General features: G+C 39.9%; 1 long non-coding RNA gene across 1 annotated transcript; it reads left to right on the forward strand.

Annotated features, from left to right (window-relative positions):
- The first annotated feature begins 28451 nt into the window (after positions 1-28451).
- LOC132539297 (uncharacterized) lies at positions 28452-58560 on the forward strand. Its single transcript, XR_009550554.1, has 3 exons — positions 28452-28534; positions 54369-54431; positions 58468-58560. It is a non-coding gene; the product is annotated as an uncharacterized LOC132539297 (long non-coding RNA).
- Positions 58561-72089: the final 13529 nt, after the last annotated feature.

Genomic DNA, 72089 nt, shown 5'->3' on the forward strand with positions numbered 1-72089 from the left:
AAACCAGTCTTTCTTTTTATGATGCCAAGAACACTAACTCTATCTTGCTCACATTCTATTCTTAGTGCTTAGCATGCTTCTGACCTACATACAATTCTTAGTGATTTGATGTGCGTGTGTATATATATGTGTGTGTGTGTGTGTGTGTGTGTGTGAGAGAGAGAGATAGAGAGAGAGAGACAGAGAGAGACAGAGAGAGAGAGATGAAAAATGGGATTTTTGTGACTGTTGATACTTTTATAAGTTGTGAGAAATTTTCATGGCTTGGGAAGTGGTTCATGGCTAGAGCACAGAAGTTGCACGTGAGAGATCCAAAGTTTCCTTCTGAGTACTGCATATGTCAGAGCCATGGTCTAGCCTCTCTCTCTGTCTCTCTCTCTCTCTCTCTCTGTCTCTCTCTCTCTGTCTCTCTCTTCTCCTCTTTCTCAGAAATTGGTAATTTTTAAAGAAAGAATTTACACACAATGCAATTTATACTTTGAAGAGTAAACTTCTGTGTGTCTTAAGAAATGTGTAGAGTCATTTTGATCAAGGTTAGATCACTCCCCAAAGTTCCCTCAGGCCCCTATGTAATCAATTCCTTACTTTACTTTCACCCTCAGTCCTTTGCTACCACAGATTTGTGCTGCTTTTTCTAGAAAATCATGTGACTATGGCCTCAGGCTGAGTAATCTCCTGTGACTGGCATCTTTCACATTTCCTAATAATTTTGAAACCCATTCATGTTGCTTTGTGTGTTAGTAATTTTCTCTTTTTTATTCCTGAGAAAAAATATAGAATACTTTTCATAATTGTTTACTATACAAAAGGAGGGTATCTAGATCTAAGTAGAAACTATTTTATTAAATACTTCATGGTATCTTTTGCTTGTTGTTCTTTTTTATTGTCGTAGTTATTACTGTTGTTGTTGTCGTTGTTGGATAGAACAGAGAGAAATGGAGAGAGGAGGGGAAGACAGGGAGGGTGAGAGAAAGATAGACACCTGCAGACCTGCTTCACCACCTGTGAAGTGACTTCCCTGCAGGTGGGGAGCCAGGGGCTCAAACCAGGATCCTTACACCGGTCTTTGTGCTTTGTGCCACATGCACTTAACCTGCTGCGCTACTGCCTGACTCCCCCATGGTATCTTTTTAAGGATTTTTTTACTTGCTTGTTGCACCTATTGAGTCACTGTATACTAGAGCACACTTTAACTTTAAGGTATATATTTCCCTCCAGCTTATGGATACATGTGCACATATGCCCTATCTAATGGGCCCTGGTCTTTATGTAGGTTTTGTAACTGTGTGCCACCTGAAATGGGACTAAGGATTCCTATGATCTAGGAAAGATCTCACCAGAGTATTGAAGCTAGAGGGTTGACATCAAAAACCCGGCATCTCTGGACACAGTCTAAAGTGAACACGTCAAGGTGGCACTGGTTGCATTGATTTGGTTGAGATCAGTAGATGCAGTATCAAATGGGATGGATCAAGAGAAGCATGAAGGAAAAGGATTAAAACCCCAGAAGTTCCAGGACCGTTGGAACCTTTCTGCTTAACTCTGGTTTTATGATAATGCCAGAGACTGAATCTGGCTTTTGGAGTTTGACTTTTTAAATTTCTTGATATCCTCAAAAACAATTATTATTGTCTGGCATTTTGATTATAATTGTTCTAGTGTGTATGAAGTGGTATCCTTTAGTTTTGATTTACTTTCCCTAATGCTTGAAGTTGATTATCTTTTTTTACGTTTTTTTAATTTGCCTTCCCTCCCCCCTTTTGTTGCCCTTGTTGTTGTAGTTATTATTACTGTTGTTGTTATTGGTGTTGTCATTGTTGGATAGGAAAGAGAGAAATGGAGAGAAGAGGGGAAAACAGAGAGGGGGAGAGAATGATAGACACCTTCAGGTAAGTCACTACGTGCGCTAAGTGCACTTACTCCACTGCACTACCGTCTGACTCCCAAAGTTGATTATCTTTTTATGTACATACTAGATGTTTTTATGTCTCCTTTGGAGAAATATCTATATCCTTTGCCTATTAAAAATTATATTATCTAATTTAGGAATTCAAATCAGTACTACTAACTGATAGGTTTACAGCTGGTCTAGAAGTTCAATGAAATAAATTAGAATAGAAAGTCACTAAAATATAAGGGAAAAAAACTGGGGGGCTGGGTGGTGTTGCACCTGGTTGAACATACATGTTACAGTGTACAAGGAGCTGGGTTCGAGCTCCTGGTCCCCACCTGCAGGGGGAAAGCTTCACAAGTGGTGAAGCAGTGCTGTAGGTGTCTTTTTTTCACTCTCCCTCTCTAGCTTCTCCTTCCTCTTAATTTCTGACTGTCTATATAATTAATAAATAAAGATAATAAAAAGTTAAAAATAAATTTAAAAAAGAAAAATCTGAAATGAGTCTGGAATCATTACACATATGTGTTAAAAAGCAATTCACTACCCTCTCTAGAAGTTGTTAGTATACAAATTCCAACACACAAGCTTAGAATATCATGAGTCTGATTGTATCTACCCGTAGCTTTCAAGTTCTGCCTGGCTGTATTGTTAGGAGCTTGTGCTCACTATCAACTGTGTATTTGCTTATTATCTTTACTTGTCATGCCTTTTGTCATTGTTAAGAAATAAGGGTTAGGCTTTCAGAGAAATATATCAGCTTCTATAGCACAAGATGACTGAGGTTCCTCTTTCCATCACCAACACCACATGCACTAATGCAATACCCTGAATTCTCTCTTTCCCTTTCCTTCTCTCTCTCTCTCTCTCTTTCCATTTCCTTTCCTTTCCTTCTTTCTGTACACACACACACACACACACACACACACACACTCACAAATAGCTGCTACCTAACAGTTGACACAATTTTTAAAGATAGAAACAGAGAGAGTGAAAGAGTCCACAGCACTGAAACTTATTCATTCAGTGCAGTGGGGGCCAGACTCAAACCTGGGTGGTGTACGTGACAAAGCAGCACACTATCCAAGAGAGCTATTTTACTGGCCCTGCTTGTAAGATTAATTTTGAGTATCAGGGTTGAACAACAGGTATTTTGACAAATAATAATCACTTTCCTTCAGATTTGCATTTCTTAATAATATTTCTACATCATCTCTACATGAATATCACATTATGGTAATATCTAAAGGTTGTGTTACTAAGAACCTACCATTTGCTAGGGATTCATGGTATCATTTATCTCTCAAAGTTTTGAGTTTTATGTAGTAAATCTATTTATTTATTTGGGACAGTGAGAAATTGAGAGGGGAAGGGAAGATAGAGAGAGACATTGGTAGTGTTTCATCAGTCTTGAAGCTTCTCCTTTGCAGGTAGATACGGGGACTTGAACCTGGGCACATGGTAACATGTGTGCTCAACTGAGTGGGCCACAGCTTGGATCTTGGAGTTTGACTTTTGATTCCTCTTTTCTTTTTCTTTTTTATTGCCCTTGTTATTTTTGTTATTGTAGTTATTGTTGTTGCTATTGATGTCATCCTTGTTGGATAGGACAGAGAGAAATGGAGAGAGGAGGGGAAGGCAGAGAGGGGGGAGAGAAAGATAGACACCTGCACACCTGCTTCAACGTCTGTGAAGTGACTCCCCTGTAGGTGGGGAGCCGGGGGTTCAAACCAGGATTCTTATGCTGACCCTTGTGCTTTGCGCCAGGTGCGCTAACCACTGCGCGACCACCCAACTCCCTTGCTTCCTCTTTTCAAGGGTAAAGAATCAGCCCTGAGTCAGATTCTAACAATGAAAATATTGTAATTTAAAAGAAGTGCCCTGACCCTAAATCTCTTGCTTTTTCAACTTTGCTCTCCTAGTTCTTTTAACCCAGATCTTTATTAGACAGACATTATGATCATTTTTCCAATATACTCATAAACCCTCATTTCAGTTTCTTTAAAACTATCAGGAGACATCAAGATTCAGAAAGAAAGAGATGAAGAAAAAAAAAAGACAAGACGGGGTTGGGCGGTGGCGCAGTGGGTTAAGCTCATGTGGCACAAAGCTCAAGGACCGACGTAAGGATCCCGGTTTGAGCCCCCGGCTCCCCACCTGCAGGGGAGTCGCTTCACAGGCGGTGAAGCCAGTCTACAGGTGTCTTATCTTTCTCTCCCCCTCTCTGTCTTCCCCTCCTCTCTCCATTTCTCTCTGTCCTATCCAACAACTAACAATATCAACAATGGCAATAATAATAACCACAAGGAGGCTACAACAACAAAGGGGAAAAAAATGGCCTCCAGGAGCGGTAGATTCATGGTGCAGGCACCGAGCCCAGCAACAACCCTGGAGGAAAAAGAAAAGAAAAGAAAAGAAAAGAAAAGAAAAGAAAAGAAAAGAAAAGAAAAGAAAAGGCATTCAGAAGCAGTACTAGGTGTAGGTATGACTTACAAAGAGAAGGTAAGGTGGCTGGGCGGTAGCGCAGTGGGTTAAGTGCACATGGTGCCAAGCGCAAGGACAGACTCAAGGACCCTGTTTCGAGCCCCCAGCTCCCCACCTGCAGGGGGGTCGCTTCACAAGTGGTGAAGCAGGTCTGTAGGTGTCTTTCTCTCTCCTTCTTGTCTTCCCTTCCTCTCTCGATTTCTCTCTGTCCTACCAAACAACAATAGACAACAAAGGCAACAAAAGGGAAAAAATAGCCTCCCAGAGCAGTGAATTCATAGTGCAGGCACCGAGCCCCAGCGATAACCCTGGAGGCAAAAAAAAAAAAAAAAAATTAAGTGGTTCAGGAGGTGCCGCAGTAGCTGGGGCACTGGACTCTCAAGCGTGAGGTCCTGAGTTCAATCCCTGGCAGCACATGTACCAGAATGATGTCTGATTCTTTCTCTCTCTCTCCCCTATCTTTCTCATTAATAAATAAATAAAATCTTTAAAAAAATTAAAATAAAAAAGGGTAAGCCTGCAGAAATAATTGGCAAAAAGATATATATATGGAGAAAGAGTGACAAATAATTATAGAAATAATAGTCAACTCATATCTGTGACCTTGAGAGAACTACTGCAGTGTCCGATGGAGGGAATGGGGACACAGGACTCTGGTGGTGGGAGTGGTGGGGAAACTGTACCCCTGTTGTCTTGTAATTTTGTAAATCAGTATTAAATCAATAATATACATTTATATCCTATCAGGACACTATTTCTTGGAATGGAACCCAGCACCTCTTTGTCTGAAAGTTACAGAATAATAGGGAAATAAAGTGATTCATGGCACTGGCATGAAATGTGGTTTGCATGAGTAAGAAAGTAAAATGATTTGGGACCCTTGAGTGGGCTAAGGGCTAAATTTCATAGCAGTTCTAAAATGAAGCAAAAGAAAGAAATTGAGGCCCTTAAGCAAACCAAATCAAATTAGTTCAAAGAAAAGGAAATTACTTTCCAGATTAATAGAAAATGAGCCAGCATATACATGCCAACCACCCTCATATTTTTAAATGACTGTATGTCATTTTCTCAAGGCTGTGGGCAGTGGGTGTACATTTCAAAAGATGGTTTCAAAAGAGCAAGATTTCTCAATGAACTGGCCAGCAATTCTTGATGGTGTCATTTCTTAGAATTCTGGACTTGGTTCACCAGTTGTCAAAATGAGAGAACATGATACAGAAGGGTTCTCTGTCGCCTTAGAAATGACCTAGAAAATTAGCTGACCTGACTCTTAGTGCTGTTAGCTCAGAATTTTGTTTCTACTCTGTGTCAGGAGAATTCTGACTGTGCTGACTTAGATTTGCATTTTGATTAATGTCAGAGGAATTCATGTAAAGGAATACATTTTTTCAGTAGATATTCTTTTGTTTCATATAGTTAGAGTGAGACTTCTTTTGGAAACAGGTCCTGTTTCTCATTCAACCTTGTGTTATCAAATTCTCACATAGGGTCTTATACATAGTGGGCACTTCAGCTGTTCGAACGAACAGCTATAATCTATGAACTAAATACAGATTAAAAGATTGTATTTAGCCTGGGGAGGAAGCATAATGGTTATGCAAGCACACTTTCATGCCTGAGACACCAGGGGTCCCAGGTTCAGTCCTCAGAACCATCATACCCCAGAGCTGAGCAGTGTTCTGGTAAAAAGTAAAAAAAGACAATTGATAGTTAATGTTATCATCACATTATTTGGTAATTGGGTTAACTTTGAAAAGTCCTTTTGTTAGGGTTTGCTGTACAGTACCCAGTATCTTGTATATAGCTGTGCTATTGGATGCTTCTAATCTACTTGGTCTAGGCTTTTGAGAGAGTCCGCATATCAAATACACAGCCTATATATTAAAGAGATTCAGTTTGTGTTTTGAGAAACTTTGAGACATACAATTCATTTTCCCCCTCTCATATTAATTAACTACTGATTTATATGTCTACATTTTGCTAGGAGTGTACATAAACACCATTCCCACCACCAAAAGACTGTGACCCATCCCTCCCACCCACTCCCACCCCCCACTGGCCCAGGAAGCTGCATGTCTACCCCTCACCACAGGGCTTTTACTTTGATGCCCTACTTACAATTTGGTCAGGTCCTGCTTTTAGTTTCCCTTTCAGATCTTCTTAGTCAACTTCTGTTGATGAGTGGGATCATCCCATACTCATCTTTATCTTTCTGACTTAGCTCACTTAACATAATTCCTTCTAGCTCTGTCCAAGATGGGCCAGAGAAGGTGGGTTCATTGCTCTTGATAGCTGCATAGTATTCCATTGTGTATATATACCCTAAGACAGCAGGAACCTCACATCTCCACTATAGAGCCTCTACTTCCCCCAGTCCTGGAACCCTTGGATAGGGCCCACTTTCTCGTATGCCTCTCCCAATCCATATCAAATAATATTGCATCCGCCGATCACAACCTAACCAACGCAACGATTGCCACGTCAACATGCTTCACCTCAGACTGTGTCCAGAGACTTCATGTGTGGAATGACAACCCTTCAGCTTCATTACTCGGGTGAGACCTTTCCTTTAATAGTACACTCTAATTTCATCTCAGGTGGTTCACTTTCTAACAAAGTCCCAAAACCTAGATATACACCAGTTTCTGTGAGAGAGAGCTTATGTTCACACATATCCATAAACTACTGCAAAATATATATTGAAAGCAGAAGTACACTAGAGTTTGCAGTGAGTACCTCCCTAACACTTCCTCTCCACTATTCCAAGCTTTGGGTCCATGATTGCTCAACAATTTGTTTGGCTTTGTATGTTAACTCTCTTTTCAATCACCAGGTTCCAGATGCCATCAGGATGCTAGCCAGGCTTCCCTGGATTGAAGACCCCACCAATGTGTCCTGGAGCTCAGCTTCCGCAGAGACACACCCTACTAGGGAAAGAGAGAGGCAGACTGGGAGTATGGACCAACCAGTCAAAGCCCATGTTCAGCGGGGAAGCAATTACAGAAGCCAGACCTTCTACCTTCTGCAACCCTCAATGACCCTGGGTCCATGCTCCCAGAGGGATAGAGAATGGGAAAGCTATCAGGGGAGGGGGTGGGATATGGAGATTGGGTGGTGGGAATTGTGTGGAGTTGTACCCCTCCTGCCCTATGGTTTTGTTAATTAATCCTTTCTTAAATAAAAAAAATTTTAAGAAAAGTAAAAAAAGAAAGAGATCATTCATTCACTAACAGGCTGCACTTGTCACATCTATTCTCAACTGAATCTTTATTTGAAAACAGATGTTTAAATTTTTTAATTCAGTCACCATGAGGGTAAAAATAACAAGAGTATAAAAATCGGAGTACCCAGGAGTCGGGCGGGTAGATCAGTGGGTTAAGTGCATGCGGCGCAAAGTGCAAAGACACGAGTAAGGAGTCCAGTTTGAGTCCTGGGCTCCCCACCTTCAGGGGAGTTGCTTCACAGGCAGCGAAGCAGGTCTGCAGGTGTCTTTCTCTCTCCCTCTCTGTCTTCCCCTCCTCTCTCCATTTCTCTCTGTCCTATCTAACAATGACGACGTCAATGACAACAACAAATAATTACAACAACAATAAAAAAGGGGGGCAACAAAAGGGAAAATAAATAAATAAAAAATAAGAGTACCCTACTTACTTAAGCAAAAATAATGTCATTAATTTGGAAGTCTTCTGATTATCCATTATTTCATTGTTGTTTTACTTCTAGATGTGCTGTTGTTCTAAACTTTTATTTTATCAGTCTGTTGCTTTTATATTAGCAATGTCCATTGTCATTGTTGAAACATTGCCCTTTTGAGTAGAGAAAATTAATTACTATTTAAAGCAACAATAATTAATCCCTATTCATGGAGTTTCAACTCCATAAGGGGTGTGTTATAAAGGTCAAACAGTCTCATTCCCTCTAATATATTCAAATCTTAGCAGGAGTTTTTATAGCCTCCCCTCAGAGGAGTAAATAATACAGGGATTTGAGGACCCTGAGCAGGATGGGTAAAAGAGATATTTGGGGTGGGAATTGTTCCTTTATATTAGTTATATATTCCCACTAGGCCTCATAGGCTGCTGCTGCTAGTGGCTGGAGGTGTGTTGCCTCTTGAAGCTTGGACTGATGGTATGGTCACAATTTCTGAATATTTTCTCCTGATGGATTATGACAACAGCTCCACCACCCTGTAGTTTTGGAAGGCCTGAACCTTGCTTAAAGTCAGGCTTGATAAATCAAAGCTGCTCCCTACAGAAGAGGATGAAAGGAGTGATTTACAGTTTACCTGCAGAAATAATTTACAGTTTATTTGAGGCAATAAATGAGAATGGCATCACTCCTAAAAGCCTGGTTGACTTACTTGTGTACCTCATGGGAAGAAGGTTTGTTCTCCTTTTGACTGCATATGACAGTGGACTTCCTACTTTTCTCTTTTTCTTCTCTTTTTTCCTTAGTAGGCCAAGTTTGTTCTTCCCCCTCTTATTTCCTTTTCTTTCTTCTCTCTTCTTTCTTTCTCTCTCTTTGTCTTTCTCTCTCTCTCTCTCTCTCTCTTTCTCTCTCCTTACAAATCCTCTGAATACCTTGAAAGGCAGCCCTGGTGAATTGTGCTTGTCAAGTGGATACAATTTAGTTTGCATATTGATATTGAAAATTGGTATAGATATTCTATGTTGACAACATTTATGCATTGATTTTATTCATGCTGTTCATGTGTAATGAGACTCTACTTGCTGAAACACAGCAGTGCATAGAACAGATATAGTCTCTGTCATTAAGAAATTTTATACTCTATCAAAGTAAGCCAATTTGTAATTAGTGCCATGGAAGAAAAGTATACTTTATTTTCCTAAATGTCATAGAGGATACTACCTTTGCACCAAGGTCATGTTTCTTTGTTGAACATCAATTAACTTAATAGAATGGAGAGATCATAAAGTCTGTATACATGAAATCAAATACATCTGAGAGTCTATAATATAAAATTTAAGTATAGTAATAGCCAAAACCTGGGAGCAACCCAGGTGTCCAAAAACAGATGGCTGAGTAAGTTGTGGTCTGTATACACAATGGAATACTACTCAGCTATTAAAAATGGTGAGTTTACCTTCTTCAACACATCTTGAATGGAACTTGAAGAAATCATGGTAAGTGAGATAAGTCAGAAACAAAAGGATGAATATGTGATTATCCCACTCACAGAGAGAAGTTGAAAAGTAAGAACAGAAGGGAAAACACAAAGCAGAACTTGGACTGGTTTATTGAACCAAAGTAAAGAACTCTGGGCTGAGGAGGGAGTGTTTATGTCCTGGAACATGATGGCATAGAATGGCCTAGGTGGGAGGTTAGAGTGTTATTTGGAAAACTGAGAAATGTTACACATGTACCGACTGTGTTTTACTAATAACTTAAAATCATTAACTCCCTCAATAAAGAAAAAAAGAAATCAGGTCCTAGTGCATGATGGTGGAGGGGGAGCTAAGCAGAGGATAAGAGTGTTTTGCAGAAAACTGAGAAATTTTACACATGTACCAACAACTCTACTTACTGTTGACATTAATTTTTTCATTGCCGTTAATGTGGAGATATTCAACTATCAAACTAGTATATTACACTCCAAATGTGATGCACATTACAAAGTATTTCTCTCAAGCCTTTTAAATATTTATTTATTTTGTGCTGGTGAGGCCTTAGATATGTGTGAATCTACTACTTCTGGTCTGATTTTTCTTTCTTTTCATTATTCCAAAGTAGAGAGGAAGGGAGAGAGGGAGAGAGAAAAAGAGAAAGAGGTGAGGCTACCGCACTACTCTATCTGTGGAGCTTTTCCTGGGTTCTTTTGTGTTCCCATGTGGTGCTAGGACTTGAACCCGGGCTTCACATACCATAAGGCCCTATTTAGTGAGCAATCTCCTGGTTTCTGCTTGAGGCTCATTTTAAACCACACAATTACTGGCTTGCTTTGTTTTGTTTTATGCGTTATTTTCTATCAAGTGAACAAAAGTGCCGCAAATTCTCAAGTGCCTAGAATTGGTATGCTTCTCTTACATGAGTATATTCACAGTGCTTCTCATTTAAGATAAATCATGTGAGCTTAATCACCACCACCATCCCATTTTTGCCAGTATGCAATCTAGAGAAAGACGACTGACAAAGATGGCAATGGAAGTATAATTTTTGCTCTGGAGTTAGTGTCAGGACCACTCAGGTATGGGTGGCATGTTGGGGAGGGGTGTCAGACAACACTAGGACAACAGGCACAGGAAGGTCAAGGTGTCCCGAGGGATGGGGAGTGGGAGCAAGGAAAGGGAAGCCAGAGAACATCAGAGCAGGCAGGGCCTTCCTCCTGCTGTAGCTTCACACCAGCCCTATCTCCTTTTCTGTGAAGTCAACACAACATTTAACTGTTGCCTCCAGTGTTGAGCAGTTAGTTAAGAGAATTCCCCACAAAGGGTAAGTGGAGGGAGAGATGCCCCCCCCCCCAAAACCTGGCCTCCCTAGATGCCTGATGAGGGTCCTCTTGCATGTTTGCAGTGGATAACAGAACTAACTAAGCAAATGCAGGTGGTTTCTGCAGGGGCAGCGGGGCCTCCTCCACATTCTAACTCTGCCTGGATGGCACTGGCTGCTAACCACAAGAATGAAGATCTAATCGAGTGAGCGCTGGCTCCCGGCCCGCTTCTAACTGGTTTTATTCAGTTTCCCCATTGTTGATCATAAAACACAAGAGAGCCTTTAGTCTCTTGCCTGCTGGTTCCAAAACTAGCCTTGGCTGCAGGTGCTCTCATTTTGCCGTTCTGTGGTGTCATGGAAAGCACACTGGCTGTAATCAGAGGATTGGCTTCCTCGTTCAGCTCTTACTTTTAGCACACTGAATGGGAGTCAACCTCCCTATGTCTGTTTCAAGTGGAGATCCTAATCCCTAGAGCTAACCCACCTTTGTGATTCTTTATCTCAGGGATTTATCAGGCTTGAGATCAGAAAACACTTAAATGAAATTCAAGACTCTGCCTTAAAATCCCAAGTGGCTGAAGGTTGTGTTGGCATGGGTAAGGGGCGGGAGAGAGGCAGTTAAGCTGAGAGGAGAAATTTATTTTTAAATAAAAATTTTATTAGTGATTTAATATTGATTTAAAAATTATAAGAAACAAAGGTATAATTTTTTAGTAATTTAATATTGTTTTACAAAATTACATGTCAACAGGAGTATAACTCCACACGGTTCCCACCACCAGAGTTCTGAATCCCCTATCCCTCCATTGCAAATCACCACAGTTCTCCTAAGGTTGCAGACGTGAGTTAACTGTCGTCTCTACAACTATCTGTCTACATTTGTGCATAATTACCCTTCTTTTCTTTCAAGTCCAGTCCTCTCTTCCCCTGTAAACCACTCATGACCCTATTACTACATCCAAATTTTCCTCCCTTTTTCCTCCTCTCTCAGGGTCCTGATGGAGCTGGAGTTCAGAGCCTCTTCCTCTTATCACTTTTCCCTCACTGGGAGTATGGATTAAAACTGTTTTTGGGGTGTAGAAGATAGGAGTTCTGGCGGGCTTCTATAATTGCTTCTCTGCTGGACATGAGTGTTGGCGGGTCAGTCCATATTCCCAGCCTGTTTCTTTCTTTTTTAATGTCTTTATTGAGGGAGGGTGTTAATGTTTTACAATTAACAGTAGATACAATACTTTGTACAATCATACACAATACTTTGTACAATCATTCCCAGCTTCCACATAACAATACAACCCCAAGTAGGTCCTCTGCCATCATGTTCCAGGACCTGAACACTCCCCCCACATACACCTGCCCCAGAGCCTTTTACTTTGGTGCAATACACGAACTCCAGCCCAAGTTCTGCTTAGTGTTTTTTTTTTTTTCTGATCTTGTTTTTCAATTTCTTTCTATGAGTGAGATCATCCCATATTCATCCTTCTGTTTCTGACTTTTCTCACTTAACATGACTCCTTCAAGTTTCATCCAAGATGGGGTGAAGAAGGTGAAATCACCATTTTTAATAGCTGAGTAGTATTCCACTGTGTATATATACCACAACTCACTCAACCATTCTTCTGTCATTGGACACATAGGTTGCTTCCATTTTTCCCAGCCTATTTCTATCTTTCCCTAGTGGGGTAGAGCTCTGGAAAGGTAAGATTCCAGGACACATTGGTGAAGTCGTCTGTCTAGAGAAGTCAGGATGGAATCATGACAGCATCTGCAACTTCGTGGCTGAAAGGAGGCAGGACATAACACAAGACAAAATGGTTAATGAATAGGAACCAAAAAGTAGGAACAGAGCAGATGAGATTAGGGATCTTAGGGTGGAAGAAAGCTAGGATATCCATTTTAGGCATGTTTAGGGGCCCACAACTATGGTAGTTTTTCTCGAGTCTGATAGGTAGGATGAAGTTGGATAAAAATATTGTCTGAGGAAATGGTGTCAAGAGTAGAGAAAAGGGCTAGGAAGTTGGATTAGGGCAGTGAGTAGCTCCCATTCTTGAAAAAAAAATTCTGTGTATACAGTTAACTATTTACCTCCATCCACCTGACTCAGGGCATGTATATGTATATGTATGTGTATGTGTATGTGTATGTGTATGTGTATGTGTATATGTGTGTATAAGTGTGTATATATGTATATATTTAGCACCAGAGCCTGTGTCTCTATTGGTCTGAGCTCACAGCTCATGGTTACAGCTGGGAACAGTGTCGGCTGCACTCATTTCAGGACCAATGTTCCTTGAGAGGCAGGGTAGGATATCCCAACCTCCCTTCAGAGATTGGAGCAGTCCCTACTATAGCTGCTTTATGGTGAGGGTAAAGTCCTGGGAAGGCCCACAAAAGGGCTTATGATGATGATGATGTTCCTGATGGAAACGACCAGTAGTAGTGCAGAGAGGGGCCCATTCGAGTTCTAGGCCCATCATATTTGTGTAGGAATCCAAGGATTCCTTGACTAGGTCCCCAGATGATGAGGTGGTATGATACTGACCAATTTTTTTGTTAAGTGAGTCAGTCTGTTGCCCTTATCCAATTTTTATAGTTCTCTCTTTATCTGATGACCTTAGACTTTCTCCCAGTTGTTTAAGCTTTGATCATTGTTGGACCCAACCAGAATTAGTTTTTTGGGATCTGTGTTCTTTGGACTTCTCTGCCAGATTGCCAAGCTAATTTCATCTAAGTCTAATTGATAAGAGAATTTATCATGCCTTCTTTAGGCACTTCAGCTAGGATTCCAGGTTTATTAGGTATAAGTCTAATCACCAAGGGCTATTTAGTACTATTACTTTGAATTACATAATTGTCCTTTGCTTATGGATATATGCACACCTATATCCAGTAAGGGATATAATTCTATACCTTTCCCACAACCAGAGTTCTGTGTCCCCATTCCCTCCATTGGAAACTACAGTAGTTCTCCCAAGATCACAGATATGAATTGACTATTACTTCCATGACTATCTATCTATATTTACATTTTTATTTATTTGCCCAATTTTATATGGTCCTGCTTTCTCACACCTACTACATCTGAGTGTCCTTCCTTTTTTTTTTTTTTTTTACTTTTCTGCCTGAGAGGAGAGAAAGGTCTATCCCTCAAATTTTTTTTTTTACCCTTTTTTTCTTTCATCGCCTGTGAAGTGATTCCCTTGCAGGTGGGGAGCTGGGGGCTTGAACTGGGATCCTTACACCAGTCCTTGTGCTTCATGCCACCTGCGCTTAACCCTACGTGCTACCGCCTGACTCCCCTAGTATTAATTTTTTTTTTCCCTCCAGGGTTATTGCTGGGCTCAGTGTCTGCACCATGAATCCACCGCTCCTGGAGGCCATTTTTCCCCCTTTTTGTTGCCCTTGTTGTTGTAGCCTTGTTGTGGTTATTATTGTTATTACCATTGTTGATGTTGTTCGTTGTTGGATAGGACAGAAAGAAATGGAGAGAGGAGGGGTAGACAGAGAGGGGGAGAGAAAGATAGACACCTGCAGACCTGCTTCACCACCTGTGAAGCGACTTCCCTGCAGGTGGGGAGCCGGGGGCTTGAACCGGGATCCTTACATCAGTCCTTGCTCATTGCGCCACCGCCCGACCCACCACCCCTCAAAATTTTAAAACTTTTTCATCAGTGACTTAATAATTATCAACAAGATTGTGGAACAAGAGGGGTGCAATTCCATATAGTTCCCACCACCAGAATTTCGTATACCCTCGGTCTCTAGTGAGTGTACGGACCAGAGATCATTATGGGGTGTAGAAGGTGGGAGGTCTGTCTTCTGTGTCCACTAGACACAGGCATTGACAGGCCAGTTCATTCTCCCAGCCTGTTTCTATCTTTCCCAACTGGGTAGGGCTGTGATGAGGGGGGATTCTGGACACATTGGTGAGGTTGTCTGTTCAGGGAAGTCAGGTTGGCATCATGATAGCATTTGCAACTTGGTGGCTAGAGAGCATTAAGATACAAAGCAGAACAAATAGTTTAATAATCAGGAACTTAAAGGTGAAAATATAGCAGATGAGATTTGGGATCTTTATGTTAGAAGAAGCTAGGAAGTCTATTTTAGGTATATTCTAAGGGGCCCAAGACCTTATTAATTTTTGCCTGAGCCCCCAGATAACATGCAGGTGGGCTAAAAGTGTTGTCTGGGAAGATAGTGTCAGAGTTGGGAACAGGACTATAAAGCTGGATCAAAGCAGAAAGTAGCTCCCAAATATGGGATAAGTATATAAATATCATTAATTGTAAATCCCATCGATCTGACCTAGGGTCCATGTCTGTTCATATTTAGCACAGGAGCCTGTGTGACCTCTGCATTCCTGTCACTATGATGTCACCTTTTTATTTATTTATTTTCCCTTTATTGGGGAATTAATGGTTTACAGTTGACAGTAAATATAATAGTTTGTACATGCATAACATTTTTCAGTTTTCCATATAACAATACAACTCCCACTATGTCCTCTGTCATCTTTTCCCAGTATTCTATATTGTATACCTGTATTCCCCCCCCCCCCCCCGAGTCTTTTACTTTGGTGCAATAAACCGGCTCCAGTCCAAATACTGCTTAGAGTTTTCCCTTCTGATCTTGTTTTTCAACTTCTGCCTGTGAGTGAGATCATCCCATATTCATCCTTCTGTTTCTGACTTATCTCACTTAACATGATTTCTTCAAGCTCCATCCAAGATAGGCTGAAAATGGTGAAATCACCATTTTTAATAGCTGAGTAGTATATATATATCTCACAACTAGCTCAGCCACTCATTTGTTGTTGGATACCTGGGTTGCCTCCAGGTTTTGGTTATTACAAATTGTACTGCTATGAGCATAAGTATACACAAATCTTTTTGGATGGGTGTGATGGATTCCTTAGGATATATCCCCAGGAGATTAATTGCAGAGTCATAGGGTAGGTCCATTTCTAGCCTTCTGAGAGTTCTCCAGACTGCTCTCCACGGGGGTTGGACCAATTGACATTCCTACCAGCCATGCAGGAGGGTTCCTCTGAGGTCACTTTCTATGGTTGTAGCTAGGAACATTCTAGGTTGTACTCATTTCAGGACCAGTCTTCTTCAAGTGGCAGAATATGTTCACCCAGCCTTCCTTTGGAGACCTCAATTTGACTCACAAGGTGAAAAGGCCTCTGGAGGGAAGTGTTGAAAAATACCGAGGACACCTTTAGGAAGCCTGGATTCTATCACTCAAGCCCTAGCTTAGCTGCAATTTCTGCAGAGTGTAGGACCACAAGTTTCTCAGCCCTAGCCAGTGTGGACTCAGTTGTGATGGTCAGAAGCAATGTCCCTCTGGGATTAAGGAAGACCAATATACCTTTGTAGGAAAACGCAAGAAGGCCCAAGGTTTGACTTCTTCACAGTCCAGTAGGAATGGGATTATGAGTCAGAATTACATTGATGTAAACAGAAACCATGAATGCATAATTGATTCTATACCTGCGTGCATCTTGTGGGGTTCATGCTCACACAGGTGTTACTGTATTGCGTGAAATCTCTCAGCAAAGCCCTTTCTATACACACTAAACTGCTCTGGTAGGCATTTTCTGAGGACATAAAAGCTCCATGCTAGGCAAGGCTGGCCTTAGCGTAGTGTGAGCAAGGCCTGGAACAAAAGGAAAGGTGAACAGTTCGAGGCTTGGAGTCCTGCCCACAGGTGGGTGAGTGGCCTAGGCAGGCACAGGCAAGACTTCAAAAGCCCAGTACTGAGAAATAACCTCAGTAGACACAGCCTTGAATTAATAGTCAACACTTTATTAATCAGGGATTCTGGTATAGCTAGGGAAGCCATTTGGGATTGATAGATACTCAAGGTTTCCTTAGTGCCAACTTTGTGACTGCTTTCCTATAAGCTAAAGAACTGCCACCTTGGGACTGAGTGACATGCAACCCTAAAGATTTCTGGGCCAATTTTTTTTTTATGTTGTTGTTGTTTTTTTAACTGTAATTGTTTCCTGGAAATGGAGACTTTGCCTTGCCTCCAAGAGTCAGTATTCCTTTCATACTTCAGTTCCAGTCAGCTGTGGACAGAAGGATGTGCCTTAAAATAACCACCAGCTGGGCCCACAGAGTTCAGTGGGGTATATCCATGGCCGGTGGAGAAAGATTGAAGTCTGCCTTTGTGGTTCTAGAAATTCAGCTGTGGTTCATTTGCCAAAAGGGCCCTTCAAGTTGTGTTATTCTTAGTGTCTCTGAGGGCAGCCTTTGCAAAGGCAAGTTCTTCCAGCCTGCAAATTATTGAGGTCACCCAGAGATTGCAGCTTTAGGGACAATAGGAAGAAGGGAGAATTCATTTGCAGTGCCTTTTTACTGTGGCTTTTTTTTTTTTTCCCCTTTTCTTTGCCCTTGTTGTTTAACATTGTTGTGGTAATTGTCGTTGGATAGGACAGAGAAAAATGTCGTTGGATAGGACAGAGAAAAATGGAGGGAGGAGAGGAAGACAAAGAAGGGGAGAGAAAGACACCTGCAGACCTGTTTCACCACCTGTGAAGTGACTCCCTTGCAGGTGGGGAGCTGGGGGCTCGAACCGGGATCCTTCCACTGGTCCTTGTGCTTTGCGCCACATGTGCTTAACCCGCTGCACCACCGCCTGACTCCCTCCTATGGTTTTTTTTATTGCTTCTGTACACTCCTTAGTGATTTCATCATTCAAAGCCATATTTTCATTTACATGGAGACAGAAGGGAGGTACCTTTGGTGCCATAGTGCCTCTCATGTGGTAGCAGGGTTCAAACCTGGGTGGCATGTGTGACAGTACACTCACCTTACCCAGGGGGCTATCTATCTGGGTTGCTGTTTCCTCTTTCTTAGATTGTCCAGAAGTCTTTTGAGTGCCCACATCTGTCAGGTAGCTTCTGTACCCATACTTTCTCCAGACACCCAGGGACTTTGAGGTCTCCTATGCCTGTCTTTTCCTAAAATCTCCTTGCTCTGGACTTCATTGTCCTTTCTTTATCACAGCTGACATGCCTGCCAGAGAATGATATGAGTGTGATAAATGATTTCATTTTAAAACACAAAGGAGGGTGGTTTTGAGTGGTTTGTTATACAGAGTGTGGTCACATTTTTTTAAATTTGTGCTTTAAAAACTTATTATTTCAGCCAGGGAGGTGACTCAACAAGAGAGCATAGGACTTGCCTGCTTGAGGTTCGTGGCTCGATCCTGGAACCCTATATGCTGAGTGTTGTCTCAGTTATTTGTTCTCTGGAGCTCTCTTACAACCTAAACAGAGAACTATTTTTTAAAAAATGTTTTATTTATTTACTGGATTGAGAAAAAGAAAAATCAGGAAAGTAGGGGAAGATAGAGAAGGAGAGAGAGATACCTGCAGCATTGTGAGGACTGGGGGCTTCAACCTGGGTCCTTGTACATGGTAGTGTGTGTGCTCAACTGGGTACTCTGCTGCCTGGCACCAACACATAACTTTATGAAAAATTGCATGTGTACAATTAACCTCCCTAGCTATTTTAAGTACATAATTCAGCATTACTCAGTGTATTAACATTGTTGTGAAACAGATTTTCAGCAATTTTCCACCACAGATAACTGAAACTTTACCCATGCCAATGCCCCTCTTCCCAACTGTGCTTCGACTTTAAAAATCTATGTATATTTTATTTATTTTATTTTAATGAAAGAGAAAGATGAGTGCACTCTTCAGCTCTGGCTTATGATGGTGCTGGGGATTGAATTTGGGACCAGAGACTGGCCTCAGGCATGAAAGGTTTTTCCATAACCTTTATGCTATCTTCCAACCCCATTAAAATCTTTGAATTCAACTATTATATGGCTTCTAGAGGAATCATGTTATTCTCAGTTTTGAGAATGATGTAGTTGGAACTTCTCTTTCTATGGCTGGCTCAGGGATAATAGGTAGATTGCAAATTACTTCCTCTTCATTTCTTTATTGTATTCCATTGTATTTATATTGTATTGATTTTGGGGGGGGATTGTGAATAGTTATGTTATAAAGACTGATATGTGACCATCTATCTTTTTTGAGAACTTGCTTTCAAAGTATTTAGAACACATATCCAGAAGAGAGATTACTGGGTTACTGGGAATTCTATTTTCAGTTATTTGAGGAAGCTCCATAGTTTTCCAGCGTGGTTGTCCCATTTTATAATCCTACCAACATTTGTTACTTATTTTTTAAATTAATTAATTAATTAATTAATTAATTCTGTACCAGAGTACTGCTCAGCTCTGGCTTATGGTGGTATAGGGACTGAATCTGAGACTTTGGAGCCTCAGGCTTGAGAATCTGTTTTGCATGACCACTAGGCTATCTACCCCTATCCCAGTTTATGTTAGTAATCTCAACCCAGTAGATGAGTGGCTGCATTTGAACAGAAGACTTTAATGTTTAGTTTAAATAAATAAGTGTGGTATTAATTTCAGGCTTTGGTTCAGGCTATAGGGGCATTCATACTGTATCCTTAAGTCATGTAACATAGAGCTCGACAGTCATTATACTGTGAAGTGACAACTCAACTGTCCTCGAGAGAGTTATAGAAGGTGAAGTTTATACTCTTGAACTCAGAAATTTTCATGATGTTCACCACACCAAGGTATGCATGTCTCTAGAAAACTTAGGGCTCAAGACCTCACCTCTGGCTTCAAGCTGCTGCTCATGTTTTATGTACCTTACCTTTCCCTCCCTTCTTCCCTTCCTCCCTCTTTCCCTCTCTCCCTCCCTCCCTTCCTTCCTTCCTTCCTTCCTTCCTTCCTCCCTTCCCCTTTCTCTCTCTTTCTCTCTGATACATTTTTTCTGTTTTTACTTTCTTTATGGGGGGGGCATTAATGGTTTACAGTCAAGAGTAAAATACGGTAGTTTGTACATGTATAACATTTCTCAGTCTCCCATACAACTCCTCTCTTTTAATCAGATTAATTTTATTTTTATGGTAGAAATTCATACAGTTAAGACAGTTATTGGAACATGTGTAAAATTTCTCAGATTTTTTTCAAAACACTCCCACCTCCAGGTATTTGTTTGTTTGTTTTCTTTTAACTTCCATTTATTCTATTCTTGTTTTGTGCCACATGAACATAGACCTGGAACTCATTCTTTTTCCCTTGGGTTCATAGCCATTCTATTCAAAATTTTCTGTATCCATCCATTTTCACTAGAGTTTCAAGAAGGAATTTAACAGTATAGAAGCAAGCCATTTTATTTTATTTTATTATTTTTTTTTAGGGTCGGAAAAGATAATTTCTCTATTTGGGGAGATTAATGTTTTATAGTCAACAGTAAATACAGTAGTTTGTACATGCATAACATTTCCCAGTTTTCCACATAACAATACAACCCCTTCTAGGTCCTCTGCCATCATGTTCCAGGACCTGGAACAAGAAACAAGCTATTTTAAATGGCACATTCGTACTTCCACTTCCAAGAGTTCTTGGGAATATCCTGCCTCAGTGCACCCTTTTCTCTGCTGTCTTTCCACCCTGTAATGCACTACTCCCTATTGTGCCTGCTTCTTCCCCCTGCCACCAAATTTCCATTTCAGCCTTTTCTAACTCTTAGTAAGTAGGAGGTCTGTGCTATACCAATGATAACATTGTGGGATTAGGGCTGAGCGGGTGGGTGGGGTTCTCAGTCTGAGTTTCATGACTGGTCTTTCTGCCCTGAAGTTCACAGTTTCTCTCCATAGACTCCCAACAACCTGGGACAACAGTTTCTTGAAATTGGAGGCTTTGTCTTGACCTCTCGATCCAGTCCTCTTCCCACACTTCACAGTCCTCCAGGATGCCAAATTCTCTTACGTGTACACTAGATCAGTCTCTTCTGGACTCTACTTTAAGACTTTATTTGCAAACCCCAAACCCTAAAATGTTTTCCTAAATGAAATAATTATTACTTATTTACGAGCTAAAAGAACAAGAGGAGAGCTTGAGTTTTCCTCTGGCATGTTTGCTCACCTTCCTTTAGAAAGAATTGTTTGAAATCACATTTCTTTTCTTCGGTGCTCACAAATCTAGGTAATAACAATCTGACTGCATGTAAGATGTTGGGCTTTAAAATACAGTTGTGATTATGACAAATGTGACTCCATTTAACTTTCCCTCCAACTAAAATCAAGGTTAGATATGGGCATGGTTAGGAGTCAGTCTATCTTTTCTTTTTTTGCCTTTAGGGTTATCGCTGAGCTTGGTGAGAGAGAGAGCAGAGAGACAGAGAGAAGGAGAGACATAGTCCCCACTCAGTGTGGAGACCAGGGGCTTGAAAGTATGATGTGTGTGCTCATCCAGATGAACCACTACTTAGCCCCTGACTTGCTGTATTACTTTTGGGTTTAGATTTCCAGAGTCCCCATGATGTTGACTTTCTCACTTGAGTGACCATTTTGTGTCCTATTCCCACATTGTGTTTGTTTTTCTATGGCAGAATATTAGCCTTTGCAGCTTTCAGCTGTAATAATATACTCTAATTTTTTTTTTTTTATTGCTTCCAGTGTTATTGCTGGGGCTCAGTGTCTGCATGATGAATCCATCTCTCTCAGAAGCCATTTGTTCCTTTTTTTTTTTTTCTTTGACAGGACAGAGAGAAATTGAGTGAGGTGGGAAGATAGAGAGCGAGAAGAGAAAGACACCTAAAGACCTGCTTCACTGCTTCTGAACTATACCCCCCGTGGGTGAGGAGTGCGAGTATGAACCCAGGTCCTTGCAAATATGTGTTCCTTGATCTCACTCACATTTGAGACCCCTGAAACCTCCCTCTACACAGATATCCTGGTGGGGAGTCTGGCCTGAAAGGTGGTCAGAGACAACACATTTAGTGGCTTCCTATTACTATATAAGGTAGGCCGGAAATGGTATCAAGAAACTAATCTCATAATCCTTTTCTTCCTACTAGGAGAACAGTGGAATTCTGTGTGCCAGCTGGGATCTGAACTTTAGGCCCCAGTGTGGTCGGCACCGGCTGTCCTATCCAGTCTCACTGGCCCTTCAGTGTTGAGAATGATGTGGTCACAAGGTGACTGAAGATTGCAAAGGAGCCAGACTACAGCAGAGGGGAGGGGCAGGAAGAAGATGACATGAGGTACAAAAAAATTAAGAGGAAATAGCAGTCACCAAGTCTAAGAGTGAGGAAAATAGTTCTGTCTAAATATAGCATATGTTCATAGAAGGTATTTTAATAATTCTGTCTCCGTGAAAAGAGGCTATCAGTATGAGGACACAGTAATGGGAACACCCTTTTGTCTGTTAGTAACAAATGGCTTGTAGTTTCTGGAATGCACCGTGCTCTATGTGAGAATTCCTCTATCTGAGACTATCTCTCTTCCTGTACTACTCCATTCTCCCCACTCACCTGGCTTACTTCTGTTCATTCTTCTTATTTTAGCATAGGTGTCATTTCCTCTGGGAGATTTTCTCAAACCCCAGGAGAAGTGCTCAGTATATGTCATAGAACTTATCACTGAGGATAGTTACTGACTCTCCTTTTCTTTTGTGTTTCAGGCATGAAACTCTTTTTGCATAACTTTTATGCTATCTCCCTACTCAGGAAGTTTTTTAAATATATTTTTTTGTGTTTTTGGAAAATGAGCCCAGCAGTTTTGCACATGTGTGATATTGCTGAACTGACAGCACACTTTTTATTCTAAGTTTTCGGAGATAAAGAGAAAGGGAGAAACATTAAAGCAACATTCAGCCTCCATGTTGTTCTTTTGATGCTGTCTACATGTTCTCATATGATCCTGGGGATTGAACCAGACTTTCACACATGGTAAATCCTGTACTCTATGGCCAATAGTCAACTTATCTGGGAGGTTCCTGCTCTGTCCTTCATGACCCAGATTTAAGCCTAGCCCTCACCACATTGGGGGGGAGGGTAGCTTTGATGCTTTGGTGTCTTCTCTCCATCTCTTCATTTCTTTCTTCCTTCCTTTCTTCCTTTCCTTCTTTCTTTCCTTCCTCTTCCCCTCCCTCCCTCCTTCCTTCCTTCCTACCTTTCTTTCTTTCTTCCTTTCTTCTTTTCTTTCCTTTTATTGTTATTAGTTATTGAATGGAAACAGCCAGAAATTGAAAGGGAAAGAAGTGATAGAGAAGGAGAGAGACAGAGAGACACCTGCAATATTGCTTCACCACTCATGAAGTTTTTCCCCTGCAGGTAGGAACTGGGGGCTTGAACCTGGGTCCTTGCACATTGTAACATGTACGCTCAACCAAGTGCGCCAACACCTAGCCCCTCATTTTAAATTATTGTTGTTGTTATACATATTATCTGTATTTATTGGTTAGAGACAGCCAGAAATTGAAAGGAAAGAAAGTAATAGATAAAGAGGTCCACCTCTTTCTTTCTATCTGAAAAAGTCAACCTGCAACAGTGAAACCCTGGTAATGGCGATAAATAAGTAAATAACCTGCCTTCTACCCATAGAACCACTTTCCAGACCCCACAAATTTTAGTTTTCACTTTTAGGAAATTTATTAGATATATCAAAAGAGGAAAGTAACATTTGATTTGAACTGATATTTTTGTATTTTCCTTTGTCATTCTTTCCACTTTTGATGTTCACCAAAATTATTGGGAAATATTATTTCATCTGTAAAACACATGATTTCTAAAGTAGACTACTATATATATATATATATATATATATATATATGTTTTTTCTATGAAGAGCTTAAAAATATGATTACAGTTAAATATAGCTGTTCAAATATATTTTCCTTGATTATGTGAACCAGGGTTAGAAAACGAGACCTCCCATACATTCTAGAATAATCTGTGAGAAGCATCATCTTTTAATTTTGAAATTCTTCTACATTTATCTTTAAATAGCAGGTAAAGAATAATTTTGACATATCAAAAATTTGACAGAATCCAGAAAGTAATCTTCTTAGGGAGTTAAAGGCATGCAAACCAGGAGAAGTAACAGCACACTGACTGAAAAAAAATTTATGGGACAGATTTTCATTCCTGTTTAGAAGCTCTGAAAATGAACCTTTGGATGGGTTCTAAGTTTGCAAACTGTAGTCTTTCACCCTTAGTGTTATATTTGGTAAAAGTATACTAAAAACTGGTCTTCCATTTACATGTTCATGTGCATGTTCAATCAGTAAACACCAGTTGTGCCAAGATCTGTGTTAGGTGGTGAGAGGTCGACAAGTTAGCCATGGCATCTGACCTTGTCCAGTGTTATTCCATAGCAGCCAGGTTTGAAGACTTCCTCTTGGTGAAGCAGTGCACTGAGTTCAATTAAGGAATGATTCCTCATCCTTACTGTGGACAGAACTACCTCACAGGTTTGTTGTGAAAATATACACATCAAGTGTTAAAAATGTAGTGCACAGTTCATAATAAGAGCTCAGTAAGTTTTTGTTAAAATATCATAGAACTGGGGAGTCGGGCAGTAGCATAGCAGATTAAGCGCATGTGGCCCAAAACGCAAGGACCGGTGTAAGGATCCCAGTTCGAGCCCCCAGCTCTCCACCTGCTGGGGAGTCGCTTCACAGGCAGTGAAGCAGGTCTGCAGGTGTCTATCTTTCTCTCCTCCTTTCTGTCTTTCCCTCCTCTCTCTATTTCTCTCTGTTTTATCCAACAACAACGACAATAATAATAACCCACAACAACAAAACAACAAGGGCAACAAAATGGAATAAATAAATATTTTAAAAATATATCATAGAACTATATAGGTGTAGGAGACCTGAAAGTTTATGCTAACTGGCTATCCTGCTGAAGTATCAATAGTTACTCAAGGTTGCAAATCACTCTACTGTTTGATTTCTACCTCATTGAAATAGTCCCTACAGTAGCTGCCAGAGACAGTGTGGGAAAGGGACTAACAAGGATAATAATTCTCAACAGAGCAGCTACTCGGGGAATTCTGTTGCATCAATATCATGGCAACAAAAATTTTAACCAGGTAAAGTTTTCAGAAGCTTTGATGACACAGGGTTGAATGTTTTCATTCCAGTTGAGCATGGTGTGATTTTGTAGAGATACCATACTGGCTAGTGGTTTGTGCATGGTGTGATTTGCTTGGGTTGAGTCCATGGAAAACGTGCTCCATGAAAACAGCTCCACCATTGTTTATTGATCAGGTGCGGGCTCCTACTTGCACTAGACATTGGTCATGAAGCATGTAGTTTTCTCTGGCAGTAGTTTGCAGGATCAGCTAAGGCATCTTCTTGGTTATAGAGATTTTTAGATGCTGAGGAAAAAGTTTTTTTTTTCTCTCTCTCTCAATTCAACCCATTTAATTCCAGAGCTATAAATAAATGGCATGATTTTAGTGCATTACTGCAGAGAGTCTGAGCAGCTCTAATTAAGAACACAAGCGCTTAGAATCCTGTGAGCTACATAACATTTAAATTCACTGCTTAAGCTCACTTGAATAGTGCAATGTTTTGTCATGTCCATGATACGGGTTCGAGGCCAGCCCCTACCACGTTAAAGGAAGCTTAAGTGCTATGGCCTCTTTCACATACACACACTCTCTCTACCTCTCTGTCTCTATGTCTGAAAAAGAAAGAAAAAAGTCCACTATTTGTTTGTTTGTTTGTTTTAACTGGAACATTCTTCAGCTCTGGCTGAGAAAAGTGGTGCTGGGGATTGAATTTGGGACTTTGAAGCCTTGGATATGGACATGTTTTTGCATACTTATTGTGCTATCTGGACTGTTTCTATTTAGGGAATAAGTCAGCATCAACCTAGCATGGGGTCAAAGAGAATAACTTTCTGAAAGTGAATGAAGTTTTGTTTGCATTTGTCTTTCCTCACAGCTTCTAAATCATGAAAGAATTTTGAGGTTTCCTTTCAAGTTTTTTTGTTTGTTTATTAGTTTAGTTTTGTTTTTGAGATCTGTCTTAGTTACTTCCAGAAAAGCTGTGTGTCTGTTTCACTACCTCAACAATTTGACAGAGTGAAATCACCAATAAGCAGGCTGAGGGCCCTTAATGTGTAATTTTCCAACTTAAGAAGAAAAACGAGAAGTAACAAAGAAACACAATGGAATCCGAGTCAAAATTATATTTGGGTGAGGTTTCAGTTGACTGATAATATTAACACTGAATCTCAGGGATGAGCTGCTAACAAGTCCTGGCCCTCTCAACTTACATTGAAAATGGATTCCAGAAGAATTTAAAGATGGGTGCTGTCTTTGTTGATCTCACAGCAGCCTATGACACGGTCTGGCACCGAGGTCTCCTAGTCAAGATCTCAAGATGCCTGCCTCCATGGGTGGCCAACACTATATCGTTTCTTCTCCAAAACAGAAGATTCCAGGTGCATCTGGGTGACAAGTCTAGCATATGGAGACTTGTTTCAAGTGGCCTCCCTCAGGGCTCTGTTCTGGCTCCTACGCTATTTGATATTTACATCAATGACCTTCCAGAAACTTCTTCAAGGAAGTTCAACTACGCCAATGACATCTGCTGTGCAACTCAGGCATCCAAGTTTGACATGCTCGAAGAAACACTCACGAAAGACATGTCTCTGATATCTGATTACTGTAAAAAATGGCGACTAATCCCTAGCACTGCAAAAACGGTATCATCTGTTTTCCATCTGTACCATGCTTCGGCCTCGCATGAGCTTAATGTGCAGCTTGACAATAGGAGAATCAAGCATGAGGCCCAGCCAGTCTATCTCGGTGTTATTCTCGATCGCACCCTGTCATTTCACGAACATCTCATAAAAACTGCAGCAAAGGTGGGTGCGAGGAATAACATCATTGCAAGACTGGCCAGCTCCTCATGGGGCGCAAGCGCTTCCACAGTACGATTATCATCTCTGGCATTATGCTATTCCACTGCAGAATACTGTGCCCCAGTATGGTTCCGTAGCCCCCATGTCCACTTGGTCGGTTCCAAATTATACTCCTCCATGAGGATAATTTCTGAAACCATCCATTCCACCCCAGTTCCATGGCTGCCAGTTCTTAGCAACATCGCCCTGTCAGATATTCGTCGGGATGCGGCATCATCTAAGTTCATTTCCCACATCTACGCTCCACCGGACCTGCCAATATACACAGATATCTTCGCCCACCCTGTCCAACGCTTGACGTCTCGTCATCCAATCTGGTCTCCTACGCTTACACTGACCTTCTCTGTTCCAGACTCTTGGAAACAGAGTTGGCAGTCAGCTGAGGTAAAGAACAAACACCTCATCACTGTTGTTGAGGTGGTCTGGTGTCGGGCTGCACCACGGAGAAGAGAGCGGACGTCCAGAGCAAAGGGGTACACAAATCTTTATTATAGGATGGGGGGGTTTGGTTCGGACCACGTGGAGCCAGCCGGCAATGGCCGACCACGGGGGGAGAGCAGGGAGCGAGACCTCAGAGAGGGAGAGCTGAGAGCCCAGAGAGAGAGGGGGGGAGGGTGAGGGGGCTTTTTATTGGGTGACAACAAGAGGTGCCGTGTAGGGCCAGGATTGGTTGAAGGGGGCAATGCTAGGGTTAGTAAAACCTGGGGGCGGAGACTGCATCAGAATAACTCCTCAGCAACACATCACAGACCCCTGCCAGCGTCAACCCGGCTTTGACCTAGCACGTTATGATTGGGCCCTCCTCAATCGCTATCGAACAGGCCATGGCCGGTGTGCCGCTATGTTCCATCGATGGGGAGCCAGAGATGACCCGAACTGCCCCTGCGGCTACAGACAGACTATGACCCACATAGTCAACAACTGCCACCTCTCCAGATTCAAAGGAGGTCTCGAAACTTTACATCAGGCTCAGCCTGACGCTGTTGACTGGCTACGGAAGAAGGGCAAACGCTAGAAGAAGAAGGGATGAGCTTTTGCCCTTTCTGTGTAGTGACAGTAGAGGACAGAGACTAGTAGTAGATAATAGGGGAGGTTGCAGCTGGGGTAGGTAATTTGACCACCACCCCTACTTCCTTGGGATATTTGGCAGTGTCTGTAGACATTTTTGGTTGTTACAACCCAAGTTGTGCCTTCAGCATTTAGTGGGTGAAATCCAGGATGTTGCTAAATATCCTGTAATGCATGGGATAGTCCTGCCCAACACAATATGATCCCACTCCAAATTTCCATATTGGTGAGATTGAGAATCCCTGATGTAGAGGCTGAACAGTCAATGTATGGAGTCAGATGGACTAATCTTCCCTTCATAACTAGTAGGCCTTATACACCATTACTTTAGCTCTCTTCAATTCCTCATCTGAAAAATAAAACAAAACAAGACAAAAAACAAACAAGAAAACAGGATAACAGTATTTTCCTTATGGGGGATGGATGAAGATAAAGTGAATGAGCCTGAATAAGATTTGTACAACAATGCCCAGGATATAGTCAACACCATGTAAACATTGAAGGTGATATTTGTGCTAAACAGCACTATACTATACATATATAGATAGATAGATAGATATAGATATATAGATATATAGATAGATATATAGATATAGATACACACACACACACACACACACACACACACACATATATATATATATATATATATATATATATATATACAGCACTATATATATGAGAAACTACAGATCTCTGCATTTTGTTTTGGAGAGAAACATGACTGAAAGCCAGCTAGAAAGGTAATGGTCGCTCTTTCTCTTCTCTCCTCTCCTCTCCCGGATCAACTAGGAATACCAAAGGAGACCACCTGGGACCGAAATGAGACAGGACTGGAACAACTACAAGAACCCACCAGGTCACCGGTGAGTGCAAACACATGTGGCTGGTGACAGAGAGGAGCCTAGGGAGAGATTAAGTGGTTGGTAACGGTCCAGCAGTTTGTCGCCAGTCTATTCCACCAACAAGGGGACAGCTGAGGGGAGGAGAGGACTCCCGGAGACTCACCAAGTGCAACTCTAGGTCTCCATTGCTACTGCCCTCAGAGTCTGGAGCAGCGGCAGGGAGAGACACCAGGGGACAGAGATCTATCCAGGAAACTCAGGAGAAGACCTGTACCTCTGTGGCATAGCGGTGGGGCTGTGAAAGTCTCTTTGCATAACCACTGGAGTATCTCTGCCACACCCTGCTTTATCTCTTGATCAGGAGTCAGTGGTTAAGCTAAGAAGCCTACTTGTAGTTTAAAAGCCCTCAGGCTCCCATAGCCTACAGGGAAGAAAAAGTAAAAGAGGCTTTTAAACCACTGAGCTCCAGCTCAGGGATTAAAATACTATTGAAACTACTGTTAACTTCCACCACTGTGAACCCTTTAATTACCTTACTTAGACACAAGTCAATCCAGGCAATAGTGATCAGTCATTTGAAAAGTACTGAGAGAGGGAACTCATAACATAATATATAAAGTGGTTAAACCAACAAGAAGAAATAATGGAGAAACAAACCAGGACAAGAGTCCAGCTAAAAGCCCCCCAAAGGGTGAAGCACAAAATAACGAGTTCAACATCCAAACACTAGCTAAGGAAATAATCACAGGAGTGAGTAAAGAGTTTGAAAGAATTGTAATCAGAAATACAGGAACAAATGAGACTCTGGAAGAAAACACTAATTATCTCAAGGTTATTAGAGAGCTGAAAGTTGAAATAGCTGAGCTAAGAACACAACTATCTGAACAAGCTAAAACAGTATCAGAACAGGGTAACAAAATAGATGAACTCCAGAAAACAGTAGAGGGCAGGGAGAATAGAATCAATGAGGCTGAAGACAGAATTAGCAAGAGCCAGGACGAATTAGAGACAACTAAAAAATAAGTAAGAGATCTCAAAAAGAGATTAAGAGATGCTGAAAACAACAACAGAGTCCTATGGGATGACTTCAAAAGAAACAATATACGTACTATTGGCTTACCAGAGGAAGAAAGAGAGGGAGAGGAAAAAAGCATTCTTCAGGCCATAATAGCTGAAAACTTCTCTAGTCTAGACAACATCAAAGACATAAAGATTCAAGAAGCCCAGAGGGTTCCAAACAATTAACCCAGACTTAAAGACACCAAGACACATCATACTTAGAATGGAAAGGAATAAGGATAAAAAAAGGATCCTGAAGGCTGCAAGAGAGAAACAAAGAGTCACCTACAGAGGAAAACCCATAAGATTAGCAGCAGACTTCTCCACACAAACACTACAGGCCAGAAGAGAATGGCAAGATATCTGTTGAGCACTGAATGAAAAAGGGTATCAACCAAGAATACTATATCCTGCTAGACTGTCATTCAGACTAGATGGAGGCATCAAAACCTTCTCAGACAAGCAACAGTTGAAGGAATCAACTATCACCAAGCCTGCCCTGAAAGAAGTTCTGAAAGTTCTTCTATAAACAGTCAGACTAGCATAAATAGGTCATATATCAGAACACTCTAAAACTCTACAAGAATGGCATTAAAATATCTTCAATCTTTGATATCAATAAATGTCAATGGCCTGAATTCACCTATTAAAAGACACAGAGCCGGAAGATGGATCAGAAAATACAACCCAACAATATGCTGTCTACAGGAAACCCACCCAACTCAACAAGACAAACACAGACTTAAAGTGAAAGGATGGAAAACTATCATACAAGCCAATGGCCCACAAAAAAGGGGCAGGAACAGATATACTCATATCTGACACGATAGACTTTAAATAGATAAGATTTAAAAAGATAGGAATGGACACTACTTAATGCTCAGAGGATCAGTCAATTAAGAGGACTTAACAATTATTAACATCTATGCACCCAATGAGAAGCCATCTAAATACATCAAACTTCTACTGAAAGAGCTACAGCAATATATTAACAGCAACACAGTCATAGTAGGGGACTTCAACACCCCACTCTCTCAACTTGACAGATCACCCAGGCAGAAAATCAGTAAAGACATAAGGGAGCTAAATGAAGAGATAGATAAACTAGAACTATTGGACATTTTCAGAGTCATTCATCCCAAGAAACTGGAATACACATTTTACTCAAATCCACATGGGTCATTCTCAAGGAAAGACCATATGTTAGGCCACAAAGACAGCATCAGCCAATTCAAGAGCATTGAAATCATCCCAAGCATCTTCTCAGACCACAGTGGAATTAAACTAACACTTAACAACCAACAAAAGATTAGTAATAGTCCCAATATGTGGAAGCTCAACAGTACACTTCTTAACAACTTCTGGGTCAAAGAGGAAATAAAGGAAGAAATCAAAATGTTTCCAGAATTCAATGAAAATAAAGACACAAGCTATCAAAATATTTAGGACACAGCAAGGGCAGTACTGAGAGGGAAGTTCATAACTATACAAGCACACATTAGGAAACAAGAAAAAGCACAAATAAACAGCCTGATTGCACATCTTAAAGACCTAGAAGAAGAAGAACAAAGGAACCCTAAAGCAATCAGAAGGATAGAAATCACTAAAGTTAGGGCAGAAATAAATAACATTGAGAATAAGAAAACCATACAAAAGATCAATGAAAGTAAATGTTGGTTCTTCGAATCGACAAACCTTTAGCCAGACTCACAAAACAAAAAAGGGAAAAGACCCAAATAAATCGCATACTAAATGAAAGAGGATATATCACAACAGACACCACAGAAATTCAACATACCATGCGAGGCTTCTATGAACAACTATATGCCACCAAGCTAGAGAACCTGGAAGAAATGGACAATTTCCTAGATACCTACCAACTTCCAAAACTAAGTAAAGAGGAAGTGGATAACATGAACAGTCCCAACACAGCTAATGAAATTGAAACAGTTATCAAAAATCTTTCCAAAAATAAAAGTCCTGGACCAGATGGTTTTACAAATGAATTCTACAAAACCTTCAAGGAATAGTTAATACCTCTACTTTTAAAAGTCTTCCAGAAGATTGAAGACACTGGAGTACTCCCTTCTAGCTTCTATGAAGCCAACATCACTGTGATACCAAAAGCAGACAGGGACACAACCAGAAAAGAGAACTACAGACCAATATCTCTGATGAACATAGATGCTAGAATATTGAACAAAATTCTAGCCAACCTGATACAGCAGTATATTGAAAAGATTGTTCATCATGACCAAGTGTGGTTTATCCCAGGCATGCAAGGTTGGTTTAATATAAGTAAATCAGTCAATGTGATCCACCACATCAACAAAAGTAAGACCAAAAACCACGTTCTTAGCAGCACAATTTGTAATAGCCAAAACCTGGAAGCAACCCAGGTGTCCAACAACAGATGAGTGGCTGAGCAAGTTGTGGTATATATACACAATGGAATACTACTCAGCTGTAAAAAATGGTGACTTCACCGTTTTCAGCTGATCTTGGATGGACCTTGAAAAATTCATGTTAAGTGAAATAAATCAGAAACAGAAGGATGAATATGGGATGATCTCACTCTCAGGCAGAAGTTGAAAAACAAGATCAGAAGAAGAAAAAAACACAAGTAGAACCTGAAATGGAATTGGCGTATCGCACCAAAGTAAAAGACTCAGGGGTGGGGTTGGGTGGGTGGGGAGAATACAGGTCCAAGAAGGATGACAGAGGACCTAGTAGGGGTTATATTGTTATATGGGAAACTGGGGAATGTTATGCATGTACAAACTATTGTATTTACTGTTGAATGTAAAACATTAATTCCACAATAAAGAAATTAAAAAAAAAGAAATGTTAAAAAAAAAAAAAAGAAAGGTAATGGTCATTAGTGCATCCCGTAAGGGGTTACAGTCTTAAGTCACAATGACCTGTGTGGCACTGTCATTGTTCTCTGATAGTTTCCTGGTGCTGATTTTGTGCTGTGGTGTTGAGATGGAAAATATGTCACTTTGCATTTTAGCACATCATGTGTGCTCGGGTGGTGTTTGAATTCAGTTAGTAATCATGTTTGCAAGATTTCTAAAAGGTCAAAAGACGTGTGAATTCCCTAAGTGGGTATGAAGCTGTGAGATAGGGAACAAGGAAAGACTAATAGACATACAACTGAAAATTAAATACTCACTTGGCAGGGCTGTTGGTGTCTGTAAGTAGTGTCTGTAAGTAGTGGAGGCACTTGACCTTTAAGATAAAGCTGGAAGTCTGAAAGGCCTGTCCTGATGAAAGGATTTGAACACTAAAGGTGGTAAGATTTATATACACAGCCAACACATTATCACCTGATTTATTCTCTTATTAATTGTAGTGTTGAAGATGTCAAAAAAGAGGACATTCAGCTACATGTAATAAATTATAGGTCTTCAGCAGAGAAGAGGCTTAAAGTGGTTGAAATGACCTGTTGGAAAACTATGCCCAGAATTATAGTTAATGTATTATTTCTGATTTGCACGAGACTGAAAATGTCTCCAGTAAGTTTAGTTAAATAGTCCTTGATCTTGTGGGCCTTATTTTATGCTCCAGGTAATTTCAGCAGCCAGAGGACCACTCTGACTTTTCCTTAACCTAGATTCTTTCTTTCAGGATGAAAGTCTTAATTAAGAAGATGCTTAACATTTAATATAGGCAGTTTCAAAAATCCTCAGGAGACTACTTTTTTTTTTTTGCCTCCAGGGTTGTTGCTGGGGCTCAGTGCCTGCACCATGAATCCACTGCTCCTGGAGGCCATTTCCCCCCCTTTTGTTGCCCTTGTTGTTGTAGTCTTGTGGTTATTGTTGTTGATGTCGTTCGTTGTTGGATAGGATAGAGAGAAATGGAGAAAGGAGGGGAAGACTGGGGGGGGGGGGAGAAAGACAGACACCTGCAGACCTGCTTCACAGCTTGTGAAGCAACTCCCTTGCAGGTGGGGAGCTGTGGGCTCAAACCGGGATCCCTATGCCAGTCCTTGCACTCTGCGCCATGTGCACTTAACCCGCTGCACTGCCACCCAACCCCCAGGAGACCACTTTTATTTAAAGTCATGGTTTCACTCTAAATTGTGATAAGTGCCCATTTGCTTTAAATACTTGTGAACATAGCAAGGGATATGTACAGTATATTAAAAGATCCTCTAAGGCTCAATAAAATGTTCCTTATGGAACATACAATCACTTTTAACCTCAGAGTGCTGAACTCAGGTAACTTGCTCAAGATCACAGAGATAGTTATGGGGCCAAGATTTGGATCCAAGTCTGTCTCTTCTTAATGCTTTTTCTTCTCTATCTGGTTATTTCTTCAGTGATTAGCACATAAAATACAGCTGTCACTGCCACCCTCCTAGTAATATGGAGTGTGAATAATGGAAAGATTTGAAGTGATTTGTATCTGGGCTAAAGATTGGTTTATTTGAAATTAAAATATATATTCTCTTCTGATATTTTAAAATTTGTGGACTCCAAGTTTTGAGCAACAGGGTCTGATTCATAGTAAGCACCTCAATTTAATCTTCATGAAAATAAATGCTGGATGGGAAGAAATGAGATTAGTATTTACAAGTCTGCTGTAAGAAAAGAAAGAAAGAAAGAGAGAAAGGAAGAAAGGAAGGAAGGAAGGAAGAAAGAAAGAAAGGAAGAAAGAAAGAATCCCTTACTCTTAGAATTATTGTGGTTTCTGGAGACAAAAGGGAAGGGGTATAGAAGGGGTAAGTGGAGGCATCTAAGAACACACTAGAATATTGATGGTGGGTATGGTGAACCTTATATGACATATGAAGATGTATCTCTGACATTTTATAGTATTATAAACCAATTCAAATAAATAAGGAAGAGAGAGAAATAGAAAGAATGGAAAGGAGGGGGGGAGGAAGAAAAGGAAAGGAAAGGAAAGGAAAAAAAAAGGAATGAAAACAGAACAAAACCCTTTTTCCATTACTAGTTATGGTAGGGGTGGGGAACGTCTGGGCCACAAGATCATTTGATTGGACCCTGCCAGAACAACTGAAGCTTCTTTCAGGGCAGTATTAAATGCCTTATTTTCAAGTTGATAATATCTTATGGCCAGTGAATGATGTTATGAATACCCAAATTATCCTTGGCAGAATAAAAATTCCCCATCCTTGACTTATGGAGTAATTTGTTCAGCTCAAACATTTTGAGTCTCAGTTTGTTTCTTTCTCTGTAGAATGAGTTAAGTGACTGGTATGCTTATCCTAGTCCTGAAGCATTGTTTTTGCTAATGCTTTGATTGTCTGAGTGGACCTTGGAATATAGTTCCTGACTTTTTTTTTTTTTAAGACCGCAAAGGAGTTTTTCTAACATTAATATGTGAGAAGTGTTGCAAGTCTAGGTCATTCTTTGTGATGAAAAGTGTTTGTTCAGGGAGTTAGGCAGTAGCGCAGCTGGTTAAGCGCAAGTGGCACAAAGTGAAGGATCCAGGTTTGAGCCCCCAGCTCCCCACCTGCAGGGGGGTCGCTTCACAGGCAGTGAAGCAGGTCTGCAGGTGTCTGTCTTTCTCTCCCCCCTCTGTCTTCCCCTCCTCTCTCCATTTCTCTCTGTCCTATCCAACAACAATGACATCAACAACAACAATAATAACTACAACAACAATAAAATACAACAAGGGCAACAAAAGGGAATGAATAAATAAATAAATATTTTTTAAAAACCAAAAAAAAGTGTTTTTCCAGTTGAAAATTTGATGCTCTGATGGTGAGTTTTGCATATAAAAAAGCAAATTCAATTTTACTTTAGTCATAGAAATTAGTACTCAGTTTAATTCCTATAAATAAAAAATATCTAATTTTTGTATTGACTTAATTTTATTTGAAAATCTTTTATATTTTATAAAGTCACAGAATTTTAGAAGCTGTTTTGATGGGGTTTTCAATACTTGGTTCCATTAAAATGTAGTCTTTTAGACATTTTTAAATGTCTAAAAATTGTACTTATACATTTGACAGGCTGAATCCTTCTAAAAAAAAAACCTCTAAATAGTTGTCAAAAATTTCTATATACTTAGGTATTCCTAACAAGTCTAAGAATAACATTTGTAACTATAGCAAAATTTAAGTGAGCATAAAAGCTTTACCTGTGTATTAACTTGTAAGATTTTAAATGTAACTTTACAAGTCTAAATTTTGTCTGTTCATAGTTCATATATGGCTAGGAAGATTGCTTTCCATGACTGCTCCTACAGAAATTTCAACTGTTTTTATCTCTGATCAGTGCAAGATATTTGTATAATTCACATAATCACAGAAATATTTTGAAGTGAATTTTTAGCACAGTTGGTAGTCAAAATATGTTCTTATATATATGAAATTAGAATCTCTAAAGGTATGTGACTTGGTTAAAATATTTGAGACAGATTTTAAAAAATTTTTATTTATAAAATGGAAACATTCACAAGGCCATAAGATAAGAGGGGCACAATCCCACACAACTCCCATCACCAGAACTCTGTATCCCATCCCCTTCTTTGAAAGCTTTCCTATTCTTTATCCCTCTGGGAGTATGGACCCAGGATCATTATGGGGTGTAGAAGGTGGAAAGTCTGGCTTCTGTGATTGCTTCCCCGCTGAACATGGGCATTGGCAGGTCGATCCATACTCCCAGCCTGTCTCTCTCTTTCCCTAGTGGGGCATGGGTCTGGAGAGGTGGGGCTCCAGGACACATTGGTGGGGTCATCTGCCCAGGGAAGTCAGGTTGGCATCATGGTATCATCTGGAACCTGGTGGCTGAAATAAAAGTTAAGATATAAAGCAGAACAAACTGTTGACTAATCATGAACATAAAGGCAAGAATATTGCAGATGAAGATTTGGGGTCTCCATTTTGGAAACAACTAGTAGGTCTATTTTAGGTATATTCCAAGGGGCCCATAACCCTACCAGTTTTTGCCTGAGCTTGCTTGACATCTAATATGCAGGTGAAGTAAGTTATTTATTGTTTGGGGAGATGTTTTCATAGTTGGAAAAAGGACTAGAAAGCTGGATCAGGGAAGGGAAAGTATATTAATATTGCTAACTGTAAACCACATTGATTTGATTTGGGGCCCATAGTCAGCATAGGAGCCTATGTAACCTCTGCATCCCTGTATGTCTGAGCTCACATTCTGTGGTCATGGGTAGGAACATTCCAGTTTGCACTATTTTCAGGACCCATCTTCCTCAGGTAGTAGGTAGAGTATGTTGTCCAACCTCCCTTTGGAGAATGGAACAGTCCCTACCATTATTGATCCACATTGAGGACAGGGTCCTATGGGGGCCCACAAAAGGGTCCATTATGTTGTTCCTGATGGAGATGACCAGTGACAGTGGTGAGAGGAATCTGTTAGAGGCCTAGGCCCATCATGTCTGTGTGGGAACCCCAGGTCTCCCTGACTAGGGCCCCAGGTGATGGTTTGTGACTGAAGAGTCATCATTAAAGTATGGCAGTTGAGAGTTTTTACCTTCAATGAAAAGCATATGCATCTTTCAATCCTCCATCCTTATCTTGAAGTGTATTTATTATTGTGGTATTATTTGGTGTGGTAGAAATTAACAGTGGAAGAAGTGGGTTGAGTCTTACCTTTTTAGTAGCATAGTGGTGAATTTGTGGACATTAGTTGGTTACTATTATTGTCTATCAAAAAGAATCTAATGCTTGCTTCCAGCCAAGTTGTTTTAAGCCAGTTAGAAATATCTTTGCATACAATTTAGTTTTGAACTTATAGTTGCAAAATGAGAATGTTTCCAAAAATGGTGGAACTATATCAAAATTGTTATGATAGTGAATTCATAGCTTAAGGGAAGGTGGTGTTTTATTGTTACAATTTTTAATTTTCAGCTCTGGGGAATTACATTCCCTAAACTGATTAGTTATTGTGTTTCTTGGCTTTCAATTCTATAAATGTTGTTTCCATTGAATGTAAATGATTCCCGATTGCTGGAATTCTGCGTCTTATATTTTATCTTCATAGAATTGCATGACTCTGCTTATCAAAACAATATTGAATTACATTTTAGTCTTCTTTCCTTCTTTCTTCTCAGTAACTTTTAATTTAGAACTCCCTAAAGCCATTCTATTGATAACAGAGATTAGGAGAAAGTATCCATGAACTATGAAGTAAATATTTGACAACGTTGGTCCTGGAAATACCTTTGATGCCAAGAAGTAAGCCCTTGGGGTTTTATTCTTTGGAATGAGATATCAGGCATATAGATTATCTCATGGGGCAGCAGGACATGCCCAAGTGTCATCTGTAATAACTGTCTCCATTTGAACACAGGGGCAGGCGTGTGGAGGGTAGGAGGAATGGGAGAGAAGTTGAGTGAGAAAATGGGAGAGAAAAGTGTTCCTACTCGTATTTTTCTTTCTTTCTTTTTTTTTTTTTTTTTAAATTTTCACTTGTGATTTAATATTTATTTATTTAAGTTTGTTTTTACCAGAGCACTGTTCAGCTCTGGCTTATGGTGGTGTGGGGGGTTGGACCTGGGGCTTTGGAACCTCAAGCCTGAGAGTCCCTTTGCATAACTATCATGCTGCCTCTTCCACCCTAGTATTTTCCTTTTATCAAGACTACACAAAATATATTCAGCTACACATAATGGAGAAAAATAGGTACATGCAGGTCATTTCAAACATTTTTATTGTCAAGAATTTCATAGAAAAGACAGTTTCTCTCTAAGATTCACACTTTTAATAGAGTACCTTCTATGAAGTAAATGTTTTTTATGAAATAACTTCTTTACTGACTTTTATTAATCCAAGAGCTGTATCATGCTGCCAGAAACTATGATTAGCATGCTCTATGAAAATCTCCATATTGATCTGATAGTTCCAGTTGAGGCAGAGATGATATGAATGCTACTTAGGGACATTTTAATTAGACCTATCACAAATGAATTTTTGAAAAGAGCCATAGTATCCCTGGCCCTATCTTAAATACTAAAACATAATCTCTTAGGATCTGACATAGGGATTTTCATTTTTAATAAGCGGTGCTCTCTTTTTTTCAGGTGGTTCAGACCTCACTGTGCTTTGAACTATATATACTTTGAGAAGTAGTACACTAGAAATCTTGAAAAAATTGGAAACAGCTTCTAGACTTTGCTCCAAAGTGACTTCACAGTGACTTCAAGCTGGGGACCTCTAGAAAGGTGAACTGCAAACTCAATTCAACTATTCAGCCTTGGACACTATGTCTATTGAAGCTCAAGGATCTATGACTAAGTTGACCTTTTGTCATATCTCTTTTCCTCCCTGTTTATTTAAGTTACCATCTTAACTGGCTGCTGAAGTCAAAAGTGCTTTTGTTCTCCACATGAATGATTTGATTCATATCACACCAATATAGCTTCAAAGGGAGAAAAGTCTCTTACCTCTCCCTCCCTCTGGCCCCCTCGAAAATGCCACAACCCAGCTAGAGGATTTTTAAAGGCTTTGCTTTTAAATATTTCAGACTTCTCAGGTTTCAGCTCTCCCCCCCCCCCACCTGCCTAGAAGAAATAAGGCCAAAAGAAATAACACTCACTTAGAGTGTTTTAAAGATAGGTGATGTCCTTCATATGATGTTGTGTTTAAATCATTGCTTAGCAAATTAGGGGCTTAAAACACAAAACTTAAGGGGCCAGGTGGTGGTGCATCTAGTAAAGCACACATGTTACAATGTGAAAGGACCCTGGTCCCCACCTGCAGGGGGAAAGCTTTGCAAGTGGTGAAGCAGGGCTGCAGGTGTCTCTCTGTCCCTCTCCCTCTACCACCCCTTCCTTCTTGATTTCTGGCTGTCTCTATCCAAATAAAGAAATAAAGATAGTAAAAAAAATTAAAAAAACCACAAAACTTGGGAGTCAGGCGGTAGCACAGTGGGTTAAGCACACGTGGCGCAAAGTGCAAAGACCGGTTAGAATCCTGGTTCGAGCCCTGGCTCCCCACCTGCAGGGGAGTCACTTCACAGGCGGTGAAGCAGGTCTGCAGGCATCTCTCTTTCTCTCTTCCTCTCTATTTCCCCCTTCTCAGTTTTTCTCTGTCTTTATCCAATAACAAATAAATAAATAATAAAAAATGATAAAAAAGACCTTTATAATAATAATAAAAAAACTATTTAAAAAAACCCCACAAAACTTATTGGGGTTACTTCCAGAGAGTTTGATTTAAGAGGAGTGAGACTAGGGCCTGGGAAATTGTTATTTTGATTCAATGATTACCCAGCCAAGATTTTAGTGAATGAATCCTGACAGATCTCGTTCCAAAGGTTGAATGGCCCTGAAATGACCATTTCTCACCAAAAGACTGTGTTTTCTCTACCATTTCAGGCTCTGGGTCAGGCAGTGACACACCTGGTAGAGCACATATATTGCCATTTCAAGTTAATGGGACGTAAACAGGGAAGGGTGAAGGGAGGATGTCTTGAGCTCACATTCTTTCATTTACCTCTCTCTCTCGCCCTGTCTACCCATCCATCGAGTTTCTTATAGTACTGGATCACATGTGATGTTTTCATCTTCCTGCTTTTGTTCAACCCGCTATTTTTTCAGCCTGTGATTCTTAAGCTTAACTCTCTAAACTACAAAACTATAGTCAAATCATATCTCATTTGTGAAGCCCCCCTAACACCTCGGATTGTGTAAGTCCTGCCTGTCTCCATGCCCAATTTAATTTTTATGCATACAAGTATTGTAGACTGAAAAACAGATTGTTTTGTTACAACTTATTTAAAATATTTTCTCAGGTAGTGATATATATATATATATATATAATTCTACATCCTAGGACCAGTGAGATCAAGTATCTGAATCAGGTACCAACACAAAAAGTAGTAAATTGACATTTCAGAGATCTTCATGCTCTCCTTTGGAAGAATGCTAGCAACCCAATCACTCAGACTTTGATATTTAAATAAAGATCGAGAGAGAATAAAAATCTTTTCTCATGGGTGAACTAAGTGTCATTTGAGGTAAATGGATAAACAGGTAGACGATACAGATATTTCTGCCCTTATAGGAGTGGGAAATGTGAAGCTGGCAAACTCAGTAGCCAAAACTCTCAGGAGTGATTCTGAAACAGGACTTCCTTTGATCATCTTTGCCACAAGAGAACCTTTCAGGCTTGTATTGTTGAGTGTAAAATGACAGAAAGATAGAACTCCACTGAGTCAACAAGGACAGGTTGTATGATGAGGCATCTGTTTGCTTTGCCTCTGTTAGAGAGGAGAAGCTACTTCTCTGCTCTCAGATATAGGGCTTGGGATGGGGGAGTGTGTTTGTGTGTGTAAGCTAACAAAAGACATTAATCAGAGAAAAAGCATCAGACAGATAAGCATTTAAAATATTATTTTACATGCACATGAGTCTACAGAGAAAAAGTGAAACTCAGGTTTGATTTGAAGCTTGTGTATCATTTCAACAAAAGAATGGAGTATTTGGGTTTTGAAGAATGGTAAATCTTAGAGAAGTGGGTAGAAGATATAGGCTATATTAATAACAGGAGATAAGGACTATATTGATAAGATCTGTTTATGCAAACTGGTCGCAGTGCTGACTGCCTCCAATGCAGATTACACTTCTCTTTCTGGCATGAGAAGGAGAAACTCTTACAAAAGGAAATGTGTGCACTGCTTTTTTTTGGGGGGGGGCAAAGAAGGAGAACATGAGAACTCTGTCTGCCTTCAATCTTTGTATCAAGATGGCATATTTGGAGGAGAATATTCAGATCCCTCCTACTTTCCTGCTAAAAGATGTGTCTCTGGCAGAATTTGATTTGAGACTCACTTTTATTATAACAGGAAGAGAGGTGGCATTGTGCTTGGAGTTCTTGCCTCTGGTCTAATGGTTTGCAGAGGTTACCTAAACTAGTAAGGAAACTCAATGCCTGTGAGTGATGAAACTCTTAAAGCAAGCCATATTCCTGCATGTCTGGGAATGATAGTGCTTGACATATAGTATGTACTCCATGTTTTTTTTTTTGGGGGGGATGCGTGGAAGATGGCGTGGCTAGTGGATCATGGGACATGCATGCCTGAGGTTTCTGCTTTTCCCTCCAGCACCACCTGTTTGAGAATGCTACTGTAGTTTCTCTTTCTTTCAACTGAGACTCTCTACCTCACATGAAATATCTAAAAAACCTTTTTTTTAGTTCTTAAAATTAATTTATTAGTGATTTACAAAATTGTAAGATAATAGGGATATAATTCTGTACAGATCCTACCACCAGAGTTCTGTGTCCCCATCCCCTCCATTGGAAACTGAAGTAAAACTCTCCCAAGGTCACTGATATGGGCTGATTCTATAACTATCTATCCTATCTATGTATATGTATACCTTTTAATTATTACTTTTTAAAATATTTATTTCTTTTTCTATGAGAGAGAAGGAAACTGGAATATCACGCTGACAAAGGTTATGCAATGCTGGGGATTGAACTCTAGACCCCATGTTTGAGAGTCCAGTGCTTTATCTACTATGCTCTCTCCAAGCCTACAAATAAATAAAGCAATTCTTTTAAAAAAAATCATTGGACAAATCTTATATTCTTTGGCTATTCTGTAGAATTATCTAACTTGTAAGTGTTACATCAATAATAGGTTGGCCCTAGTTGGAAGGTGCCATTTAGCAGGAATGGAGCTAAGATGGAGAAAACTCAGTTTACATAGAGATCTTTACGAGACTGTGGCTTAGTACAAAAATTGAAGGTGTCTAGTTAACATCACCTCAACTGAATTGACTCAGCTTCTGGTTAATGGCAAAACAAGGAGGAAGGATTAGAGAGAGGAATATATACTCAGCCTATGGTCTATGCATCAAAAACTTTGAGACATTCAATCAATTTTTCTCCTCTCATATTAATTAAGTAGTGATTTATGAGACTACAACTTAATAAGAGTATACATCAACACCATTCCCACCACCAAAAGTCTGTGTCCCCCACTCCCCCAGTAAAGCTGAAAATCTACTCTTACCCTCCATCCAGAGATTTTCACTTTGGTGCCCTACAGTTAGTTTCCACATTTTGGGGCAGAACTTCTCTCTCATGAGCAGCCTGCTCTCCAGTCCTTCAGAGTGTACTTTTGCTGGCTTTGGCCCCTACCTTTTATTTATTTTTATTTACTTAGTTTTGTAAATGACTTCTTAGAGGACTAATGGTTTACCATATAGTTTTTCACACATGGGTATAATTTCTCATCCCTCAATGATAGGTGTCTGCAAAACACCCTTACCTCCAACGTAAGTCCATTTCTACCACTGTGCATTAGGACCCCAAAGTATCCTCAGCTTTCAATCTGTGTTCCTTCCCCAGAATCCTTTCCCAGGTGTATTGCACCTTTGCAATACACCAAACATATCCTGCTGTCTATTCAATAAACTGCTTTTAAGCTACTGACAACATTTGCATCTTAAATTCTTTTCTCCATGTGTACAACAGTGTTTTCAGGGTACAAGTCAACAATAATGTAAAATCTTCAACTAAGCAGAGTGGCAATAATCAAATTGAAATAAAATGTACTTTGATATTTTTTAGAGCCTGTTCATTTGAGAAAACTTCAGGCAAAATTACAGATATTAGCTCTTGATTTCAGGTGAAATTCCATTTTAAATAAGTATGAAAGTATGAAGCTTTATGCAGTCTGTTATATGCCCCCCCCCAAAAAAAAAATCTCTCACCATGTTATTGATTCATCACTCCATTCAATACAGTTTGAACAAAGGTAGCTTTAAGAATAGCTCTGGGAATGCTTGATGCACTCATTTGCAAATAGTGTTGTTTACATTTCAACACTTGTCAAGAAAATTCATCTGAAGAAATTACAAGCCTAAAGAATTCCTACATTGGCTATTTGTCACTGGAAGCTTTCCACACAATGAATAGGCATTATAGGTTGTTAAGCATCTCCAGGAACATTGCTTATTGAAATTTGTTGGAAAGGTGATTGAATGTTATTTAAGTAGAACTTTACATGCAATAAATAGCACACGTACAGACTGCTGAGAGAATGGATGAAAAGGATAATGTTCTGTTTGGGGCTGTAAGCAAAAGGCAATCAATTAGCGGAGCCAGCTTGAATAATGTGAAAGGAGCAGTGCCTTAGCAACTCTCCTGCTGAAAGATTTGGACTGCAGGCTGAAATAATTGCTTTTGCATTAAAAAGATCTATAGCTCAGCATAAACACAGCATAAAAGGGTATCAGGCACAGAATCCATTTCTAGATTCACATCTCTCCCTGGAGTTTGCTTTCTTAGGAGACCACTTTCTTTTCATTGCCTCACCTTTCTTTTGGGCTTCAGTTCATCATCTTTTCTTTTTATTGATGTAACATTGGTTTCCAATATTGTATTATATATATATATATATATATGTATATATATGTGTGTGTGTGTGTTTGTGTGTGTATATATATATGTGTGTGTGTGTATATATATATATGTATATATATGTGGAATTGGCTAATAGTAATATATATGGTGATTATCCTTAGTGAAATAAGTAAAGAAATGAAAGACAACTACTAGATATTTTCACTCATATGTGGAATCTAGAGAACTGATTCATGCGAACTTGTAAAACCAACAAACCAACCAAAAACATAAACACAAAAACAAATAAACAAAAAAACAGACTTCGTGAGAACTATGGTGGTTATCTTTGGGAGTTGGGGTGGTGGGGTCTTAGATCTTTGTTGGTGAATACAGTGTGAAGCTATACCTTGTAATCTGACAATCTTGTAACACACTATTAGTAAAAAAATGCAAATAAAAATGGAAAAGACATGTGTATATATATGTATATAGACATATATAGTTTTCACACCTGTAGGTATATGTGTATACAACTCACTGAGCCTCCTGCCAGGGTTCCTGTGTCATCACTCCAACTGGAGCCCTCTACTTCTCCCCTCTGGATTGCATTAGAACTCCCTTCAGAGCTAAAATGTCTTCTGCAGCAGAGATTATCAAGTGTTCAAAGGAAGGAAGTTCATTAGCATAAAACTGGGAGAACAGTACTGAACTAGCCCTCCAGTGCTACAGAGTGGAGCTATTGAGCAAGACACAACACTTTTTGTTACTAGGGGGAATAATGGATTGGAGTAAATGCTAGTTGTTGATACATGGGGAAGCACAGCATTTTGCTAGTAATGGGGATGAGCTTTGATGGCAATCCTTTTGCATCAGGGGGCAATAATTTTTTTTTTTTCTGTAAGGATCCAATCATAAATCTTTTAGTCTCTGTGGGCCATATGGTCTCTATCACAGTTGAACTCTGCCACAAATAGTCCTAAAGCAGCCCTACAAAGTGCATAAATGGTTGAGCATGGTTGTGTTCCAGTAAAATTGTATTTATAAAAATGGGCAGTTGGCCCTGCTTTCCATCAAAACCATGACTGAATACAGCTGGCACAGAACAGTCTCACATCACCAGAACATGTTTACAATATATATGGCTCTCCTAGAATCTTAGGCATGATTTCTAAGTTTATATTACCCTTGCATCATAAATGGAATAACTGATGTTAATCTTGAATCTTGTTCTATTTTCTTCTTGTATTTTCATTGCTAGCCTTCTATGTCCCTATCAATACTTCCTAATCTCTAAATTAGGACCCCCTCCTCTGTCCCTAGGCAAAGGACTGTTTGAATGTACCTGTGAACTGCTGTGTAATGACTGCACCAAGTCAGAGTGAAGTACAGGGAGACATCTGATCACTAGCTACCTTAATGCATATAAAGTATTGATACCTGTCAGATAATCTGGTTCTTTCCTCTTTCCTTCAGCCTCAGGATGTTTATACATGCGACATTAGAATGCAGAAAGGAAGTCAATTAAAAAATATGTACAAGGGCCAGAGAGCTTACTCACTTGGTAGGACACAGACCTTGCCCTGGCACCATATGGGTGGTGCTGTGATAATAGAGTAAACTCCAGTGCTGTGGTGTCTTTTCCTCTCTCTGTCTGTCCACCTGTCTCTCTGTCTCTCTATCTGAATGAAAAAGTGGGGCCAAGAGCAGTGAAATTATTCTTATACCTGGACCCAGCTTGGTGCAAATAACAAACAAAGAGCAGGATAACACTTTGAATCTGAGGAGTTATCAGACAGGAAAGTGACAATCGCTGATGTGTATGTGCTGGTTCTCTTTGTAGAATTGCAAATATATTGAAACACAGATATAAAAGGTTTATTTATTTATTTCACCTGAGACATATAAAGTTTTACATGAGAATGAAAGTAAAAGAGAGGGAGAGAGAAGCCAGAGCACCACTCAGGTGCATGAAGCACAGAGGATGGAACCAGGTATCTTAGGCATGCCAAGTCCTGTGCTCTACCAGCTGAGTATTTCCTTTGCTCCCTAGAAGAAACTGACTTCAAGGAACAGATTTAGGGAACAATGAGAGTCAAGGAGGACAAGCTGGCAGTGTCTCCAGTCCCTGTCCATTTTGAGGGCTGGCAGGAATTCCACAAGCTGGCCCTGGGGAACCCAGCCCCTTCCTGATGGCAGGGGTAGATAGAATAAAGTTTATGCAAAGAGACTCTGCAATCCTGGTCAATCCTCTGAACCACCATAAGCTAGAGCTGAACAGTACTCTAATAAAACAAACAAACCAACCAGACAAACAAACAAACAAAAAGAAAAGGGGAGAGCTCCTGCAGAAGAGCATATGAATTTGATTTTCCTTTTTTTTTTTTTTAAGATGTGTTTATTTAAGGGGAGTGAGGTGGAGGCAAAGAGAGAGCAAGAGCACATCCTGGCACATGCCATTCAGATACAGTGCCAGGGACTGAACTGGGCAGCCTGTTTCCAATTCTAACACTCACGCTCTTGCTCTTGCTTGCTTGATGACCACTTCATTAAATTAGCTGTCAGGATAATAATCACTGTGGCCATGTGTCTGCAGGATACCAAATGCCCCAACAGGAGTCTCTTCCCCCCACTTCCCCATAGGGGTGTGTGACAGTAAGAGTGTGACAGACAACATAATCTGCCCCAGCAGTCTTGAAGCTTCTCCATACAGAGGTTGCCATGTGTGTGTGGGAGTGGGGGGGAAGGCTGGGGGGGGGGGGGAGTGTCTCTAGGCTGTGACTTCACATTGTATGATGAGTGCTTTACTGCATGAGCCATCCCCCGCATAAAGATAATGTAAAGTTTATGCAAAGAGATTCTCATGCCTGAGGCTCCAAAGTCCCAGGTTCAATCCTCTGAAACACCATAAGCTAGAGTTGAGCAGTACTCTGGTAAGCAAAACAAAGCAAAACAAAGAGAAACAGATCAGAGACTTGAAACTGAGACTTTGTGTGTCTGTGTGGTGGAACTGAAGCCTCATACATGCATTGTTCACTGCTCTTGGCCATTTAAAAATGAGAGGAGTTTGTGGGGGTAGGGGGAGAGCATGAGTGAGAGAACCAGAGAATCAAAAAATATAAAAATATAAAATAATGAAAACAAACAGATTCACTTCCTGCATTATGAGACTCACCCTTCCCTCTGTAAAACAGACTGCCTGATCCTCACACCACTTTCTAGCAGGCTACATTCTTTTTTTTTTTTTTTTATCAAAAGGAAACACTGACAAAACCATAGGATGAGAGGAGTACAACTCCACACAATTCCCACCACCAGAACTCCATGTCTCATCCCCTCCCCTGATAGCTTTCCTATTCTTTATCTCTCTGGGAGTATGGACCCAAGGTCACTGTGGGATGCAGAAGGTGGAAGGTCTTCTGTAATTGCTTCCCCACTGAACATGGGCATTGACTGGTCGATCTATACTCCCAGCCTAGCAGGCTACATTCTAGTACCTCACAGTTCTCTGTCAAACTTTTGCAAATCGTGTTTGCAAGACCCTCCCTGCCCCCTAGACCAGTTGGATCGGGCTTGCTCTGGGTGGGGCTCAACTGATGGTAGTGTGTAGTCAAGGAGGAGAGACCTTATTGTAATTACTCACAATATAGTCTGTGGCCAGCAGTGACAGCAACCATAGCACCTGGCATTTTACAATCACAAACTCTGCCCAACTCCAGACCGCTTGAAGCAGACTCTGCATTTTAACAGGCTATTATGGTGATTCACATTGACAGTAAAATGAGGAATCCTGCCCTGACTCATCCAGGTGCTTTTGTCACCATCTGTTAAATAGCCTAAACACCAGCGGTCAGTCCTGTATGTTCTTATATGAAGACCCAGTTATAGTTGTAACTATGTAAACATTATTCGACTAATGAATTTCAAGTGCATAGAGAGTTGTTGCCACAAAAACAAAACGGAATATTTCACAAGTGCTGGTAAGGATAAAATTGTCGAATGAGGTGAACTAAAAAGGAGAAAAATGGGGCTAGGTGGTGGTGCACCTGGTTGAGGACACATGTTACAATGTTCAAGGACCCGGGTTTGAGCCCCTGGTTCCCACCTGCAGGGGGAAAGCTTCATGAATGGTGAAGCAGGGCTGCAGGTATTTCTCTGTCTCCCTTTCTATTTCTCCCTCCCTCTCAATTTCTGGCTGTCTCTGTCCAATAAATAAATGAAGATAATTTTATAATTTTTTAAAAGGAGGAAAATCTTAAATTCTAAGTTTATTGTGCCATTATCTTGTCTTTTTTTCTTTCACAAGTGCCTTTCAATTATTTTGTTACATAAGATGATTCTCCCCCCTCCCCCATTTTGCCACTAGGGTTATCAGTGGGATTCAGTGCGTGTACACTCCACTATTCCTGGTGTCCATCTTTCTTTCTTTCTTTCTTTCTTTCTTTCTTTCTTTCTTTCTTTCTTTCTTTCTTTCTTTTTTAATATTTATTTTATGTATTTATTCCCTTTTGTTGCCCTTGTTTTTACTGTTGTAGTTATTATTGTTGTTGTCATTGTTGGATAGGACAGAGAGAAATGGAGAGAGGAGGGGAAGACAGAGAGAAGGAGAGAAAGATAGATACCTGCATCCCTGTTTCACCGCCTGTGAAGCGACTCCCCTGCAGGTGGGGAGCCGGGGTTCGAACCGGGATCCTTATGCCCGTCCTTGTGCTTTGCGCCACCTGCGCTTAACCCGCTGTGCTACAGCCCGACTCCCCTTCTTTCTTTCTTTCTTTCTTTCTTTCTTTCTTTCTTTCTTTCTTTCTTTCTTTCTTTCTTTCTTTCTTTTTTTTTTTTTTTTTTCTTCCAGGGTTATCACTGGAGCTCTTTGCTGGCACTAGGAATCCACTGCTCCTGGAAGCCATTTTTTTTTCCCGTTTTATTAGATAGAACAGAGAGAAATTGAGAGGGAAGTGGACATAAGGGGAGAAAAAGATAGACACCTACAGACGTGCTTCACTGCTTCTGAAGCGACCCTCACCCCCCCAGCAGGTGGGGAGCTGGGGCTCAAATGATGGATCCTTGCTCTTCATAATATGTGCACTTAACCTGGCATGCCACTGCCCTACCCCCATGGCCATTTTTCTCTCTTTCTGTTTAATAATTGTGTAAGACAGAGAGAGAGGTAGAGAGAGGCAGACAGAAATAGAGATGCCTGCTACACTACTCTACTGTTCTTGAAACTTCTTCCCTGCAAACGGAAAGCAGGAGATTATAACCAGCTCTGCTCATCATAACATATATGCTCTACCAGGTGAGTGGCCTCCTGACCTCTTAAATTAAAACTAAGAGGGTACATTCTGGACCTTGTGTTTTGGTTATGGTCCATACAAGAAGGATGAAAATTTAAGAAGCAGATACACAGTCGAACAAAAGAGGTTACATGTATAGATTAGCATAGGTGAACAAGTACTGTAAACTGAGATATAAAGTCATATAAACTACCTAGTAATGTAACATATTTACAAATATATTAATCAATCATGCATTTTTTTTGGTTTTTGTTTTTGTTAATTTCTTACCACTGTGAATGACATTGGCTAAGAAAGTTCTACAGTTAACATTCAGCTGACAATCCATCATAGTCTAGCTGATCTGGCTTCATGGTAGTGGTTTATGGATGTTTGAATTTCAATGACAAAGACAATTGCAAAAGTATTTGGGGGAAAAAAATCACACAGAGTTCCTTACTATTTATTTCAACCAAGGAAGGAAAAAAAAAAAGCCAGCTCAATTTTGAGTCATTCTAGATGTCAGAAATTTAAAAAGTTAGAAGAACACAATGTCAGAATGAAAAGAGTTGTCAGGTGACACCGAATTTGCTTTATGGAAATAGATTAATTTAGATATATACATATATTTACTTATTTTGAATAGAGGCAGAGAAAAGTTGAAAGGGAAGTGGGGGGGGGGAGGAGAGACACCTGCAGCACTATGTCATCCTTCATGAGGCTCCCAACCCTGCAGGTGGGGACCAGGGGCTTGAAATCAGGTCCTTGTGTGTTGTAATATGTGTGCTCAACAAAGTGCACCATAACCCGGCCCCTGAGAATGAATTTAATTTTTTTTAATTGATTTCATATTACTATGAAGCGCAATAGCTCACAGTTGATTCTGTTCTCCTTTGCGCCATGGGTATGTCTGTTAGCACTGACCTCATTCCAAGGTAGCTACTTGAAAGCACAAATTTCATGTAAAGGGAATAAAGAGAGAAGTCAAGCCACTATTCAGTGCATATACAGTGCCAGGAAATGAGCCCAGGCCTTCAAACTTGCAAGTCCTATAATCTATTGCCGCAGTGCCCCCTGTCCACTGTAGCTATCTTTTTTTGTAACATATGTTCTCAACCAGGTGCACCATCAACCCAGTCCCTTTTTGTAGCTGTATTTTTTTTTTTCAATTGCCACCAGAATTATTGCTGAGGCTTGGTGCTGGCATGCCCAGTGGACGTTTTTTTCTTTTCTTTCTAATTTTTACTAGATAGAACAAAGAGAAATTGTGAGAGCATGGAGAGAGACAAAGAGAAAGAGAGAGAAAGAAAGATATATACCTGCAGACCTGCTTCAGCACCCACTCGTGAAGCAGACCCCCAGCAGATGGGAACTGGGGGCTTGAACCTGGAACCTGGGTCCTTCCGCTTGGTAAAATCAAGCCACCACCCGGCCCCACTATTATCTATTTGTCTTCATCCCTGAACTTTGAACTGGGAAAGCCTCATTATTTATTTCTTACATGTAACACAGTACTTGATAACAAATATATTTATCACAATGATGCATATGCCAAATGAGTGAATGAATTTAGTAGGTCTGCTTCACATACATTTCTATCAAAAGGAAAAGTGGAACTTATTGCAAGGAATATATACTATTCTGCCCTGCTAAGAACCTGGTCAAATGTTTTTGCTGAATTGTCAATATTGTGGGGAATGTATGTCAGTAATTGAAACACCACAGAATTGACCACAGTCTGTTTGTTTTTAGTACTTCTCCATTTTGAACCACTTATTTTAGTATATTTATTTAATATTGATTTTTAAACTTTTTAATCTTTATTTTTTTGGATAGAAACAGCCAGAAATCAAGAAGGGGAGATAGAGAGGGAGACAGGGACCTGCAGCCCTGCTTCACCACTTGTGAAGCTTTCCCCCTACAGGTGGGGACCAGGGGCTCGAACCTGGGTCCTTGCACACTGTAACATGTGTGCTCAGCCAGGTGCGCCACCACCCAGCCCCTTAATATTGATTTTAAGACTGAATGAATTTCAGGATAAAAGCATTTTCTTGTTGCACTGGTAACTTTTGTAGCAAAACTCTAAATTAACATGACAAAAACAATATTGGTACCAGTCAATCCAGGAGGTAAATGTATAATCATTACAGTGCTTTTATATTGAATGTTAGATGCCAAATATGGACTAATTTTTAAAAAAAAGATAAGATATCACATTCAGGATTATTATTATTATTATTATTTTGCTTTCAGGGTATTCGCTAGGGCTTGGTGCCTGCACTATGAATTCACTGCTCCTATAGGTCATTTTCCCCCATCTTATTGGATAGGACAGAGAGAAATTGAGAATGGAGGGGAATATAGAGAAGGGGATAGAAGGATACGTGAAGACCTGCCTCACCGCTTGGGAATCGACCCCCCTGGAGATGAGGAACTTGGTGCTGGAAGCAAGATCCTTGTGCTGATCATTATGCTTTGTACTATGTGTGCCTAACCCTGTGCACTACCGCCTAGCCCTACCCCTATTACTTTTACATTAGTCTTCCTACGACTCAACAAGAGTGAAATTTGGGTCCATTAAAATTTTTATCTTGCTGACATTACTACTAATTTACAAACTAATAAACTTGCATATATAGTAATCATTCTTCTTCTGGTTTGTAGTGAATCGGATGTGAGAACTAATGTTTTTCTTATGCTTGTGTCTATCTATCATAGTCTCTAACTAGATTCTCTTTGTGACTATTATAGGAAGAGTGACTCCTGATTAATTGATGCAGATATTGCCATTTAACTGAGCAAGCCAAATGGTTTGTAGGAGAATGGAGCCCAGTCTTGTTCTATTCAGCAATAAGTTTTCACCTTGTTGACTGACTTAGCAGCTAGGTTCACTAGTATGGCTTATCTTTTGAACAATAGGGTCTTTCACATGTATATATTTGATGTGGTTTATGAATTTTGTATGGAGATTACATTATGTAATATCTAAATACTCTCTCTTTCATTTGAAATTCAGAAACATACTGGCCCAACACTTTGGCTTGAATTCAGTTATCTTTTTCTAGGTTAGGACAACAATTTTGTAAAATCAAGACCAGATTTTTTTCTCTTTTAAGCCCTTTGTAGGTCATGTCTCCCATGCAGCAAACCAGTGTCCTTCACACAAACAGTTATGTGGGACAAATCGGAACATTCTGCTGTTTTATATTAAAGCAGTTGATTGGATGAATTATGTCTCAGTGATGTAGGGTATATTAATGAACAGGCTGATTCACAACATTAATGAGGACAGAAATAGCTACCGTGTAAACCTGTCCTTTTGGGCCAGGCCATCATGGAGGGTCTGGTGTGACTGGAACAGGGACTCTAGCCCAGAAGGGGTTGATGCATATAGTATGTTTGGAGTTGTAGTGGAATTTTAAGTTTCTGCATATTGAGGCTTTTATAATGATCAAAATAAAAATAAAACTTATTGCTTTACCAGCCCCCAAGGAAAACTATTTTAGGCTTTTTCTTTTTGTTTGTTTTGTTTTTATTTCATGTTTGTCACTAGGGCTATTGTTGGACCTTGGTGGCAGCCTGACAGCTCCATTCCGTCCAGCCTTTTAATTTTTTTTAACTTCTTAGAATTTTTTTAAACATCATTTAATTAATTAATTTATTTATTCATTCCCGTTGCCCTTGTTGTTTTATTGTTGTAGTCATTGTTGGATAGGACAGAGAGAAATGGAGAGAGGAGGGGAAGACAGAGAGGAGGAAAGATAGACACCTGCAGGCCTACTTCACCGCCTATGAAGCGACTCCCCTGCAGGTGGGGAGCCGGGGGCTTGAACTGGGATCCTTACGCTGGTCCTTGCACTTTGCCACGTGCACTTAACCCACTGCGCTACCACTCAACTCCCTAATTTTTTTTTAAAGTAGAGAGGCAGAGAGAGAAAGAGAGGGTGAGAGACACCTGTAAGCACTACTCCATCACTTGTAGTTTCTCCCCTTTCACCTTACCCCTTCATCCTCTCTCCCTGCACATGGAGGGGGGGGGCTGGTGTGTGTGTGTGTGGGGGGCTTGAAACTTGTTCTTCTTGTATAGTAACTTGTGTGCTTTACTGAATGCACTACAGCCCAACCTTAGGGTTGTTTTTGTTTTTGCTTTAAATCACTGGAAATCCACAGGGTTGAGCACTCTGCACGCTCGAGAAGTTACATCACTTACTTGAATTAAACACTGTGCTTATCCAGCTTCTAAGTACAAGTGTCACATTGTGCTTAATGCTCAACACTTAAGGTAAAAGGCACCTGCTCCCAAGGAACACACTAGCCTCTGGTTTGAGTGTGTGGGCCTATGGTAGAGAATAAGCAAATACACAAGTGAAGTTTCAAAGTTCTGTAATTATAACTTGCAGTTAGTCCTGAAAAGGAAATAGAAATGACTAAATGAATGTGCGCAAATCAGCAACAGTGATACTCTTTCCCAACACTGAGCACACCAGGACAAAATGAGGCGATGGGGTCCCAGTCTGTCCTCTCCATCACCAGAAAGGAAGGATTTGTTTGCTGAAGGGAGCTGCAGCTCAGAGGTCTGCAGAGGCCAAACTGAACTTGCAAGATATTCTGCCTTTGACATCTGCTTAGAGAAGCAAATTTGAATTTTCTGTCATTCATTATCCCTTGAAGCTTTTCCCAATAATTGTTTCAGATGACCCCCTGGGTAAAGTTTCTGTCAATGTTCTTAGTACTATGGCTATTAACAGTGCTCAACTGTCACCTTAATGACTCAGTGTACTGCAAAACTTAATGGAAAAGGTACCACTTGAATGAAACTTGAATATGGGATAGAGACAAGGGTGCTGTTGCCATGGTGATGGCATCTCATTGGCAATGGAAGAAAATCATTTAATAAAGTTATAAAACCCCAGCCAATATGCAGCGATTTAATAGAAATGCACTAAACTGAAGTCATCTGTTAAAAAGTACTTATGGATGCATTTAGGACATCCAGCAACATTAAAATGCAGATGAGAATTAAATGATCTATACATGTCAAACACGTAGTTCAGTGTGTGATATGTCAGCCAGTCTCTCTGTGTTTTTTTTCTCTGCAATATGTTCGAGTTAAAGAGAAGTGTCTCTCTTTGTCTGGTGAAGGACAGCATCTGCCTTTATTTTGCCTGTGTTTATTTTGGCACTTTTTCTGAGCTAGAAATGTAGAACAAAAACCATATGCATTTGCCTGCAGATAATCAAGTGAGATGTCAAGAGAAATGAACAAGCTGATGTGCTTGGATATCAATTTAACAAGGTAATGTTGGTAATATTGTTAGCCTGGAACTGCTATGGCTCAGCTTGATCCAAAATGTAATTTCATTTTATGTTGCATGCCGGGTCCTTTAGTTTGTGAGGAAACTATTGATTTTATTCAGCAGACATAGCTGTTGTTTTGTATTTTTTTCATACACCCCTGTAATAAAGCTGAACTTGAAAGTGTTTTGAATAATATGCCCTGGGATCCAAAAGCTTTTCAAATTGTAAGGAGCATTTTATCCTACAAACAAATGAATTTTGACCCAGCAGCTAGTCTAAATTTCCTGAAGAAGGAAATGTTAAGGAACACGGTTGTTTCTAGCATTAAAAAGAAAGCATTTCCAAGTAAGGAGTTGAAGGTGAGAATATATATATATATATATATATTTTTTTTTCCTTTGCAGTTTTTCCATCTGCTCTGTGATAATCAAGGGAGATACACAATCCATCAGCAATCACATCTCCCAGATGCGGAACAATGAACTGACTGTGATTTTAATTGAGTCAGTCAATGAGCTAAAGCAGACATCAATCTCAAAGGACTATGTAGTCTAACCTTGAGTCCAATCTCTATTTTTCACAATTCCTTCTCCTAGGTTTGATAGAAGTTTCTCACAATGGCTCAAGAGGCTTTCCTGCTCTGTTTCTGTTTCTTTTTCTTTCTTTCTTTCTTTCTTTCTTTGCCTCCAGGGTTATTGCCAGGGCTTGGTGCCTGCACCACAAATCCACTGCTCCTAGAAGCCATTTTTTCCCCTTTTGTTACCCTGGTTGTTTTACCAATGTCGTGGTTATTATTATCATTGTTATTGATGTCATTGTTGTTGGGTAGGACCGAGAGAAATGGAGAGAGGAGGGGAAGATAGAGAAGGGGAGAGAAAGACAGACACCTGAAGACTTGCTTCACCACTTGTGAAGTGACTCCCCTGCAGGTAGGGAGCTGGGGGCTGGAACTGGGATGCTTACGCTGGTCCTTGTGCTTTACGCCAGGTGTGCTTAACCCACTGTGCTACCACCCGACTCCCCCTGCTCTGTTTCTTTTGTTCCTATGCTTGAGGAATCCTCAGTTACTCCAATTTCAACTTCTCAAGTTGGCTCTCACATGTTCTTTTTCAGCATTTGTTTTTAGACACATCATTCAATGCATTTTCTTAACCTCCTGTTAGGACTCTATTGGATTCTTTATTTGCTGAAAGTGATCTGTTTCCCATAAGATTAAAAGCAGCATTTTCTCAAGGAGATTTCAGAGCCGAAGTCATTGATTTGGCAGTCAACAAAGACAAAAGAATGTAACAAAATTAAATGTAGCATGTTTGGGCTAAGGGTTCTACTTTCTATTCATATGTGTGTGTGTGTGTGTGTGTGTGTGTGTGTATTGCATATTATACAGAAAAGTATTCAAAATATATGCACAACTTAAAGGACAATTGTGCAGTGAACTCCCATGTAAGCAAAGCCTAAGTGAAGGAGTATCATGTAAAACAATGTCATCCCTTGTCCCCCAAACACTCAAATGTTCCTCCTTGACCACACCTTCTCCTCTACTGTGTGTACTCATCTTCTCATACCCGCCCTGCTTAATACAACCAGGACCTTTAACACAATCTCCTGCCTTTCTTAACATTTCTATTACCAATGTAGTTACCCATAAACAATTGAGGGACATTATACCTTGCTGGGCTAGCTTCGCGGGCGGGAGAGACACGACCAGGGACTCATGGCTGAGCTGGATGCAGCTCAATCTTTATTGAAGAGCGGGGATGCAGTTCAACAATCTAATCTAATCTAATCTCTCTTCATTAGAAAGCCCTGTCTTTTATGTCTCCTGAGGCGGAAGTGGCAAGGCAAAGGAAATACTAGGAGAGGGGGCGGAGCAAAAAAAGAGCGGGGAAGAGAACATAGAAAGCTTCCATCTAACCAGTGAGGATTAAACCAATACCGTGCAGGCAGGGTGGGACCCAGGTAAAACAGTGATTATGTAAATAGACCACATCGTAAGTAATACAAGCAAACCTAATGTGATGATCAAAAGAGAAGGTCTTATAAGCAGAATTTAGAAGCATACCAACAATACCTCTTTTGAATTTTATGTAAATGGAATCATATTCTGTATTCTAATGACTGGCTCAACATTTCATTTGTAAGATTCAGGCTGGGGTTGTGACTCAGTGACTGAACACAGGATTTGCATGTGAATGAACCCAGTGAATTTTCAAGATACATTCATGCTTTGAGGACAAACCTGTAGGATGTGATGGATATATGTCCCATATATATCACATACATACATCATACATATATATATATATATATATTACATATAGTATTATTTCCATTTATTTTAGTAGTCTTAAATATGACAACATCTTCTATTATATTGGAGGAAAATGTGTTTCCCCAAGTACAGAGGAGTACTTATAATTCTGCTACATATATTTTAGACAGGCTTCATAGTAAAATACATTGATATTTTCCTTTGTCATGTCTATCTTTCATTTCTTTGAAACTTAGAAGAGTTTTTTTCCCCTTGTGTGCAAGGATCAGGGTTCAAGCCTCCAGTCCACACTTGCGGAACTCAGAGGCATCTGCTTCACTCTATACTACCCTTTCTTCCTTTCTTTTTTCTCTCTGTCTCTTTCATAATAAAAGAAAGTAAAATGAAAAAAAAAGGCTATTTGGAGTATTGGAGTCCTAGAGCTGCAACAATAACTCTGTGGCATAAAAATTTAGAAAGAAACAGAAAAAAAGTTTCTTCTTCTGAGTGTGGATACATATTTGGACTTTTTCAGCAATTCTATGCTTGAATTTTTCTGAAGTAAAAACTTTAATGCTATAATACATGCTTATGTGGCTTATAGTCTTATTTGACATTTGATTGATTTTCTTTCCAAAAAGGTACATATTGATTGACTATTCCTATCCCACAAACATTTGCACACTCATTTCTCTGTGTGTCAGGGATAAGGAAGTTAGATTTATTATTTTTTAAATATTTTAAAATTATCTTTATTTACATATTGGATAGAGACAGCCAGAAATAGAAAGGGAAGGGAGTGATAGAGAGGGAGAGATAGAGACACCTGCAACACTGCTTCACCACTTGTGCAGCTTTCCCCTTGCAGGTGGGAACTAGGGATTTGAACCTGGGTCCTTGCACATTGCAACATGTGCACTCCACCAGGTGTGTCACCATCCAGCTCCCAGAAAATTATTTATGAATGAAGAATAAGAAGCTAATATGTGGGAGTCAGACGGTAGTGCAGGTGGTACTAAAGCTCAAGGACCAGTGTAAGGATCCCGGTTCCAGCCCCCGGCTCCCCACCTGCAGGGGAGTCGCTTCATAGGCAGTGAAGCAGGTCTGCAGGTGTCTTTCTCTCTCCCTCTTTGCCTTCCCCACTCTTTCCGTTTCCCTCTGTCCTACCCAACAATGACATCAATAACAACAACAATAATAACTACAATAACTACAACAATAAAACAAGGGCAACAAAAGGGAATACATAAATGAAAAATAAAAGAAGCTAATATGTGGGAGTCGGGCAGTAGCGCAGCGGGCTAAGCGCAGGTGGCGCAAAGCACAAGGACCGGCATAAGGATCCCTGTTCGAACCCCGGCTCCCCACCTGCAGGGGAGTCGCTTCACAGGCGGTGAAGCAGGTCTGCAGGTGTCTGTCTTTCTCTCCTCCTCTCTGTCTTCCCCTCCCTCTCTCCATTTCTCTCTGTCCTATCCAACAACGACAACAACAATAATAACTACAACAATAAAACAACAAGGGCAACAAAAGGGAATAAATAAATAAAATAAACATTAAAAAAAAGAAGCTAATATGTATCATTACAGTGTTGGAAAGAACAGTAGTGATTTAGTATTCTAGGAAGTCAAGAATGGCTTCTAATAGGAAAGGATGATTGGCTGGAAGAGGGGAAAGAAGTTGTGAGAACACAGAGCAAAGTAGTTTATGATTATAAGCTTGAGTAGTGCTGGAGACAGACAAATCCTTCCCACCTTAACCTGTTGGACATGTTATCTCTCCTCAGCGAGTGGGCCAAGGCAGTGACAACCACACAGACGCTGACCGATCACCTATCTTCCTGCAGTTTATTGACTGTGTCTGGCAAATGATGAGAAAGGTGAGAGACTTGGAGTTGGCTCACACTTCCCCTCAAGCTGGGGATCACCTACACCTGTTTCTCTGTTTTAACTTTCAAATTCTATGGTCTGTGGCAGCTTCACCTTTCTGTGCCTCAGTTTCCTTGTCTTTAAATTTGGGATAGCTGGATTCTACATTACGGGATTATTTTAAGTTTTTAAATACACTGCACATTAACTATTCTACTCAGCCTACCCTAAACATTAAGTAAATATTTGCTATTACTATTATGTAAATATTAGATGCCACTTTATTCCTATTGCTTGTAGCCATGTGTATGAACAATCAACATGTATTTGTTGAGTGAATGAATGCAGAAGAGAAACTTGAAACATCATGGAATCTTTAAGAATGTGAAAGTAGTTTGGCACTATTTGAATAATATTTGGGTGAAAATGGAGTGGGGACCAAGTCATGTAGAAAGAACCTGGAATACTGTTCTATGGAGTTGACTCTTGTTGGCAATGGGAAACACTGGATGGCTTTGAGAAGCATATGGGAAATTACTTTTCAACCATGGAGGTGGTTGATGGTGATTAGCTTATGGTGATATAAGTGGTTGGGATTTTTGAGACCCTTGTGTGTCTGGGGGCAAAGTTGACTTATTTCCCCCTAACAACTGTGCTCACTTCTTCTTTGGTAACAACATGGACTTATTTATGAATAGGATGTAGAATTGCTTGTAGATTATTTTATTCAATTCCAGAAAGGCGTTATCATCTGCCTGGCATTTCTCAAGTGAACATTACAGTTGCTAAGACAATAAGGTTATGGTTTCCCATGGCTAATTTGTTTATTTCTGACTTGTATGCATTTGGTCAGTAAATTATATCCTGGCCTGAAACCTGTTTTTGTTTGTTTGTTTTGCTATCTACACAAGAGCCAAAATGTGATATTGTTATTATGGAGTGCACTTGGGAAAAGACTGCAAAGACTGAATAGGAATGTGTGGTCATGGTTCTTGCTGAATCTGGGTGTCTAACTCAATAACATGCTTTTTAAAAAAATTGTTTGTAAATTGTGTCTTCTTCTGAGCAACAATAAGTTTTGATTTCATTAGGAGCTGCAAATCAGAGATGAGTTTGGGAAATATACACATATTGAAGAGCCAGTGAACAGTAGCTCAAGGGGTAGCCATTCAGTCTTCAGCATTGCTCAGTGAATGTGTGAGAAATCACAGGTTCTGTTAAAACATGTTGTTTAGGTGGATGAGTCAGAATTTTCTGCTTAGCTTGCTGATTTCCTACTTTTTTCCTGGAGTCAGTTCTTTATTTTGTTTATGTACCCAGGACTATATAGTTTTTTAAGTACCAGTGGAAAATACTGATTCATATAAAAAGATAAGTGAAAAATAATATTGGAGTCAATGTGGTGTAGCAGTAAGAACTTATACTGAAATAAGAACTAATCTGTTTCAAAATCCACCTCTACACTGATGAACCACTTGAGTGGTTGCTTGATTAATTCCCTAGTATTAATTTCCTCATAGATAAGATGGGAAAAGTGGTATCTGTGCCTCACTATTGTGATCATTTGCTTTTATTCAAAGTTACTAAAGATACTAAAGAATATAAGTATCTGCATACCCCCAACAACAACAACCACTGGTTGTATAGTACTTAATAATCGCAATAAAACACACTCCAGTTACTTAAATAATATGTGTGTACACATCTATTTGGACTGTATTTAATTTTCCAAAGACTTCATTTCCCCAGAAAACAGATGCAGTGGACTGCTTCTGAATGACCATCTTGGTAAGGAAGGAGTTGAAGAATAAAGCAAGGGGTTGAATATGAGGCAGAATCTAAAGAGAGAGAGAGAGAGAGAGTTAGAGAGAGTTGTGAATGGAAAAATACCGAGTCGATTAAGTGCTTTCTGGTTTTCTTTGATATTTCACTCCCATTAGGAAATATAAACAGAGAGCTCTGTTTGGGTTTTGATTTTGAAAGCCATCCTCCTAGTTCAGGTACCAGGTGGTTTTCAGTTTGGACATTGGCTTTCCCCCACCAAGCGATATAAACCCTTTCAGGTGCAGTATTAAAAGGTTTATTTTTTTTTACTCCTGATTTTGAGCCAGGGCAGATAAGTCCCAGAAGTTATATGGGGCTGGTAGAGTGTATAGGAAGATGGTTTCCATTATGGAAGTGAAAGTCCGATCATTTCTTTTTCTTCCCCAAATCATTTCACTCCCACATTTCACCCTCACAAGAAGAGCATGTGTGAACTGCTTTAGAGATCACTTTATATAAACCGTCTTGTTAAGGAGATTCCCTTCATGACACATCTACTAAATTCAGCATCTGTAAACCACAAATTCCAAGTATTCACCATGTTCAAAGCATACAAATTTCATTTTTGGTGAAAATTGATTAGAATTAATAGCTATGCTTTGTCTTCATACCAAATTTTGTTACAAGACTTTAATTATAAGTGTGACCTTGTTCCTCTCCTCTATCTTCCATCTTATGATCAGTTCAAGGATTAAATGTATAAAAAAGAAAATTTTAGGGGGTGGTGGTGACTCAGTGAGTGTAAATATTACCATCTGTAAGAATCTGGGTTCAAGACCCTGGTCCCATCTTCAAGGGTGAGGCTTCATGAGCAACACAACAGTGTTATAGATGTCTGACTTCTGTCTCTCTCTCTCTCTCTCTCTTTCTTCCTCTCTCCCTCTCCCTCCTCTCTCTCTCTCTCTGACTTTCACTCTTTATCAAAAAGAAAGAAAAAGAAAAACTGACCACTAGGAATGGTCTAGTCATGCAGGCACTGAGTCCCAGTGACATTTTGGTGACAAAAGAAAGAACTTTTTACTTTAAAGTAAAGTTCTATGCACATGTCAGAATCATAATCGGTTAAAAGAAAAAAAATTAATTATTTTTTATCATATATCATATAGTTCCTAAAACAGTTGAAGTGATACTTACTTAAGCTATCTATATTAATTTCCATCTTGGCTCAATCCAAAAGGTACTTGACAGAAAAGTTTTTAGAATTCAAACCTTTTCCTTCTTTTTATGACAGCCCAGATAACTGATAGTGCTTGCCTTATCTGTATAGATACTTGATTCCTTTGCGTTCTCACTGCACCAAATTGAACTGTCTCACCTCTGATTTGATAAAAAAAAATTTTTAATTTATTTATTCCCTTTTGTTGCCCTTGTTGTTTTATTGTTGTAGTTATTATTGTTGTTGTCGTTGTTGGATAGGACAGAGAGAAATGGAGAGAGGAGGGGAAGACAGAGAGGAGGAGAGAAAGATAGACACCTGCAGACCTGCTTCACCTCCTGTGAAGCGACTCCCCTGCAGGTGGGGAGCCGGGGTTCGAACCAGGATCCTTATGCCGGTCCTTGTGCTTTGTGCCACCTGCGCTTAACCCGCTGCGCTACAGCCCGACTCCCTTGATAAAATTTTTATCTTCCACACAGTATTCATAACATGGCTCAGCACTCAAAGTTCTAAAGTATGAGATTACCTTCCAACCTGAGCTCTAGATGATGATATGGAGAGGAAAGAATACAACTTAACAATTACTATATTTTCATGGCCTTCCTTCAGTTGTTTGGTAAAGTTTGTTTGTCCTTTTACCCACTGAAAAGACATTTTGAAAGTCTGTGTGCTCTATGGTGGATTCTGCTGACTTAACACACTTGCTTTCTCTAATAGGCTTTGCTGCTTTTGTATGGCCAAAGATATATGTGTGTGTGTCCCCATGTATTTATATAAAGTGTCTGTCTGTCTATCTGCTTCCATATCTATCTAATTCCTAAACCAGTTGAAGTGAAATGTATGCACTGTAGATATAAAGGACATAGGGCTAGAACTTCTGACAGCTAAATTTTTTTAAAAAATTTTATTTATTTAAAAAAGGAGACATTAACAAAACCATAGGATAAGAGGGTGTACAACTCCACACAATTCCCACCACCAGATCTCTATATCCCATCCCCTCCCCTGATAGCTTTCCTATTCTTTATCCTTCTGGGAGTTTGGACCCAAGGTCATAGTGGGATGCAGAAGGTTGAAGGTCTGACTTCTATAATTGCTTCCCTGTTGAACATGGGTGTTGACTGGTAGATCCATACTCCCAGCCTGCCTCTCTTTCCCTAGTAGGTTGGAGCTCTGGGGAAGTGGAGCTCCAGGACACATTGGTGGGGTTGTCTGTCCAGGGAAGTCTGGTTGGCATCATGCTAGCATCTGGAACCTGGTGGATGAAAAGAGAGTTAATATACAAAGCCAAACAAATTGTTGAGCAATCATGGACCTAAAGGTTGGAATAGTGCAGATGAAGTGTTGGGGGGTACTCACTGCAGACTACTGTGTACTTTTGCTTTCAGGTATATATTTTGCCCTAGTTTATGGATATGTGTGAACATATGCTCTATCATGTGGGACCTAGTCTATATCTAGGTTTTGGGACTTTGTTAGGAAGTGAACTGCCTGGAATGGAATTAGAGAATACTATGAAAGGAAAGGTCTCACCCAAGTAATGAAGCTGAAGGGTTGTCATTCCACACCTGAAGTCTCTGGACAGAGTCTGAAGTGATGCATGCTGAGGTGGTACTTGTTGTGTTGATTAGGTTAGGATCGGCGGATGCAATATTATTCGGTATGAATTGAGAGAAGCATACAGGAAAGTGGGCCCCACCCTAAGGTTCCAGGACTGCGGGAAATACAGGCTCTATAGTGGAAATGTGAGGTTCCTGCTGTCTTAGAGTTCAAGAAGACAATATATAGTTATTGTTATAATCACATAATTTGGTAATTGGGTTAACTTTGAAAAATCCCTTTGTTAGGATTTGCTGTATAATACCCAACATCACCATAAATTATATCCTTTGGCATTATTTGTATATAGCTGTGCCACAGGTTGCTTCTGTTCTCCCTGGTGTAGGCTTTTGAGATAGTCAACATATCAAAGACTCAGCCTATGTATTAAAAAGACTCAGTCTATGCTTTAAAAAGCTTGAGACATACAATCAATTTTCCCCTCTCATATTAATTAAATAGTGGTTTATATGACTTAAAATTAATAGGAGTGTACATAAACACCATTCCCACCACCAAAAGACTGTGTCCCATCCTAACCCCCCCCCAACCCCCTTGCCACCCCAGGAAGCCGAATATTCACCCTCACCCCATATTTTTTACTTTGTTGCCCTACTCTGGCAGTTAACTTTTAACGTGTTAGACCTGAGATAGAAACGGAGATGGGGAAGCAACAAATCAAGAAATGAAAAGATCAAGTATTGGTGACATTATTTCAGTGTCTGCATCAACCTAGTTCTGACAGTTCTGACAAACTGAGGTCTCCCACATACACCACCTCACTACACCTGGGATGTTTTTTATTCAGGCAGAGAGAAACAGGAAGAGAGGCACCATAGCACCAGAGTTTAGTCTGTTGCCATAACCCCTTCCTTGTGGAGCTAGATCTCCAATCTGGTGCATGGTAAGGTTCCTGACTCTGAGAGCTATCCCTCTGTTCCTTACCTCCCAACCACCCTGTCCCCTATCCTGTCTTTAAGGTACATGAGTTGGTACAATCCAGTATGAGTTGGGCTTTCTGTTTCGTAATGGAATGCTACTAAAATGATAGTGCAGGGGAATGTCCGTAGGCCTTGATTTCAACAAGGTATTTGACAATGTTTGTTAAAATAGTTTTGTGTGGACAAGAGGATAATTACCAGTTGTTCAGCACATACTCAGGTTATCTTTCTAGAGATATATCAGTCTGGGAAAAGTTCTGTATTGGTATTTCACAAATCTCATAGAAGGAAAACTAAATGAACAAATATGAACTCTGAAAGATCTTGAAGATTTCTCAGATGTCAATTACTCAAACTCTAGGTAGGTGAAAAGCACCACCAACAACATAGTGGTGGAATTATGGCAAAGAAAAAAAATATCTGGGGGCTGTCCAGTTCAATGCTGGAATCAGGGAGTCTGTGAGAGTCTGAGGCCAGAGAGACAATAGACTCTGATAGCAAAGGCCAGTAAATACCTGGAGGCAGTATTAACAATCAAGATACGTAGCTGCAGGCTCAAATTCTACCCTTGTCAGTGAGAGTATCTGTGCAACTCAAGCAAAGTTGCTTTAACCTCAGATCTTCTGTTTCTTCCCTATAAAGCTGGGGAGTATAGCACCAACTGGGTTGTTTTGAAAAATCTGGCAGAAAGTCTATGCTCAATACATAGTTATTTATGACGTATTAGCATACAGTTTATTAGGAACAGAGAAGGCATGTAAATTGTATGAAAGAAGGAGTATTTCTGCAGAATATGCTCTCCCCCCATATCAACCTAAGTGTTCTGCTTAGAGCCTCACAAGGAGATATGTACACCATCTTAAGAATCAGTTTGATAGCAGATATGGCAGCTTGGGTCAATATCAGTTTGATTAGAATCTACTGAGTGATGCTGCTTTTAAACACTTGGCGCCCCTAGACTGCTTCAGTGGAGGCGGAGGAAGTGTAACATAGGAATTATATAGTAGCAAGAGCAATTTAGCTAAAAATGGTTTGAACAATGGCACCTTGGTTGGCACTGTGATATGGCTGAGATTGAAATTCCTTATAGGTTATTTGCACATTATGGTTTGGTCCCTAATTTTCAGTCAATTAAAAAATTAATAGTGATGTAATGTTGATTTACAAAATCATAAGGTAACAGGGATGTAATTTTATACCTTTCCCACCACCAGAATTCGGTGTCCCCATTCCCTCCCTGGAAACTGCAATAGTTCTCTCAAGGTCACAGATATGGGTTGATTATTATTACTTTAACTTTTTTCTGTGGTCCTGCCTTCTCTTCCTTCCAAGTCACATCTACACCTATTACTATTTCTGAGCACACTTCCTCTTTTTTTTTTCTCTACTGTCTCTGGGTCCTGATGGAAGTTCAGAGTCCTCTAGTCATCTTCACCTAACATTTACCCCTCTGGGAGTATGGACAAAAATTCTTTTATAAAAAAATTTATTAGTGATTTAATATTGATTTAGAAAATTACGAGATAACAGGGGTACAACTCTGCACTGTTCCCACTACCTGAGTTATGAATTCCCAATCCCTTAATTGTAAGCTACAAAAGTTCATTTAAGATTGGAGATATGAGTTAGTTATTATTGTTACAACTATCTATCTATACTTGCAAATATTTACCCTTTTTACTCCCTAAGGTCCCCTCTTCTCTCTCTGGGTCTTGATGGAATTGGAGTTCAGAGCCTTCTGGTCATCTTCCTCCTATCATTTCTCCCCCTCTAGGAATATGGATCAAAATTATTTTGGGGAGTTATCTGGACCTGGGTGTTGTTAGATCAAACCATACCCCCAGCTGTTTCTGTCTTTCTCTACTGGGGTGGGACTCTGAAGAGGTGAGGGTCCATGAGACATTGGTAGAAAGTTGGATCAAGGCACAGTAGCTCCCAAACTTGAAGAAAATACATACATACAATGAACTGTTTACCATGTTAATCTGACCTGCAGCCCACATCTATTCATATTTAGCACAGGAGTCTGTATAACCTCCGAGTCCCTATCATTCTGTATTCGCAGTCTCATGGTCACAAGTAGGAATATTCTAGGCTGTACTCATTTTTCAGTCAATTATTAAACTTACCTTGCCTTGGATTTTTAGTGGAAAGCTAGAATAATCTCAGCATTAGTAGTTTGTTTCTTCCTGTCTTACAAACACTGTTATTTATTCATTTACTAGTGTAAATGTGATATGGAAAAATTAGAAAAAGAACAAGGAAACTCATGGTTTGACCTCTTTATGGATTACCATGGTTATTATGTTGGCCTACACCATCCTAGGTCCTTTCCTTGTCATTTTATCTGTCTATGGGAGGAAACTGCTACAAAAGAGGTTCAGGTTCTTCACTACCAGAAGTTTTAGGAGGAAATTTGAAAACCCATCAGCAATGTACCACAAAAAATCTCATTGCGTGGAAAGAAGGCTGAATTTTATAATGTCAAAAATTTTAATCTACTCTAAAATTCTAAGAAAGAAACACAATAAGTGTCATTAACTTGCCTGTGAGGGCATTATTCATTTATACTGCATTTTCAGGATTCAGCTGAAAAAGAACTTCTGGAAAGTTCAAATCTATTTGTAAGCCATTTTGTTGTTTTCCAAAGTATTGGCTCCAGTGCCTATATTTGATTTCTGTGCTTGAGCAAACCCACCCACATGCCAGACTGAATGCATTTGACATTTCCTTTTTTTGAATAGTATCCATCCAGCATAATGTAGCTTACTGGAAAAAAAAATCTGCACAGTGTGACTCAGCCAGTCATGCAAGCCTTCCTTTCTGTGGAATTCTTCTTCCCACCCCCTGCTACAAAATGAAAATGGGCCACATTATTTAAGGATAAACAAATTGGAAAGTGCTTCCAGTAACATCCTTTTATGTATAAGATGCCAACAACTAACTGAAAAACTTTGGCTAAGATCCTGCTTCCTAGCTAAATGATGCATAAATACAGTTAGTTTAGTTAAACTAGAATTCAACTTCTCAAATTCTCCAACTAGAAATAGAAAATGAAATCTTTTCCCAAGAAGCAGAGTCATGATTTCTTTTTCTTTAAGCTATCCCTAAATTATCTAATACAAAGCTGGCCACACTCCTTTTAATGCTCTCTAAACCAAACCATAGAAGGCAGCGTAGTACTTGAGAATTATGTAAGCCACATGACCATATGAACTAACTAGATCTAGGCTCCTTGTCATTCACCAATCCCCCCTTTTTTTTTCTATTTTCTGATACATTTCAAGGAAACTTCCCAGATATTCATATGTGTTATTCCTATTCATATTTTGAACTGGGGCTCGGTGCCTGCACTACGAATCCACTTCTCCCAGAGGCCATTTTTTCCCCCTTTTGTTGCCCTTGTTGTTGTGCTTATTGTAGTTGTTATTGTTACTGTTGTCATAGCTGCTGTTGTTGTTGTTGGACAGGACAGAGAGAAATGGAGAGAGGAGGGGAAGACAGAGAGGGAGAGAGAAAGACACCTGCAGACCTGCTTCACCCCTTATGAAGAGACCCTCCAGAAGGTGGGGAACCGGGGGCTCAAACTGGGATCCTTACGCTGGTCCTTGCACTTTGCTCCATATGCACTTAACCCACTGTGCTGCCACCCAGCTCCTGAACGCTACTATTTTTTAAAGTTGCATGTTGAATGACTGTAGAAAGGTTACTGGAGCTAGATGATAGTGTACACTTGAGAATTTCTTTAGGTGAGTGGCAAGTAAGCAAAAACTTCTTGGGGTCATTTATAATTGTCATAAAGCTATCAGTGTGAAAGGGAGAAGCAACAAGATTATGGCATTTGGGTTAGAAACAGATAACTGGAGAAGAAGTAAGCTGCCGTGTTTGATAGGCAAGTAACAACAGTGTTAACGGCACTGTTACACATGTTGAGCACTAGGTGAGGTGGCTTAGATACACTTTCTTTCATTCTCATCTTCTTAGATGAGTAATGTGAACTCCATCTGACAAATGAATTGACTGAGGCCCAGAAGACTCAGGAGTTCCACAGCAGTCTAGGAGCTGACCGCCATATTTACCTCCCTCACCCCCCAACCTCCAAACACTTACTTTCTTCCTGTTTGCTTACCATGTTGTGTTAGATGGCATAAGTAGAGCCTTTGAAAAAAAAATCAGATAACTTTTTTTGTAACATGCACACTCAACCAGGTGCGACACGACCCGGCCCCCAAATAACTTTTTTAAAAAGTGACAAATAAAATGTATTTCTTTTATACATAAATGGATTTATTTGAGTTTATTTTTAAAAGTCATGTTAGACTAAAAGGGAATTAGATTGAACAGGCAAAACAGAGCTGGTAATGTCCGAAAAGAATGGTAGGACACTTCAGGGCTCACTTTGAGGTCTTACTCTCATTTCTTTATCTAATCATCTGTTTTCTCCCTTAAAAATGTCCAGAATGTGCTAATCTTTGTCAAGGTCTCTAACCACTACCTGTATACATGGTGACATTGTGAGAATACCAAAAAGGCATCTTGTTTGACTGATCCATGAATAAGGGGCTCCAGAACCCCCTTCTGGTTAGACCCTGGAACTTGGCCAGTAGACCACAGCCTGATTTTCAATAGCTGCTCCCCTCCTAGGAAATGCTTTGGGCAGGGAATAGCTTGTGTGGCCACGTATGGTGGGCTTAGCCTTGCATTTTGCACCACCATTTCAAGTTACTATCATTTCTTCCCTGCAGCAGTCTTTTAATGCCTCTCCTTATCAGCCATCTGATTTCACTAGGCGATGACTAATTTGCTTTCTGATAGACAAGTCTGATCATGTCAGTGCACCACTGACCCAACAATAGCTTCCCTTATGTTCTCAGCATGAAGTTGAGAATCTCTGGTACAGCAAACACACCATTACCTGGCTGCCAGCATTTCTCCTTTCCTCTCTTGCTACCCCTTTCCCTCTTTCCCTGTACTCTACTACTGTTCATTGCCTCATCTTTGAGATTTCTGGACCCTGAATGCCTTTTGTTTCTTGTTCTTGGTTCTTTACTTAGTAGATTTCTACCTGTCTTTCAGTACTCAGCTTTGACAGCCTCTGGGCAGTGTCTGACCCCAAGAGTCAGGGCTAGGTGTTCCTCTGTTCTCACAGAGCATCTGTACTGCCTCTGAACAATAGTACTTAAAACCACACTTTAGAATTCTGTCTCTGCCTTTTCCACAAGACCATCTACTTCTCCACAGGAAAAGTAACATCTTACTAATGACTGTAAACTGTTGGAACCTACCATACTACTTGACTTAACTTTCAACTAGCAATATAATTTGCCATTGAGTGGTTGTAGAATCATTCAGTAAACTGTCTAGAAAAATGTGGAGACTGGGCTGCGGAAACAGTGAAAAGGCAAGCACTTTCTGGATTTAAGATAGTCGGCACCTCTGTAACCACTTCTCTGGTAGAGTCTTGATCTGGGGGTTTCCCCTTCTTCCTTAAATCTGGACTGAAACTGGAATTCAGACTATCCTCTCACACCTGCTTCTGTGGTATAAAGTGTCTCTAGAAGAATGTAACAATTAAGCAAAGACTAGGCCACTAAAAATAGCTCTGGCAGTGCTATTGCAGAAGGAATCTGCATTTGGTAAATGAATGAAATTTGAGCTGGTCTTTTAGGAAAAAAAAAAGTTTCCTCTAGCCATAAAATCCAGGAATGTAGCTGGAGGACAGCCCACAGGTAGGGTGGCCGATGATATTTAAAACACCAAATTTTGGAAATTTCAGACAATCAATCCTTTTGGGTTATTGTCCACAGCAGTGATTCACTTAGCTCTCCTGAACAGAAGATGCTTTTTATTATTTATTTAGGTATTTATTTACTTTGGGTTTAGGAATTAGGACCTAAGTGGAAATAGTGTCAACAAAATTTTAAGCCTCAAAGTCCATACAATTCCATTCTCATCTCAACACTTCTAGGACAACCCTGCTGCTCTCATCATGTTCAAAACTTGTCCTTCTGTCTTTCTATATTTTACTATATTTATTTATTTCTTCAACCAGAGCATTAATTAGTTCTTGCTTACAGTGGTGCCAGGGATAGAACTTGGAATCTTGGAGATTCAGGCCTGAAAGTGCCTTTGTCCTTTAAAGGGAAGAAAACATCTATGACACTGGACAAAAGTAATGGTCTATTGTTAGTTACTACCCCACACTGTTACATATAACGGGACCTGTTATGGGCATGCAGTTAAGAAAGACATCTTGTTCAGATCTTTTATTACTGCTTTACACCTTCTTTTCTTTTTTTCACCACATGATATTTTCCCCTACAATAAATGTCAACCAACTTTGTGTGTGTCTGTGTCTGTTTGATGAACCAAACAATATGTATTGTAGGGTGGCTGTCCAAACAGTCCTGCTAGTGCCCCACTGCCCTGTTGCAGTGTAAAAATAACCATAGACAGAATATAAGTGATAGGCACAGACCATTTCAGTAAAACTATATTTATGAAATGAAATGAGAACTTTATGTAATTTTTTATGTGTCATACAGTATTCTTCTTTTGATTCTCCTCCTCCAAATCATTTAGAAAAGTAAAAAACATTCTTACCTCACAGAACCTACAAAAACAAGTGATCTGCTTTTGGCCAGTGGGTAGTCTATCATTTGTTTGCTCCTATAGTAGGATGTCATCTTGGGGGTGACATTCAAGTTTAGCTACTATATCTTGAACTTGAGTTCCGTGAGAATGCTGGTTCTGGGGTCAAGAGTATAGTTTTGTCTATTAGAGTTCACTTGACGTCCCAGAGGTTGCAGATTTAGTTCCCAGCACCACATTATGCTAAAGTTGAGCAGTGTTCTGGTCTTTCCTTCCTCTTCCATTATAGTAAATAAATGACTCCATCTTTTTTTTTTTTTTTAAAAAGGGCAAATTCTGTTGGGAGATACTGTCTTTCTAACCTCCCTCCAATCCTGCTATGAGATACTAGTACTGCTATTGTCTACGTACTACATCTTAGCTGGCAAGGATTTCAAAGATCATATGGCTGACTTCACACCAGTGAGAATGGCCCACATTCAAAATATTGGAAATGACATCTGTTGACAAGGATGTGAAGAAAGAGAAACTCTGGTACATTGCTTGTAGCAATGCAAATTACTTCAACCCCTATGGGAGAAGTCCTTAAATTAAAAAAAAAAAAAAAGGAAATACATTATCAAATACATCAATACCTCTTTGGGTATATATCCAAAAGACATGGAAGCACTGATTTGAAAGGATATTTGTAAGGATATCTGTAACTCTATGTTCAGAACTTCACTGTTTATAATAGCCAAAATATGGAATCACCCCACATGCCCCATTGAGAGACAGCTGGACAGAGAAGGTATGGGTTATATATTCAATGGAATACTACTTACTCTGCAATAAAAAAAAGTGATATTGTATCATTTGGGGTGAAATGAATGGAACTGGAGGTTGTTATGCTATGTGAAATAAGTAAAGAGAAAATGACTACTACAAGAAGGTTTTACTTATATATAAACTACAAATAAAGCAAGAAAATACAAACCCAGTAACCAAACTGCCTCTCAGGTAGGTGCAGTGAATTTTGTGCACATTTGCGTGCACTCAAGCATATACACAGAGCTATGAAACTATACCTTTGGGATATTATAATTTTATAAATCAATGTTAAGTCACAAAGAATAAAACTATTTTAAAAAGTAAAACTCCCCCCCCCCCAAATAAAGAAAAGAGAACAACTAAAGATCACATGATTAAATCCATTCATGAAAGAGAACTGGGGTGGTCTGGGAGGTGGTGCAGTGGTAAAGCTTTGGACTCTCAAGCATGAGGTCCCGAGTTTGATCCCCGGCAGCACATGTGCCAGAGTGATGTCTGGTTCTTTCTCTCTCCTCCTATCTTTCTCATAAATAAATAGAATCTTTTTAAAAAAAGAGAGAGAGAACTGGGATTGGGGAGAGATTGGGTGTGGGTGGACAGGAGAGTGATAAAGAATATC

This window comes from Erinaceus europaeus, chromosome 7, assembly GCF_950295315.1.
Source record: "Erinaceus europaeus chromosome 7, mEriEur2.1, whole genome shotgun sequence".
NCBI lineage: Eukaryota > Metazoa > Chordata > Mammalia > Eulipotyphla > Erinaceidae > Erinaceus > Erinaceus europaeus.